Raw genomic sequence first — 71,769 nt, forward strand, 5'->3', positions numbered from 1 at the left:
TTTTGAGTGACCATGGCCCAGGAACACAGATCCAGGTTACCCCAAATTCCATGTTCCAGTGGTAGCAGTTTCAAGAAGTGTCTATAGTTTTACAGAACAAAGAGAATCATAAACCAAGGTGAGTTTAGGGCTGGAGAGATGGCTCAGAGGTTAAGAGCACTGGCTGCTCTTCCAGAGGTCCTGAGTTCAATTCCCAGCAACCACATGGTGGCTCACAACCATCTGTAATGAGATCTGGCGCCTTCCTCTGGTGTGCGGGCATATATCGAGGCAGAATGTTGTATACATAATAAATAAATAAATCTTAAAAAAAAAAAAAAACCAAGGTGAGTTTAAAATCTATCGGTGGGTGCATCAGAGAGGCGGGTACAGGGGATGGGGGAAGCTTTTCTGCAGGCCCCAGGTGGTGTCCACAGGCTTTTGGGTTGGTATTGGTCTGCTGAGATTCCAAAGGGTGTCTGTTAGTCACAAGATGTCAGTCCTGACACAGATGGGTAAGGGATGGCTGCTCCCCAGGGCTAGAACTAGCCCAAGATGAGGTAATTAATTAGCGTCTGGACCTGCGACATTCCAGTCTCTCCACAGCACTGAAATTTGAATCACTGTTTTTGCAGACAAAGCTTCTTTTAGGATTTTAGTTCACTCTTCATAGACTAGACTGACTTGAACTCACAGAAACCCATTTGTCTCTGCTGGGGTTAAGTGAGTAAACCACCAGTCAGTCTATCTTATTTTTTGGACACAGGGTCTTTTACTGAGCTGGAAACTGACTGAGCTAAGCAGGTCAGCGGGTAAGCCCTTGGGATGCAGCTGTCTCCACTCCCTAGTGCTGGGGTTACGGGCATGCACGTGTGGTCTTTGTTTTGTTTTAGTCTGGTTTGGGGAGGGGGAGGGTGGAGAGATGACTGTGGGTAAGAGTACTTGTTGCTCTTGCAGGGGACCTGGGTTCAGTTCCTGGTACACACATGGTGGTTCATGACTGTGCTGGCTAGTCTTGGTTGTCAACTTGACAACCCTAGAATGAACTCAAACGCAAGCAGCAGGGCACACTGGGATTTGTTTCTTAACTGGATTATTTGAAGTAGGAAGACTCACCTTAAATCTGGGCCACACCTTCTGGTTGCAGCCTATTTAAGGGGGGGGGGGCTTTTGCTCTTTGCCTGCTTGCCCTCACACTCGGTAGCAAGTTCATTCCTTCACTGGTGTGAGCTTACTTCTTGAGGGTTCTGCCATATACGGAAGACCAGCCAAGATACCCAGCCTCATGGACAGAACAACTACTGGATTCTTGGACTTTCCATCAGGAGACAGCTATTATTGGAATAGTCATATACCTATACGCTATGCTAATAAATCATACACACAGGCATGCGTGTGCGCACACACATACACAGTCTATCAGTTCTGTCTTTCTCCAGAGAACCCTGGTGAATTAATTTCAGTAATCATCTGTAACTCCAGTTCCAGGGAATCTAGTGACCTCTTCTGAACTTTGCAGGGTAGGCATGCATGCGGTGCAAACTCAAAATGACTTAATCTGTAAATGAGTGAATGTAGGTGATGGGGCTTTGAAGGCCGGTCCTCTTGTTTACCCTCTGAGCCATCTCCACAGCCCAAACGAGGTAAAATAAAAAGTTGTGTGGAGTGTCAAGTTGACAAGGGGTAGACCTGTGGCAGTTCGTCTTTATTGTAAACATGACTAGATTTAGAATCCCCGCGGAAACACATCTCTGGGTGTGTCTGTGAAAGTGTTTCTGGTCTATGGCCAGACCACCTTGAACGCACCAGATCTCATCTGTTCTAGGAAGCTAAGCAGAATGGGCCTGGTTAGCTCTTGGATGGGAGACCGCCTGGGAATACAGGGTGCTGTAGGCTTAAAAAGGAAGAAGTTTCTAGAAAGGCCTAAGTGAGGAAAGAAGACCCACTTTGTATTTAGTTTGCACTCTCCAGTGGCTGGCATTCTAGATCAGGAAGAGAAGAGTGAGCCGAACACCACCATTTCTCTCTCCTTCCTGACAATGGTGTAATATTCCCACTGCAAGCAAGCCTTCCTTGTGGTGATATGTTCACACCAAAAGCCAGAAATAAGCGCTTCTTCCTTTAAATTGCATTTATCAGGTAATTTATCTCAGAAGAAAAGAATAAACAATAAAAGAAACTAACATAACATAATTAAATGTGTATTTAATTTTTGGGGGATGGGGAATGTTAAAATCAGTGTATTTATTTGTCTGTATGAGTGTGTAAAGGCCTCAGGGAGTAGGATGTCCTCTCCCATCACCCTCTCTGTTTATCCCTTTCTCTCTTCACATTCGGGGCTGTGTTTTCTCGGGCAGGCAGCTGATCAGTGAGCCCTAGCTATCTTCTGGCCTCTTCCCTTCTTGCAGCTGGGAAAAACAAGCCTTTACAGCAACACCCAGATTGCTACATGAATTTTGGGATCCAAATTCAGGTCATCGTGGTGCAGAGTAAGTTCTCTGAACCACTGAGCCATGTCTCCAGCTCCTCCACTGTTTTGAAACCTATAGAATGTGCCCCTGAGGTGCCCTGTTGACTTCGGATGGTCGGCTGCAGAAGTGTTTGATTCTCCTGGAACTCCCTTCCACTGGGCTCTCTGTTCTTAGATCTTGTTTGGAGTAGATAGAGCCTTCTGACTATCCTCATGCTCTCAGGCTTCCTTAAGAAAAACTCGAGGTTGGTGGAACATGGAAATATGGGCCAGTATTCGCAATACTCTAGCGCAGTGGTTCTCAGCCTTCCTAATGTGCCACGACCCTTTAACACAGCTCCTCATGTTGGGTGACCCCCAACCATAAAATTAGTTTGTTGCTACATCCTAACTGTAATTTTGCTATTATTATGAATTGTAATGTAAATATCTGTGTTTTTCAACAGTCTTAAGAGACCGACCCCTGTGAAAAGGTTCCACAGGTTGGGAACCACTGCTTTAGAGGGTAAGGCAAGGGGATTGACAGTTTAGGCTAAGGTACACTACATAAGTACATAGTGAGTTCCAGGATGGCCTGGGCTATACAATGAGATCATTAAAAAAAAAAAAAGAAAAAAGAAAAAAAAACCAAAGGGCTAAATGTGTGCTATAAGTCCGTAATTCAAGTGACCAGGAGGTCAAACAGGAGAACAAAGTTCAAGGCAGCCTGGGCTATATAAAGCCTGTATACCCACACACAGACATACAGAGACACATAGACAGACAGACAGACACACACACACACACAAACAATAAAGCACAAAAGGAACAAAGATGGGAAAGATTATTATTATTTTTTACAGTCTGTTTCCAGGTGAGCGGTACATGCCTGTAATACTAACATGGGGAGTACAGGCAGCAGGGTTAGGGGTTCAAATCACCCAGGCTATGTGAGATTCTGTCTCAAAACAATCTGTTTATCCCACCTAGGGTGAGATACTGTCCAATACCTCATTATATTGTTTGTTTTTTGGGGGGGGTTCCCTAATTTTATATTCTGATATACTTTTATTAGTTTTATTTGGAAAGTCTTGTTTATTCAATACTTGAAACTCTTTTTTGCTTCTCCTTTTCTCCTTTTTTTTTAAAATATTTATTTATTTATTATGTATACAATATTCTGTCTGTGTGTATGCCTGCAGGTCAGAAGAGGGCACCAGACCTCATTACAGTTGGTTGTGAGCCACCATGTGGTTGCTGGGAATTGAACTCAGGACCTGTGGAAGAGCAGGCAATGCTCTTAACCACTGAGCCATCTCTCCAGCCCCCCTTTTCTCCTTTTTTTTTTCCTTTATTCTTTTTTTTTTTTTTAGGGGCCATGCTAATCTTCTCTGTATCGTTCCAATTTTAGTATATGTGCTGCCGAAGCGAGCACTCCTTTATTCTTGAGACAAGGTCTTGGTCTGTATCCTGACTGGCCTTGAACTCACGCTGCCCAGGCTGGCCTTGAACTCACACTGCCCAGGCTGGCCTTGAACTCTTGCTGCCTAGGCTGGCCTTGAACTCTTGCTGCCTAGGCTGGCCTTGAACTCTTGGTTCTCCTCCTGATTGAGTCTCCCGAGTGCTGGATTTACAGAAATCAGACATCACACTACTATTTTTCTTTTCTTTCTTTCTTTCTTTTTTTTTTTTTTTTTTTTTTTTTTTTTTGTTTTTCGAGACAGGGTTTCTCTGTGGTTTTGGAGCCTGTCCTGGAATTAGCTCTTGTAGACCAGGCTGGTCTCGAACTCACAGAGATCCGCCTGCCTCTGCCTCCCGAGTACTGGGATTAAAGGTGTGCGCCACCACCGCCCGACACTATTTTTCTTTTGATTGTAATTTTTATGACATTCTCATCTTGTTCTAGGAATGTTATTATTCTGAGGAGCTGGTGGCCTGAGTCAGTGCCTCATTCTTCAGCTCTGGCTGGCATTGAGTTCATAGAAAGCCACCTGCCTCTGCCTGGGATTCAAGGTGTGAACCACAATGCTTGGCTCACTCTTTACCCATGCAATGGTTTTAATGTTGCTGCTTCCTCATATGGCTCCCACATTTTCAGCGTTGGCTTTATTTATATAGAGAACATAAGCAGAATGACTGAACTGAGGAGACCATCAACGAACTGCTATACAGTTAGAGTGGCCATCCCTTCACTGTAGGCTTTAAATAACCTCCTAGTAGGTCCTTTCTGTCTGCAGTCTCTCGTTCCTAAGCCCACGATTTGTGCTGCACTTAGTTCTAACTCCCACAGTTCTCACACTTCCCTGATCCTCAAACCCTTCCATGTTTTGAACTTGACCGACTTTCCTGTTCTCCGTACAACAGGTACTTGCAGGTTGCAGCCAAATGAATCACGGGTTTTATTTCACGCTCATTTAAATAACTAACTGAAAGGCCTTGTACCTGTTCACCCTTAACCTCTGTTCATTTTGCCTGAAGCCTTCCCTCATCTGCTTCCTTCTTCAGTTACCACAGAGCTTGGAAGGGCTCCCTCCCTCTGAGCTGTCCCTATTTTGTTTGTTATCTGGGTGTACCATGTTCACCTTTTTACTTAGCACGGCAGAGTGTAATTACACCAAAAGCAGAATGACTTTCTCATTTCATAATTGTTATGTGTCTAATGCTGGCTCAATAAATGCTCAATGAAAACTCTTTCTAAAAGAATCAGAAATTCACATGCATTTTTAAAAAACGTGAGACAGTCTTATTATATAGCTGGCTAGCCTGGAGCTCGCTCTGTAGACCAGGCAGGTCTCAATCACAAAGAGATCTGCCTGCCTCTGCCTCCCGAGTGTTGGGATCAAAGGTGTGTGTCACCATGCCCAGGCTCACGTGTTTTTTTGAGGACTTACCCTGAAACAGTAAGAGGTGGTTATGTTAACATTACCGAGGGGCTGATACCGTCCTAGATTATCTGGGCACTTTGCACCTTCCCTATCATTCAGATTAATTCCAGTAGCTTCGTCTTTGAAACTAGGATGAAAGGAATCCAAGAATGAGATCACCTAAAGATTTGTTGCCTTTACAAAATAAAGTAAGTGTTTAGTTAAAAAAAGGTTGAACTAGTACTACTCAGCAGTAAAAAACAAGGACTTCTTGAATTTTGCATACAAATGGATGGAAATAGAAAACACTATCCTGAGTGAGGTAAGCCAGACCCAAAAAGAGGAACATGGGATGTACTCATATTTGGTTTCTAGCCTATAATTAGTGATCCTAGAGAAGCTAAATAAGGAGAACCCAAAGAAAAACATATAGGCATCCTCCTGAATATTAACCTTCATCAGGCGATGAAAGGAGACAGAGACAGAGACCCAATTTGGAGCACCGGACAGAAATCTCAAGGTCCAAATCAGGAGCAGAAGGAGAGAGAGTACGAACATGGAACTCAGGACCGCGAGGGGTGCACCCACACACTAAGACAATGGGGATGTTCTATCGGGAACTCACCAAGGCCAGCTGGCCTGGGTCTGAAAAAACCTGGGATAAAACCGGACTCGCTGAACATAGTGGACAATGAGGATTACTGAGAACTCAAGAACAATGGCAATGGGTTTTTGATCCTACTGCACATACTGGCTTTGTGGGAGCCTAGGCAGTTTGGATGCTCACCTTACTAGACCTGGATGGAGGTGGATGGTCCTTGGACTTCCCACTGGGCAGGGAACTCTGATAGCTCTAAGGGCTGACAAGGGAGGGGAACTTGATTGGGGGAGGGGGAGGGAAATGGGAGAAGGTGGCGGGGAAGAGACAGAAATCTTTAATAAATAAACGGGAAAAAAAAAAAGGTTGAACTTGGGGGTTTTATATTCCGATACTAGTCTCATGGAAGCCATGAACGTGGAAGTTGAGAGCAGTCTGCTGGTGAATGGCGTGATCTTAGTGGGGAGTGGAGAGACCCAGGCTGCATGGGGCCTTTCTATCTGTGATCTGAAGCTTTCCAAATGACCCTGTGTGGTAGTTTGATTGTAATTGGTCCCTATAATCTCATAGCACTGTTAGGAGGTGTGGCCTTGTTGGAGGAAGTGTGTGGCTTCCTCCAGGGGCAGGCTTTGAGGTTTCCTATGCTCAGGATACCACCCAGTGTGTCAGTGGATTCTCAGCTACTCCAGCATCATGTCTGCCTGCACACCCCATGCTCCCCGTCATCATGATAATGGACTGACTCTCAGAAACTATAAGCAAGCCACTCCAGTGAAATGTTTTCTTTATAAGAGTTGCCACGGGCCGGGCGGTGGTGGCGCACGCCTGAATCCCAGCACTCGGGAGGCAGAGGCAGGCGGATCTCTGTGAGTTCGAGACCAGCCTGGTCTACAAGAGCTAGTTCCAGGACAGGCTCCAAAACCACAGAGAAACCTTGTCTCGAAAAAAACCAAAAAAAAAAAAAAAAAAAAAGTTGCCACGGACATGGTGTCTCTTCACAGCAATAAAAATAACTAAGACAATGTGTGTCTGTTTTTCTGATGCTATTCTTACTAAACTGTATTTTGGAAGCTGGGTCTGTTGGCGTAGGCTGGTAATTGAAGCTATTTGGGGGACTGAAGGAGGAATATCTCAAGTTCTGGGTGTTATGGTTTTGGTCCCTTTAAGAGACAAGCCACACCCATTCCCCTCCCCATCCGCTGAGGCAGGCTGATCTTCAGCTTCCAGCCTCATCTCTCTCTCTTTTCCATCTTCCTCTCGGAGAGGCAGCTTCGCTTCTGCCTCTCTCCCCACTTCTCTGTCTCCCCCCCCTTCTCTGTCTCTTTCTCCTCTTCTCTCTCTCTCTCCCTCTCTCTCTGTCCCCCCTTCACCCTTCCTCCTCCATAACCCCCTGAATAAACATTCAACCTCACCCTGCATGTCGTGTCTATCCATGTTTCTGTCTTCTGCCTGCCCGCCATGTGTCTCCCTGCCTGGAACCAGCCATTGCTCGGGGACCAGCAGCCGACTCTGCCTGGGGCCCACTGCCTGCTGCCACATGGCCCGCCACCTCTGCTCTGGGACCGGCAGCCATTTCTGCCTGGGACTGGCTGCTCCCAGAGCCCGCTGCCTGCCACCACATGGCCCACTACCACCATTTGGGACCTACAGCATTTCTGCTGCCTACGGCCACGGGGATCTTGCAGCATTTTTTAAAAAAGAATAACACTGGGTCAACGGCATGAGTTCAAGGCTGGCTTGGCAAGCTAGTGGGACTATGTGTTAAAGTAATCCGACAGAAAATCAAAACAAAACGAAAACCATGTTAGCAAAGGGACGAGAGGGACGTGGCTCAGTGGCACAGATCTTGCCTGGTGTGTGAGAAACTGAGTTTAGCCATCCGTGCTACACAGAATCAAAACCAAGAACAAACGTGACCCATCCCCAGTTCTTGGAGCACTTCACCTTTTAGATGTATTTTATGTTTGAATCTCTCTTATTATGAGCCCCGGCTGTCCTGGAACTCGCTCTGTAGACCAGGCTGGCCTCAAACTCAAAGATCTGTCTGCCTTTGCCTCCAGTGCCGTGGTTAAACAGCGTGTGCCACCCCTGCCCAGCTAATCTTTTAAAAGTCAAATTTAGGTGTGTTTGTGTGTGCGTGCACAGAGAATAACTTTCAGGAGGCAGTTCTCTCCTTCCAGCATGTGGGTCTCGGGTCAAATTCGTGGTACCATCAGGTTTGGGAACAAGCACCTTTACCTGCTGAGGTGTGCTCCAGTTCAAGAATCTACTTGGTCTCAGGCACTGCCAGAGGACTAAATGGACCAGTCCATGGCTTGTTTTCCAAGAGCTCATTTAATGGCAAGTACAACCCCCTTGATAGACAGTGCCAATGCAGGCATCAGGAGCTCCAGGGGAGGGCTTTTCTGGGGTTTGACAATGGGATTGATCCTTGATAGATGAATTGGAATCCAATGAGAACAGGACTCGGGAGTCTTGGCACTTTACAAGGGACTTTCTTATTGTTGTTTATTTATTTATTTATTTTTGGTTTTTCGAGACAGGGTTTCTCTGTGGCTTTGGAGCCTGTCCTGGAACTCGCTCTGTAGACCAGGCTGGTCTCGAACTCACAGAGATCCGCCTGCCTCTGCCTCCTGAGTGCTGGGATTACAGGGGAGGGGAAAAGAGCTCATGCTACAGACAGTAGTAATAATGCCAGGTGCCTGGGGGAGAGAGAGCTTATCCTTTGGAGGCAATGTAAGTTTGGGGTGACTTAGAAGATTCACTGCAGCACTGGAGAGGAAAGTCTGAGTTAGGGGACCAAGAACGAGGATGAGGTGCGAGGCTACTTAGTGTACAGCAGGCAGAGGAGATATAACACCCCCTGTTGAGAATAAACACCTCCCCTCTCATTCCCATTGGGAGCTGAGTAACATTGGTAAGCCTCGGAAATTTGACAGTACTCTTTAATTTTCAAAACTGAAGATCTATGGTGAAGATTGTGATAGTTTTCTGATTCTCTGATAAAATACCCAATACAGTCAGTGTGAAAGGAGGGGAGGCTTATTTGTTCACAGTTTTGGAGTTTTCAGTCTGTGGTTGATGTTGCTGTTTGGTTTTTTACTCTTCGGCTCTTTGGGGACCCACCACCCAGCTCCCAAATAAATACATGGAGGCTTACTCTTTCTTATGAATGCCCTGCCTTAGCTTGGCTTAATTCAAGCCAGCTTTTCTTAATTTAAATTATCCTGTCTGTCTTTTGCCTCTGGCTTTACCTTCCTCTATTTCTGTCTTTTTTTTTTCCTTCTTACTCTGTAGCTAGTTGTGTAGCTGGGTGGTGGGTGGCTGGCCTCTGGTGCCCCCTCTCCTTTTTCTCATACCTCCATCTCTTACCAGCTTTCTCCTATTTATTCTTTCTGCCTGTCAGCCTGGCTATTCTTTTTTTTAATATTTATTTATTATGTATACAATATTCTGTCTGAATGTCTGCAGTCCAGAAGAGGGCACCAGACCTCATTACAGATGGTTGTGAGCCACCATGTGGTTGCCGGGAATTGAACTCAGGACCTTTGGAAGAGCAGGCAATGCTCTTAACCACTGAGCCATCTCTCCAGCCCCCAAGCCTGGCTATTCTTTCTCTTGCATAAATGTTGGCCATTCAGCTCTTTTTTTTTTTTTGTTTGTTTGTTTGTTTTTCGAGACAGGGTTTCTCTGTGGTTTTGGAGCCTGTCCTGGAACTAGCTCTGTAGACCAGGCTGGTCTTGAACTCACAGAGATCCGCCTGCCTCTGCCTCCCGAGTGCTGGGATTTGCACCACCATCGCCTGGCGCCATTCAGCTCTTTATTTGACTAATTAGGTGTTTTAGACAGGCAAAGTAACACAGTTTCACAGAGTTAAACAAATGCAACATAAGAGAATGAAACACAGCTTTGACCATTAAACAAATGTTCCACAATATAAACAAATGTAACACATCTTAATATTCCACAATAGGTTGATGGGTGCTTTGGATCTGCATTAATGTAGCAAGCTGTTTGCCTGTGGGAGGATGGGAAACAGAGAGGGACAAGGAAGGTGCCAGGGTAGAGAACCTCCTCCAAGACGTGCCCCAGAGACTTAACTTTCTCTCAGTAGTCCCTACTTGTGGTGGTTTGAATGAGACGTCCCCCTTTGATGTCCAGAAGACAGTGTTTCGCACCATTCCTTCTTATTCTTTGGCTCCTGCATTATTTCTTCCTCCTCTGCAACCTTGGAGGGGATGATATAGATGCTTTGTTTAGGGCCGAGCACTCAACAGCTACCTGTTCTCTGCATTTTGACCAGTTTGGAATCTTTGCTTTAACTGCCCCTCCCTGCAAACGGAAGCTTCTTTGACTGGGTATGAATGTAGTTATTTAAGGGCAGCTTAACTAGAAGTAGGTTTAGCAAACAATAGTAGCAGGTTCCCTCCTCGGGCCTATGCCCTCCCCAGCTTTTGAGCAGATTTACCCTACCAGAGTTCTCTCTTGTGGAGCATGCCTAAAATCCTGTTAGAAAGTAGTTGATTATCCCCGTAATAGTCATGCTGTTACTGCACCAATGAGCATGCCTTGCCTGGCAGGTTAGCATTGTAGCTCACAGGGTTAAGGACTGGGTGGGGCTTCTGATGAATTTTCTCCCTAAACAGTTTATGCCTTTTGGTGCAGTGAAAACTAGCCAGCAGAAGAAACTTTCAGCTCAGATCCAGTTTGATTTCTGAGCTTACTTCCCTCCCACCACCCCCAAGACCGTGTTTCTCAGGAGCTTTGGAGCCTGTCCTGGAACTAGCTCTTTAGACCAGACTAGCCTCAAACTCACAGAGATCTGCCTGCCTTTGTCTCCCAAGTGCTGGGATTACAGGCATGCACCACCACCGCCACCTCTTGGCAATTTCTGAGTTTACTTCTTACCATCCTGTATCTGAAAGATGAGTCGAGGCTAGGTTTGGTGGTGCATGCCTGTAATCTCAGCACTCAGGAGGCTGAGACAGGTGAATTACTGTGAGTTTAAGGCCAGCTTGAGACCCTGTTTACTGGTTAGTTTTTATTGTCATCGCCATAAACACTAGTGTCACCCGGGAAGTGGGGATGGACTGTAGCATCAGATTGGTCTGTGGGTGAGTGTTTTGATTGACGAGGTTGGTCTCAGGCATCTATGGGCAGTGTCATTCCTAGGCAAATGGGTCTGGGCTGTTAAGGAAAGCAAGCTGAGCAAGCCAGGGAGAGCATGCTAGTAGGCAGGGTACCTCTGTGGTTCCTGCTTCAGCCTCCTGCCTTGAGCTCCTGCCTGGGCTCCCCTCAGTGGTGTTCTGTAACCTCTAAGATGAAGTAAACTTCTACCCTAGGGTTTTTGTTTGTCATACTGTCTACCACAGCAGCAGAAAAACAAACTAGAACACATTTTCCAAAAACCAAAAAGGAAAACTAACCAAAGGTCTGAGATGACTAATGGCTTTGACTTAATCACTGGACTAGTGGGGTCTTGTCTTAGTTAGGATTTCTGTTGCTGCAATAAAACACCATGACCAGAAAGCAAGTTAGGGGAGGAGGAACAGGTTTATTTGGCTTACACTTCCTCATTGCTGTTCACCAGTGAAGGAAGTCAGAGCAGGAACTCAAGCAAGGCAGGATCCTGGAAGCAAGAGCTGATGCAGAGGCCATGGAGGGGAGCTGCTTGCTGGTTTGAGCCCCATGACTTGTTCAGTCTACCTTCTTATAGAACCCAGGACCACCGGCCCAGGGATGGCACCACCTGCAACGGACTGGGCCTGCCTCTCTTGATCACTAATTGAGACAATGCCTTACAGCTGGATCTCATGGAGGCATTTTCTCAACTGAGGCTCCTTCCTCTGATGACTCTAGCTTGTGTCAGGTTCACACGCAAATCCAGCCAGTACAGGTTCTTAGTCCTGGAACCAAACACTAGACTTTATGTAGGAGTGCTATTCTTCTGTGTTTGGAACATCTATCACCCATGTTCCTGTTAGTACTTGTCTAGTCTAGTAGCCTTTACCCTTCCAATCTAATTACACAGAACACATATCATTTATCGAACTTCATTGTAGTCTACCTGCCTGCCTTCTCTGGTAGACTAGGTACTCTGTGAAAGCAGATTTGAGTCTATTGTTGCTTGTAAGGTCTTTGCTCGTAAGGAACACTTGATATTTTTTTAATAGCTGTCAACCTTGAAAGTTTTAAAGCTTAAATCTGTAGGGTCAAACCTTTTAAACATGTAAATTGCAGGTCATTTAATTATGCCATTCCATAAGTAGTGTATGAACCGAGATTTAAGAGTAGAATACAGCTGGTACCGTTGCAAGCAGAAAGGAGACAGCTCCCGCGACCTCAAGCTAGCTGTCTGTAGAACTCACTAGATCAAGTGTGCTTCTTTTGATCCTGATCTGTGCAGTTGTTTCCTAAGCGCAACCAGCGAAAGATGGGCATCTGTTTATGGTCAGTTCTCGTCTTTAGGTTAAGAAGTACTGGGGGGAGGGTAATGTGGCCTAGATATGTGTGTTTTCATGTTTGTGCCTGGGTGAAGGGAAGGACTGATGTACACGTCACTTCTACAGTTTTCAACACTTTCTTGGCTGAGTGACATTTGACATCTGCATTCTCTTTGACCCTTTATTTTCTCTGGCACCGGTCACTGTTTATTTGCACACCTGACTCCTTGGTTGCATTCTCACCCAGCCCTATAATCCCCTGGCCCAGAGGCAGGAGAGAGAGAGATTCCACATACTTGTTCCTAGAGGGACCCTTCCGAGTTGGTCTGAAGGAACCTGCCTCCTAAAGGCAAACCCTCGGCTGGGCGCCAGTGGGCACTGGAGCCTGTCTTGCAACCGCCATGCGGGAGCGTGGGGATGCAGAACGGGTGCTTAACCCTAGACCGTTTCCCGGGGCTGGGGAGCGTACGGGGGAGGGGGGAGGCGCGGGGCGGAGCGCGAGCATCCGAGGTAGCCTCCTGGCCAATAAGCGCCGGTCAGGCGGGGCCAGCGGTGGCCGCTCGGGTGCGCGCGGGGCTGGGCGTACACGGTGACGCGCGGAGCCGGCAGGGCCAATGGGCTCAGGGTGGTGGCGGGCGGGCCCAGAGGCCTGGGGCTTTAGGAGGCGAGCGGGCCGCGGGCCGGCCTGACGCTGCTGCATCGCGGGAGGCGCATGGCGGGCATGGCGCTGGCGCGGGCCTGGAAGCAGATGTCCTGGTTCTACTACCAGTACCTTCTGGTCACGGCACTTTACATGCTGGAACCCTGGGAGCGAACCGTGTTCAGTATCCTGTGTTCTTGGCCTGGCCGGGGCTCGGAGGGGTGCGCGTGCCGGGTGTGTGTGTGTGTGTGTGTCTTGGGGCCCAGGGAGGTGGAACTGCGGAGATCGGGGTGTAGGGCGAAGTTCCCCTGCCCAAGGTGGAGGCGTCCTGATTTCTGCAGGCAATGTGGAAGGCGACGTCTACCCTGGTGCTTCCACGTCTCGCTTCGACCGCGCCTGCCTTTGCTTCAGTCCCCTGGTAGGAGGCAGGGATGCTGCTGGTGGAGTAAATCGCTCCGGGGTTGGGCGTCTTTGACCCTTTAGCTATTCCTGATTTGATGGCTTTCCGAGCGGTAGAAACTCTTAACCAGTTCACCAGGTTGCGAGTACGTGGTCGTGACACTCCCATACAGTTTTGGGAAGCAGTTTATAAGTTACTGGCAGGCCTTTTGGTCTTCAAGATGGCAGTTTAAAAAGTGTGTTTTGTTTATGACTTCTTTGCACCGTGAGTACGAGCTGTGCCCGGGACAGATTTGTGGTTAGTTGTAGATGGGGTTTCAAACTGTGCTTTGCTGTATAGTTTATAGTTAAGAACTGGTGAGTGATGATTTTGTTGAGCACTTTGTGTATACCGTACCTAATTTTGTCAGCTTCATTGAGTAGTTCAAGGTTGTGAAGTCTGTGATGTTTGTTGTCTCCTAAAGCCTGTGTTGATGTCCTAGTTCGTGTGGACTAAATACTAACAGTGCATTCTTTCTCCTCTTCTATTCACCTCTCCTTAATATAAACTGAATGATTTCACAATCACATGCGTATTTCACCCAGGCTCAGCTTTCTGGTGTGGTTTAGCTTCCTCAGGGACAACTTCACACTTCGCATTATTACATTCTGATGACTGAGGTAGTGCTCACTCCAAGCTTAGCAAGGGTGCTGGTGTTGAAGGAGCATGAGGTTGTTTGGACCTGGCTCTTGAAAAATGTACCTGCTTGCAAGACATTTACCACTGGCATTTCTTTCCTAACCTAGAATTTAATAACCAGAAGGCCTATTTGGGGCTTTGGAGTATAAAGTCTGCTGATTTCCTGATTTGTTTGTTCATAGCTTCAGTTTGGTCTTTGGGTCTTTTTTTTTTTTTTAAAGATTTTTTATTTATTATGTATACAGTATTCTCAGTATTCTGTCTGCATGTATGTCTGCAGGTCAGAAGAGGACACCAGATCTCATTACAGATGGTTGTGAGCCACCATGAATTGAACTCAGGACCTTTGGAAGAGCAGGCAGTACTCTTAACCAATGAGCCATCTCTCCAGCCCTGGTCTTTGGGTTTTGTAGGTCAGGTAAAATGTACATTTAAATGCATGAAACCTTTCAGTAGTAGCAGGTCATCTTGGCTGAAAATTGGCTTAGTACAATTGAGCAATGTTGGTAAAGCCTCATAAAACAACAGTAAGGAAAGCCAGATGTGGCTGAATCAAGAGGGCTGCTGGGAGTTCAGGTGGCCTGGGCAACGTAATACATAGCCAGTACCAGACAAGCCAGGGTTACATAGCAAAGCTCGGAAGGGAGGGAGGAGGAAGGAAGAAAGGAAAAGAAACAGTGTTGGGGTAAAGTTTGAAACTCTTCAAGTCAGAGGTTGGTGGTATAGCTTAGGTAGGTCTATGTACTTCGAAACATTTGTTGGTTTATGGCTAAATGCTAGAGTGGCAACAGTGTTAAGATTTTTCTGTGCTGTGTTGTAGCAGAAATAGGATCCTGTTCTGAAGACGGAGAGAGAAATGATGGGAAACCTAAGGCCTCAGTAGATTTTGGTTTTGATATTTTTGACATTGGATCTAGCTATGCAACCAAGCTTGCCTATGTTGCCCAAACTTGCCTCAAACTCAAAGTAATCCTCCCGATTAGCCTCTTGAATGTTGGTAGGTGTGGGCTACCATGCCTACTGCAGTGTATTTTCTACCATTACCTTCCGACTTTCCCTCGGTAGGAATGTATGCGGCTTCCTGTTACCAGGGAGAGCTAAGTGGATGAAATAGAAAGCTAGTGAACCTTCTCCGAAAACAGCAGCAACAGCAACAGCTTCATCCTATAAGACCGTGTATTGTAGTGGTCTTAGACATTTGGTGTATGTAACTCTCCAAAGGGGAAAAAGAGGTGAATGATGTATTCCCTTGCTCATTTATGTTGATATGGAAGACCTGTATAGTAAATGTAGATAACTAGAAAGAATTTATTTGTACATACATTTTAATACTTTGGTTAAAATAATTTTAACAAAATTTATTTTTTGTTACTTTTGTAACCATATTCTTTTGTTAAAATAATTAAAAATATTTATTTAACTTTATTTTATGTGCATTTGGTCTGAGGGTATCAGATTCCCTGGAACTGGAGTTATGGACACTTGTAAGCTGCCATGTGGGTGCTGGGAATTGAACCCTGGTCCTCTGGAAGAACAGCTAGTGCTCTTAACCACTGAGCCATCTCTCCATCCCCTAAAATAATTTTCTTATACAGTTCATAGAAAATGTTAATTGCATACTGGCAAAACCAGTCTGCACTGTGAAGCCAGTAGAAAAAAAAAATCAGTTTTAGTTTCTATCAGAAAAAAAGCTGCTTTTTTTTTTTTTCTGTTCAAATAATTGCATGTGTGGCTGGGTGTGGTGGAGCACGCCCGCAATCCTAGTACTTGAGGTAGCTCAGGAGCATGGTGAGCTCAGGCTAGCTTCAGCTGCATGTTGAGGCCAGCCTTGGCTTCATGAAACTCTGTGCCCCCCAAAATCACAAAACAAAACAAAACAACAAAAAAATTGTGTTAAAATAGGCACTTCTGTCTCCTTTGGATGAAGAAATAGGCTTGGTGCTGTCTGTTATCAGAATGAAAATAAAACCCGAGTTAGTTATCATCCCTTCCTTTGTTGTGTTAGAGGTTCTTTGTGCCTCTCCCCCACCCCTCCCCGCAAGTGTCCAGTCCTGAGATTGAGGAAGACTTGAGAGTATGAGGGAGAGGGATGGGAAGGCCTGGTAGCCCTGGGGCAGTTCCCTGATCCTTGTTAGAAGACCAGAAGTATATCTCAGCGGGGTTCTTGTAAACTGCCCTAACTTCCTGGGAGATGTTTCCTTACTTCCAGTTTCCGAGCTTTGGTTTGTTTGTTTGTTTTTTTTTTTTTTTTGGTTTTTCGAGGCAGGGTTTCTCTGTGGTTTTGGAGCCTGTCCTGGAACTACCTCTTGTAGACCAGGCTGGCCTCGAACTCACAGAGATCCGCCTGCCTCTGCCTCCCAAGTGCTGGGATTAAAGGCGTGCGCCACCACCGCCCGGCCGAGCTTTGGTTTGTTTTGCACTGTGTTTGTATTGAGAATGTTAGAATAACCTAACAGTTGGCTGTGCTCTTAAGGCTCTTAAATAATGTTTTCTTTAGTAACTTTCAGGAAAGGTGTAAGATAATGAAGACTGTGCATAATGAAGGTCTGGGAAAGTCCTGGGGGGACTGACCCCTCGTCTGTTTTCCTCAGTACTTCAGCTTGTGAAACTAGCCATTTGTTACAATTTGTTAATAGCAATGGCTGAGGGCCTCCTTAAGCCTTGAGTGTTGTGATGTTTACGGCCCTTCTGAGATAAACTAAGATCCATTCCCTTTCTTTCTTTTTTTCTTTTTCTTATGTTTTGGAGACAGGGTTCTACCTATAGCCTTGGCTATCCTAGGACGCATTACAAAGCCTCAAAATCAGAGGTCAACCTGCCTCTGCTTCCTGAGTGCTGGGATTAAAGGTGCATGTTACTATGTCTGGGCCAATTTGTTTTGTGTTTTCAATTGTTTTTTTTTTTTTTTTTGTTTTTTGTTTTTTGAGACAGTGTTTCTCTGTGTAGCCATGGCTGTCCTGAAACTGTGTTTACCAGGCTAGCCCCAAACTCCTAGAAACCCACCTGCCTCTGCTTCCCCAAATGTTCAATTTATTCTTTTCTTTTTTCTATTCTTCGTTTTCCAAGATAGTTTTCTCAAAAAACCAATAAACTCAAGGTGTTCATATTTAATAATTAGAAACTGGGTTTCGTAGCAACCAGACAGAGTATGTATTGGAATGCTTAAAATAGTTATAGAGTGTTTGAAAGGATATTTATACTAGGTGGTTAAAAGTAGAAGTTTTCACTCATAAATTTTGAGCAGTATGTTTTATTTATGTTCTGGACAATCCCCAAATAGGGTTTCTTGGAAAGCAATAGTTCAGCAGGCCACTGGGATGCTGTGCACTTATTGAGCAAGCCCTAACAGAAACAGTCATTGCCATCTTGGGGAACAACTTGATTAGCCCAGGTAGACAGCTCAGTGTGGCTGGAAGCTGCCCCAGGGCTTGTCAGAAATACATGGATAGTGTTCTGTGGACATACTCGTCGTCAGGTTTCTGAGGCTACCACACATGCTTTATGGGACACAGGACCACTAGCATCAGCTGAGAGCTGGGCCAGTCTAGAGATGTATCTCTGGAGGCTGCTCTGCTGCAGATGCTAATTTTTAATTTTCTTAAAATAGAATTCAAAGGGCTTCTCTGCCTGTGCAGCAGCTGAGCTGAGAGTCGTTTCATGTTGAAGGTTGTCCGTCGCTGCCCTCTCATGTGGCCCTCCTACCAGCCCCATATGAGGGGCTGGAGAGATGGCTCAGCAGTTAAGAGCACATGCTACTCTCACAAGGACAAAGGTTCAGTTTTTGGCGTCCACCTGGTGGCTCACTCCTGTGTGTAACTCCAGTTCCAATGTCTGACTGCTGCCCTCCAAAAGAGAGGAAGAAAGAGGGGAAGGAAGGCAGGCAGGTCTCATGTGAATAATACAGAACCAGTTGCATCAGAGCTAACTGGTGTTCTAGAAATAGGGACTGAAGAAAACCCTGGGGAACCCCCCCCCCCACACACCCCTTCCCCCTAGTACTGAGGCTTTAAAATCTTTGTGAAGGCAATAGACTAGTGAAAATATACATCTGTTTGTAAACTGGTACCTGGAATCAGAGCTACAGATTTCAGGGTTTAGTTTAGGGTGAGGATTTTTTTCAGGGCATGCCCAGTGTTCATTCAGCAGCATGATTTTTCTTTTTTCTTAAAACTGTGTGTGTGTGTGTGTGTGTGTGTGTGTGTGTGTGTGTGTGAGAGAGAGAGAGAGAGAGAGAGAGAGAGAGAGAGAGAGAGAACAGTCCAGGGAATGGGTTTTTACTTCAGCACACTAACATCTGGCGGTAACTGTATCAGATGTCATAGAAGTATTTGCTGCCATATAAGACAGCCAGAAAAGTATCAAGATACAAGTTGATACATTTGAGAAAAATACAGTTTCTTAAACATTTCTAGTGGGATAATTTCCAGCTATTTGAAGTCAAGAAGAAAAATAAAGATTTCTTTTTTGGAGCTCAACTTTGTAGCTGGCAACTGCCTTTTTTTTGTTATTGTTTGTCTTTTTTTTGTTTTTTTAAGGCAGGGTGTTAACAGCTCCAGCTGTCCTGAACTCACTTTGTTGACCAGGCTGGCTTCAAACTCACAGAGCTCCACCTGCCTCTGCCTCTCAAATGCTGGGATTTCAGGCGTGCGCCACCACTACCTGGCTATGGCAACTTCTTTTGTGTATGGCTTTGCCTTTCACTAAATATTCTCTGCTAACAACCAAATGTTTTCCCTCACTTCCCAGATGGTTCTTTAAAATAAGTTGATTTTATCAAACTTTTGGATACTTTTAAGGGAAAACAGTTTTTTATAATTGGCCTTTACAAAGGACTTTGTCTCACGCCTTTGAGAGCAGCATTTGGGAGGCAGAGACTGGAGGATTTCTTGAGTTCTAGGCCAGGTCTACATAGCGAGTTCCAGACATCCATGGCTACAGAGAGACCCTGTTTCAAAAAATAAAAATAAAAAAAAAATAGAAAAAGAAAAAGAGAGGTGGATTGCTTTAAAACTTTCTGACATGAGCAATGGGATCAGACGTAAAGCATTGCATGTGCTGTAAGATAGCGAAGCCGAGTGAGCGAGCGTCCTTCCCCCATAGCAATCCTGACTTTCAGAGAGACCCTGGCTTTCCAGTTTTCCAAGTCTGGTGAATGGCAGAGGACAGGCAGTGTTTGGGGCAGGCAGTGTTGCCTTGTCTTGGTTCTGACAAATGGTGTTTGTTTTTAAAGTATTTCCTCTCTTTGTTATGGTCTTTTTTTTTTTTTTTTTCTGGAATAAGTGCTGGGTTAGCCTGTTTTTTTTTTCTTTTTCTAATCCTTTCACTGAAACTTTATCAGCTCGTGATTAGTTGGCTAATCTCTCTTAAAGAAACAGCAGGCGATCTACAACTACATAGTTTTATATCCATTTGAGTTTTGTTGTTGTTTGTTTTGATTTGAGAGAGAGTCTTACTGTATATCATTGGGTATCCTGGAACTAGCTATGTAGACGAGAAGTTGAATGAAATTTATGCCCTGGCAATGCTGAAGCATGCACGGGCAGCCCGTACATGGCGGTCCTGTTGAACTTGTCCATGTTGGGTTTCGTGGTCTAAGCTGATGAGGACGGCTGTATGTAGCCTCTAATTCACAGATCCACCACTGCAGCCTCCTGAGTGCTGGGATTAAAGGTGCTTAACCGCCATACCTGGTTCTGTTTGCTTTATCCATGAATGCAATATGATGTTTATGTTACAGCTTGGCTATAAATGACCTGTTTTTCATCAGCGCTTGTACAAACATTTGTCTTCAGGGCCTATGTTCATTCTGGCACATGGCTGCTGGTTCTGGATTGATTTATGGGGTAGCTCTGTTATGGTGTCCTGCAGCTGGAAGCAGAGGGTCAGCAAGGTCTGGCCCAGCCCACAAGCACTTCAAATTCAGTGGCAGAGACCAACTTTCCACTTTTAGCTTTTTAGTTTTTTGGTGTTTTATTCAAGTCAGAATAGGCCTCTTTACTCTGTAAATCTGACTTCTATATAACTATACAAACTTATAAGAAACTACAAAAGTTTGGATATATATGTATATCTACATCTATATATACCTATATATATACCTATATAGATGTAGAGATATATATTTCCCGTCTCTGCTTCCCTAGTGCTGAGATTAAAAGCTTGTGCCACCCACCCCTCCCTGGCTTGGTAAATAGAAATATTATTTATGTATTACCTTCTTGTTTGTGTGTTGTATGTAATCAGATTTACACTTTTTCTTTTTGTCTATGTCTCCAGTAGGGGATTGAGATGTGGTAACTAAATGCCCTCTCCAAATAAATGGGATCCTAAAATGTTAATGAAGAAAGGAATCTCATATCCCCCCCCCCCCAAACCCAGGCTCACCAGGGTGTTGGTGGCACACTCCTTTAATTCCAGCACTCGGGAGACAGGTTCAGGGGGATCTCTGTGAGTTTGAGGTCAGCCTGTTCTACAAAGTGAGTTCCAGGACAGCTAGACAGCAGGGCTATTACACAGAGAAATCCTGTCTCAAAACACAATAATAATAATAATAATAATAATAATAATGGAAGAAAGCAAGAAGCCCAGGCTAGGGCACATGGTGGTGTTGCACGCCTTTAATTCCATCATTCGGTTGGCAGTGGTAGGCAGATCTCTGATTTTGAGGCCAGCCAGGTCTATAGAGCTAGTTCTAGGACAGCCAAGACTTCACAGAGAAACCTTTGTTTTGAAAACAAACAAAACAAAAGGGAAACCCTGGCCAGAAGATCGGTGACACCTCATATTATAGAATAAATCATAACACGTTGGTAGCGGGGTAGCTGTGGGAAAACACCAAGCAGGTCCGAGTTGGGGTGGTGGCACTTGTTCAGCCCTTGAAGAACAGTTTTTTTTTTAAATTTTTTAAATTTTTATTTATTTATTTTAGGAATCAGGTCCTTTAAAAAATTTTTTTTTATGGTTTATTTAACTTTATTTTATGTGCATTGGTGTGAAGGTGTCAGATCCCCTGGAACTGGATCTTCAGACAGTTGTAAGCTGCCATGTGGGTGCTGGGAATTGAACCCGGGTCCTCGGGAAGAGCAGTCAGTGCTCTTAACCGCTGAGCCACCTCTCCAGCCCCTTGAAGAACAGTTTTAGTGAGGATTGTGTTGCCTTCTGCAGCAGAGTGGATTCCTAGTTCTCACATCAAATCTCAGGTAGGTTATGTGTCTACACTGTATAGATTAGGACACTGGTGGAGTTTTTGACACAGGTAAGATTGGCAGGGCTATACTCTAGAGCAATGCTGTTTCTAGCACTCACTTTTTGTACTTTACAGTGTCACGGGTAATTTATTACCATTTTTAAACTATGTGTTCATGTGTGCAAGATGCCTACATGCCGTGGCACACTTGCGGAGGTCTGAGAACAGCCTCACGTGTTAGCCCTTGCCTTCTACTTTGAGACAGGGTTTCTTGTTTGCCCACATGCAAGCTTCCAGGGTTTCTCCTGTCTCTGCCTCCTGTCTGGATGGAGGAACCCTGAGGTTACAAGCCTGTGTCACTGTCCAGTTTTATATGAGTTCTGGGAGGCCCTGGTTTGAACCCCAGCACTAGGAGTAAACAAAAACCAAGCTATCAAATCAAACCTCCAGTGGATATTTGGAAGAAAAGCACAATCCATCCACCCCGTCGCCCTACACACAAGTGATGGACAGGGAAAGACACAGGAGATGTTGATAGAGATTAGAACCCTGGGGAAATACCTCTGCCCAGAACAGGAGGCTTAGTGCAGCAGGGACCAAGCCAGGCTGCCTCTGGGTTTGTTAGGCGGCCCCTGGGAATCTTAGGGACTTTTTTTTTTGTTTGTTAAAGGAACGAGGTGATATGATGAAGAGAAAGGTAGAGATTTTTTTTTTTTTTTTGTTTTTTCGAGACAGGGTTTCTCTGTGGCTTTGGAGCCTCTCCTGTAACTAGCTCTGTAGACCAGGCTGGTCTCGAACTCACAGAGATCCGCCTACCTCTGCCTCCCGAGTGCTGGGATTAAAGGCGTGCGCCACCACCGCCCGGCTAGAAAGGTAGAGATTTTAAGGATAACAAGAAGAGATGCAGGTGGTGGCACAACACTGAGGGGCAGAGGCAGGAGGATCTCGGAGTTCAAGGCAAGCCTGGTCTACAGAGTGAGTTCCAGGACAGCCAGGGCTATGCAGAGAGCCCCTGCTCCTCACCCGCCCCACTAAAGGACGAGGTCAAAGGGAAAGCACAATGTAAGGTTAGATAAACCAGATGGTGGGAGGGGATTCCAGTTGCCTTTGCTCCATGACATAAGTGGATTTAGGTTCTGGATCTTGATTTGACCTCTGCTTCTAATGACAGCCTTCAGTTTGGTCCTGGGCGAGTCACTGTTTTCTCAGTCATAGCTAGAATAAACATCTCAGAAAAACTCTTGATAAAGAGATCTGCCAGCTGAACTGTTACACAAATATTAGTTTGTAGTGAGCACATTGTTTATTTAAACGCTGTTTTCTCGTAAGAAAGCCATGGGCTAAAAAAAATGATTCGGTGGGTAAAGAACTTGCCTCGCAAGCATCAGGACCCGTATTTGGATGGCCAGCATCCGGGTAAAAAGCCAGGCGTGGTGACGCATGTGTATGATCCCAGTGCCGTCGAAGCAGGCTAACTTCAATGTCAGTACTTTCGGCATGTGGTAGTTCAAACTTGCAACACCTAGATCATACTTTTTTTTTTTTTTTGCTGTTACTTAAATTGATAGACCTTATGAAATTATTAAACGTAATCATAGTCTGTCTGCCTCTCTCTCTTCCTCAGTTTTCCTTTCCCTTTATTTTATGTGTATAGGCGTTTTGCCTGCATATTTATGTCTGTTCACCAGGGAGACCAGAAGATGATATCAGATCCCCTGGGACTGAAGCTATGGACCGGGCCACTGTGAGCTGCCATGTGGGTGCAGAGAATTAATTGAATTTGGTTCCTCTGGAAGAGCTGCTGGTGCTTAACAGCTGAGCCGTTTCTCCAGCTCCAATATGTGCTTGCTTGTTTCTTAGGTTAAACACATATACACCTAATTTTAAGTCATCCGATGTTTTCATCACTATCTAATAGGGAGAATAACTGTGCTGACTTTACCTGGTAGAGGTAAACAGGCTAAAAACCATGTAGGATGTTGTAATGGCAAGTACCCCGTTTCTGTACTGTTAGTTCTTTGTACGGACTTGATAAATAGGAAACACACTATGTGAATGAGTACCAGAGATGGATGGTTGTTGATAAACTGTGTTTCAGTTTTTGAACAGACTGAGACAAGTAAGTTTCCTTGACTATCACACAGATTCGATGCTGGTGTCCGTGGTGGGGATGGCACTGTACACCGGCTATGTCTTTATGCCTCAGCACATCATGGCCATACTGCATTACTTTGAAATTGTACAGTGACGAAGACGTGCCCAGGATCCAGAGGTTCCTGGGGGGAAGATCGATCCGCCTTGTGAAGTTGGAATGAGACCTCACCTCATCCGATGTACGATGCTCTCCGGATGTCAACATACCCAACCTTATAAATAACAGAGACTAAAATTCATGAGTAGAACAGGAAAATCATCCTGACTCATGTGTTGTGTTCTTTCTTTTTGATTTTAAAAAGAGGCTCTTATATAGTAGCTTTTGTCTATTTTAACATTGTAGTCATTTGTACTTTGATATCAGTATTTTCTTAACCTTTGTGACTGTTTCGATATTACCCAGTGAAAGCTTTTCTTAATGTAACTTTGAGTACATCTTAATTGCCTTCTATTTTTTAAATCCAAGGTCATTAGTTGGGCTTTACTGTTCTTGCTATTGTATACATCTGCCTGGATATATTTCTACTCTTGACCAAAGTTTTGTAAGAACTATTACAGAATTAGGGGATGGGAGGGAGGACACTTGGAGACCTACTTACAAAGGATTTATCCGCAAGCTTGAACTCAGGAGTATGGTTTTAGCTCCCTAGACTCTTAACAGCTTTTGCTCTACAACTATTAAAGTGTTTCTTAGTAGTGAAAAAGTAAAGATCTTGCTAAAATTAATACAAGGAACGTTTCACCTTTTAGATATCTAATTCTTACGTGGACTTATTTCCAGCCAACTTTGATTCTCGTGAGGGTGGATGGCCAATAGCAGCGATGTGTAATGCGTCCATAGAGCTTTTCATAGAAGGCAGAGCAGTTTCCTCTGAGGCAATATTGATGGTGTATGTGCTCAAAAGTGATCGTGACAGGTGCTGTGAACTGCATTTGCACACTGTGGTAAGATGTGATGAGATGAACTGTTTGGAACCATAGCCAAAAGAAATTTAAACTTGGTTAAAAATCCTTCCACTCTTTGTATTTTTTTTTTAAAAAGGTTTTTATTCCTTAGATGTAAAATGACTACCTAATTTTTTTGATGTAAACTCATTAAATTCAAAGAAAAAAATCAACGAATGTAGCAGTATATTTTTTCTTTTATGGGTAAATATTGATCTAGTAGTTATTTTGTGGGTTGGTTGCTGGAGGACTAGGTAAGCAGTAACTATCTTAACATCTCTCTGAACATAAAAGTTCTAGTAATTAGAAAATACACACTATGCATTTTAGAACTTCCTCTAGCATAAGTTTTGGTGTGTGTGTGCACACGCGTGTGAGTTGTTTGTCTGCACATATGTCTTTGTGAGGGTATTGGATCCCCTGAAACTGGAGTTAAAGAGTTATGAACCTGGGTCCTTTGGAAGAACAACCAGTGCTCTTAACTGCTGAGCCCTCTCCCCAGCCCCAGTTTTGCTATTTTTTTAAAAGTATATTTTGGCTTTGAATTTTAAGGACAAGATTCTTGTTGAAGTATTTGTTTATTTATTTTAAAATCCCAAGGCTTCAAACAATATATAAACTTTTGTAGTTATTATCATAGTTAGCTTGGAATGATAAGTATATGTAACTACTTTGGGTTTTTTATTTGTTTTTGGTTTTTCAAGACAGGGTTTCTCTGTAGCTTTGGAACCTGCCCCGGAACTAGCTCTTGTAGACCAGGCTGGCCTCGAACTCAGAGATCCTCCTGCCTCTGCCTCCTGAGTGCTGGGATTAAAGGCGTGTGCCACCACCGCCCAGCTACTACTTTGGTTTGAAATAGTTAAAAGTTGAGTGTTGTTATGTGAAATGTATTCAGACCTAAAATTGAATAAGAGCATTTAGCTTAGGTTTTCTTCAGTTAATGCCCATGTTTGCCCATTAAGAACTGCTGACAGGTGGGTGTCTCACGTTCTTCTGTCCCCCTAGTGACCAAAAGATAGAAGGTGAGAATCGGCTTTTAGACAGGCACCCAGATTGCCTGCTTGGCTGTCTTCTCAGAAATCTTTAATTATCCTCATTCTTTGCTGAAATCCAGCAAATTGCCTTTGCGTAGCTGACGATTGGCACAAACCCTGACCTCATGCGAGGCATGTTTACCCTCATAGGAAATCAAGATGAGGTTTAAGGAGAAAGGGGTGTATGTGCTGAGAAGCGTTCAATGAAGAACATTCTCACCAACTGGTCAAAGTGTCTGGGCCGTCTGTCAGTAAATGACGAGTGGGGAGGTCCTTCCACTTTTTTCACTTAAAGATTCATCAGACAGTTCTCCATGCCTGCTTGCCTCTCTGTCTGTCTAGCAGAGAGAGGTACTGACTGTCTTCAGACTGTAATGTTTTCAGAGGTAAACAGGGAAGATGGAGAAATAACCAGTGTCTCCTCCCCGCCCCCCAGAGCAAAGGGCAGGTTTGCTCAGAGCTTTGGAGGATAAACGTGTCTCCTTTGGAGCAAACCTTCATGAAAGTTGTGGAAGAGCCCTGAGCTGCATGCCACTCGCTGTGGTATAGATATCATCTGGCTATTTGCATGGTCCAGTGGGAACCGGGGCTTGGGAACCAGAACAAGAAAGTCTTAATGCTTTGGAAGCAGCTGTAGCAAAGCCATTTGTGTCTAACTTCAGGCCCTCGTGTTTTCTGCCAGCATCAGGCTAATGTATTAGCTTGCAGATGAGTAAACTCTCAGCTGCTTCCCAGTTCTCATCAGATTTGCTGAGGAGAACGGGATGCTGTTGGCAGATGGAGGAAGGTAATGGCGCCACAAGTCAGACTTGGAGATGAGACAACTCTCAAAGGTCTAGTAGTAAATTCTTCCTTCCAAATATTGGGGTAGGGGTTAGGGAATGGAATCCCCCACTACCCTACTGGCTAATTAATGATTAGGGGCCGTGTGTGTGAAAAGTAGGAAACACAGGCTCCCTAAATGGTACCTTGATTGTTGCTTGTCCCAGGGCACATGAAGGAGGGATTTTAGGACAGTCGGATAGCGGACTTCACAGACCTGAATTCAGGACAGCATGACTGGCTGCTTGGGGCAGCAATCGTGTTAGTGGTGAGGAACATGCTGTTCTGTGCACACCTTTGGGGGTTCTGTAGAACCTAGAAGCTCATGCAGGTGACCACACATAGGTGGCTATTTGAAGCTGAAAGACGGCCAAACCTGAATTCCCTGAACTGTTCTTTTCTCTCCCAGTCTTTGCTGTCCCTTCTCATTTCCTTCTCTGACCTGAGCTTTATTGAGAAAGATGACTAAGGATGAGACCTAAGCTCAATATTTTGCAGAGGGGAGGGATTTTTATAATTTTATTGTTACTACAGCCGCACGAGGCGGTCGCTTTCCCTTTGGGAGGTAGGCACCTTGGTCCACCTGATGGCATTCAGGTTATATTTGCTGTGATGAAGGGAAGTTGCCTGGGGGGTCTTTTTGCATGGGGGGAGCTTATATTTAGTGTAGGATTGTAGTTTCCTCATGAATGTGCGATTGGTATTTGTGTGTTTAGACTTTGCATGCTTGTAAGTGTAGAAGTGATTCTAATGTCCGGAGGGATTAGATGTAGAGAAAGAGGCATTAGTACCTTTGGGTCCCAACATCCCAATGACTCCTTTGAGATCTTAATAGTTCTAGCCCACTAGTCTGGCAGAAAGAGGCATTGTCTGCCTGGAGGCTCTGGAGATTCCTTGTCCCTTCTGAAAAATACTCTGGACTGATCCCGGACGCCTGATGGCCCTGACATGGTATCTTCACCTTGGGATGTGTCACCTGGACAAGGTAGGAAGCGCCAAACACATTGTTGTCAAACAGAAATGTCCTGTTAGGGAGTACAACTGACTGGCTTCATCAGCATCTCCAGTTTACAAGAAACCATGGCTGTTGTCCTTCACCGCCTTCTCTGCTGCCTGCAGCTCAACCCTTGGTTAGTGAGGACCCCCCCCCCCCCCCCCGCCCCCATTCAGAGACTGAATCCATGCCTGGGCCCGGCTCACTGCATCTGGAAGCTCAACCCTGATGGTATCCCTTGAGCTGTGGCTACTATTTCACATCGGTTACAGCTCTACAGCACCAAGTGGAGATAGCTCCTTTGAGTTATCTGTGTAGAACTCAGGGCTGTTGCCATAGCCCTGGCAGGTAGTCTTTTTGATAGAGATAATTTTGGGTTTTTACTCATTTCTGGGCTTGATCCAATGGTCTAAAAGTTTAGTTTTTTGAAGAAAACTGTGGACTGGTAGATTAATGACACTCCTCACTGGGGCCACAATGCAATAACAAAACTCATTAAACTAGCCGGGTCGTTCATGTAGATATCCATGAGGGCAAGCCTTCTGGTGTCACAGTGCCAATCAAGATACCACTCAGATTGCTATCAGCATCGCTCGGGTGCCTTCTTCTGCTGCACCTGGCAACAGCGGTCATCACAGATGTGCCAGGATCGTGTTTGTGGTGCAGTGGTGACTACCAGGCAGACTTGAGAAATGCCAGTCAAGAGGTCACACAGTGAGCTGTCACCTCTGCTTCCTCTCCTAGGGCCCCACTGGTGTCAAAACCTTTTCAGATTACAGCTTTGCTGATCCAGACTGACCAGCAGATTCCAGCCACACTCTTAAAAGTCCTTGCAATGAGTCTGTGTCAAGGTTTTGACTTTTTGGGTCATTCGCAGCTTGGTAATTAGATAGATTTTGTTCTTGCCACAAAGGGCTCTCAACAGAGAGTTCATCCCAGTACCCAGTGGGAAGTTCACACTCCTCTGCCAGCCAGAAGCACCTGATCATTTGGCATGGGCTCTTTAAAAGTCAGTTCAAGTTGGGTTGTGGCACATGCCTATAGTCCCAGCGCTTGGAAGGTGGAGGTAGAAGGATCAGAGTTCAAGGTTGTCTTCACCGCGCAGTTTGAGGTCATCTTGAGATATGGACCTGTTTCAAAAAAATAAAACTTGGCTGAAGAGATGGCTTGGAGGCAAAGGTGCTTGCCAGCAAGCTTCGCAACTTGAGTTCCATCTCTGGAACCTACTCCCATGGGTTGCCCTTTGACCTCTACATGGGCACAATATCTTCTCCCCTTCATCAGACAAGTGTAAAAGAAACTAAAACAAATAAAAATTCAGAACAAAACCACAAGAAGCCAAAAGTCAGCCAAATGGATTTCTGACTCTAGATCCCTCATCTCTTCCTGGTGCGTAACAGTAGGGTCCCTGAAGTACCTCAGAGAGAGATCACCTCAGCTACTTCCTGCTTGCTGATCAGGATGGCCTACTGCTGTTTTAAAAATCTGGATCTCCCCTGACATTTCCTGGGCACCATGCTTTTCTGTATCACAATGGCAGCCTGGGCCAGTGCGGGATGGGAATTTCACTCTAGTTCTGGCTCTCTGGCCTGCATCTTTGCTGAGCTTGTGTGACCCTGAGGTCAGCCAACACTTGGTTGGATACAGTGCCCGTGAGAACTAACCCGTGCAGGCCGAAGTGGACGGCATGACAAACCTCTGTAAGTTAGAAAAGGTCACAGGCAAGTCTCAGAAAGACAAATAGTGTGCTTACGTAGATATATAAGAGGACATGAAAATAGAAATAAAATTGCCCAGAGAGTCAAAGAGTTCTTACTAATGGGAGGTAGAAGAGTAAATCATAATATATATGTATTTGAAAATGTAAAAAAAGTTATCCTTTCTGCACCTGATTGTCTTTGTATTTAGAATTTCATTTTATCACTGTATTTTAAAGGCCAGATCATGGCAATTAATTATCTTTAGTCACAGGCTTCTTTCCCAACCTCACCATTTCTTTTCCATTTTTCTTCTTACATTTTATTTTATTATTTAAAACAATTTTTAATTTAAGTATATTTTGGTAATATTTTTCCCTCCCCCAAGTCCTTCGAGAGTCTTTCCCCCTCTTTACCTGCCCAACTTTAAGTTCTTCCTCAAAAAACCCCCCAAAACCCAATACAACAGCAAAACTCCCCCAAATCAAGAAAACAAAATAAAACACCTAAACAGAAAACAAAAACAAATCCCATCAAACTGAAACCAAGTAAAAGAACACAAAAAGACTTTGAGTCCATTATATGTTGGTCAACTACTCCTGAACACGAGGCCCGCCTTGGTGTGATTGATATACCCAGTGTCACTCCATTGGAGAAAACTGATTTGTTAACCTCTGCCCTGGTGGCTAGGTTTACATTCATTCATTCATTCATGTAAAAAAATTAACAATAAAATGTAATTAGATAAAACAATAACCATCATGCTAAAGCTGGACAGGACAAACCAACAGAAAGAGTCCAAGAGAAGACAAGAATCAGAGACCCTCTCATTTATACACTCAAAAATTACATAAAAAAAAAACAGTAAACTGGAAGCCATAATTTTTGCAGACCTGTGCAGGCCCTGTGCTTGCTGCCTCAGTCTCTGAGTTCGTATGAGCTTTGATGATCTTGATTTGGAGGCCTTGTTCTCTTGGTTTTCTCCATCCCCTCTGGCACTTACACTCTGCCTCCTCTCCTATGGGATTTCCTGAGCTCTGAGGGGAGGGATTTGATGGAGACATACCATTTAGAGCTGGCCGTGTATTTGAAGGCCTCTCTCTTTTTACATAATGTCTGGTTGTGGGGCTCTATATTTGCTTATATCTGTTACAGAAGCAAGCTTCTCCGATGGTGTCTGAATAATGCGTTGATCTACGAGTATAGCAGAATATCGTTAGGGATCATTTCTCACTACATTATTTATTATTTTTCTTATTACCACGGGATACCTAGTCTCTGGTTCTTGGTCACCCAATCTGCATCAGGTGTGGGTTCCGTCTCGTGGAGTGGACCTTAAATCAGTTATTGGTTGGTTACGCCCACAAGCTTTGTGCCACCATTGCCCTGGCGTCTCTTGTAGGCAGGACACCGCTGCAGACCATTGGGTTTGTGGCTGGGCTGGTGTTTCTGTTTCTCTTTTGGCAGCCTGCACCGTATTCTTGAATAAGTCTGGATCTGAGTTGAGATGAGAAAGGGTGCCTTGGACTGCTGGGATTGAGGAAACTCTTTGTGGCAGTGAAGGGACAGCAATGTCAACACCGAGGAGAACATCTGAGATGCAGGATGTGTAAGGCACGGTTGTCGCCCTTTGTCTTTTCAACCTTACCTGCATCCTTCAGGTAGAGAGTGTCCAAGTACATCTCCTTGGAGGCTGCAAAACCATCAGTGGTGAGACCGCTGCGTTTGCCGTCTTTGGTGGCTGGGACCGTGAATTTGGTCTTCATGTCCTTTATCTTAGCAAGATTCTATTGGATAAAGCAGACGGCAGCTCAGCTTCTGACCTCTCACAGAAATCGCTGGACTCTGCACACAGACACACACCCGCTTCTGTCGCCATTGCGTGGTCATTCCATGGGGTGAATCAATTTGTCTAAAGAATATAGAGCAGTTTGGACAGACAATCTCTCCAAAAATAGGGATTAGATTTAGTTATCTAAACTAAGCTGGGGGTTCTGAGGCTTATCAGTCTGGCATGTATCCTGGTTGGAGGAACTGTCAACCTCTGCCCTAGGCTCTTATTTCCTATATAGAAGCCAACAGTTAGCTTGTCTCCCCTGACAACAGACGCATTAGAAAAGTCTTGCAGATGGTTAAGGAAATAGCATCAGTAGATCTTGTGCTCTGATGACCACAGAGATTTCTACAAAATGAGGCAATTTTTTTTTTTAGCGGCTACAGGGATCTCCCTGGGAAGAGAATGGATTCATTATTCATATACTCGTTGCCAGCAGTTATCCGGAGAAAAGTAGCCATCCAACTAGAAAGGGCAGTGCAAATTTAGCTGACGTTACACACAACCCCACTTTGACTCTGGAAGGAACTCCTGTTGTTTCAGCTCACTGACTGGCGTTGTTGTGGGTGAGAGAATTGCCAACTTCCTCCTCAGGGTCATTTGTGACTCTTGTGCCTGGATTAATATCTCTGGCCAAGTGGACAGGTCAGCAACTTAAAAAGCAAGTCACCTGGATGTATGGGATAAAGTTGGTTGTGGTCATCACTGAACTGTCCCCTCATCTTGTTCTCGCACAGTCTGATGGGTAAAAGCTCTAATTCAGTGCTGTGGAGACTGATTAGTGGCAGTGCTCCATCAGGGACCAGCCCAGACATAAATCATTTCTTGTGTTTCTGTGTGTGTTTGTTGAGATTTTTATGAAACTTGATCAGTCAGTCTGACCTGGTCTCAAAAAGCAAAACAGGCTTGGCATGGTGGTGCACACCTATAGTCCCAGCACTTAGTGCTTGGTGATGAAGTCTTGGGGCTGGAGAGATGGCTCAGTGGTTAAGAGCACTGGCTGCTCTTTCAAAGGACTGGCTTTAATTCCCAGCTCCCACATGGCAGCTCAGAACTGTCTGTAACTCTAGTTCCAGGGGACTTGACATCCTCTTATAGTCTCTGTTGGTACCAGGCATGCATGTGGTACACAAGACATATAGACAGACAGGCAAAGCACCCATAACAGATAAGTTAAAAATAGATCTTAAAAAAGGAGTTCAGAGCTAGTCAGCTGCAAAGTTTGAGGCCAGCCTGAGCTTACACTGTCATGTATCCTGTGCTATGTGAGACACATTCACAAGCAAGAAAAACTAAAACAAAAATAAAAATATGCACTATAAACATTGAGCATATCAGAAAATACGCAATATAAAAATGTGTTTAGGGCAGGCATGGTGGCACATACCTGTAAATCCTAGCAATTTGGGAGGCTGAGGCAGGGTGGCGTGTGGGTTCTGGGCCAGCCTGGTGAGTTTCAGGCCATCTTATATGATCGAGGTCCTTGTGTAACTGAGGTCCTGCCTCTGTTTAAAAGAAAAAACCAAAAAGGTGGTTAGTTTCATTAGTAGAGAAAGAATGCCACGGAAGCAAGCCATCTTTTGTTGTCTTTCAGGTTAGTAGCGGTTGATAATGTAGGGTGGGAAGGGGAACTAGCATCTTCACACAGTGGAGGTAAATCTGAGCTGGATCTCTACTACCTGGTAGAGTAATACCCTTTAGACTCCTGTGAGTGGGCTGGAGCTGTGCTTTCCTTCTTCTGGACATCAAGGATGGCATTCCTGTGATTACATTGTATTGCTTGTGATTCTAGAGGGAGGTGGAGGAAAAAGGGAGGGGGGGAATGAGTGAGAGAGACAGAGACACACAGATGCTTTAAAACCACCTGTGTGTGTATTCGTAAAATAACAGTTTTTATTTTGACTAGTTTTGGAATTTATACTAATAGGAATTTTTCCTCTTGTGTATGTATTTTTTTTTTGCTTTTTTTTTTTTTTTTTCCGAGTCAGGGTTTCTCCTTGTGGTCCTGGCTGTCCTGAAACTATCTCTGTATGGTGTGATAACTCCTTCTGTATATAGGTTGCTTTTATTGGTTAATGAATAAAGAAGTTGCTTTCAGCCAATGACTTAGCAGAGTATAACCAGACCAGAAAAGATAGATAGAGTAGGTGGAGTCAGGGAGACGCCATGTAGCCGCCAGAGGGGAAAGACATGAACTGTCAGTTGGAACCTTGCCGGTAGGCCACGAGCCTCATGATAAAATATAAAATAATAGAAATGGGTTAATTTAATATGTAAAAGTTAGCCAATAAGAAGCTAGAGCTAATGGGCCAGGCAGTGATTTAAATAATATAGTTTCTGTGTGATTATTTCAGGAGTCTAGGTGGCCGGGAAACAAACAAGCGGCCTCATACCACATCTGTAGACTAGGCTGGCCTCAAACTCACGGAGATCTGCTTGCTTCTGCCTCCCGAGTGCTGGGATTAAAGGCCGGTGCCCCTGTGATAGGCAAATAGGAAATGTTTTATGACTGCTCTTACCTCTTTCTTTATGCTTATGTTTTTATCCTGAATTCTACTGTTGTCTATGATTTAACTCATTCACTTTCACTATTGTATAGCATTTCCATTTTATGAATCCATGGAACAATTTTCATATCTGTTCTCCTTTGCTACTTTTTAGTTTATCAGCAGTGTGAGTTACTGTTTGCTTTTAATATGAAAACCAGCAGGGCGTGGTGGTGTATACCTTTGATCCCAGATCCAGAGGCAGATGGGTTTCTATGAACCGGGTCTATGCAGTGATCTCTAGGCCAGCCCAAGATTACATGGTGAGACCCTGTCTTGAAAAAGAGGGCTGGGCTGGGTCGACCAGCATTGGTCCTCTGCATTCTCAGAAGGCTGCGAACCAAGAACTGCTCAGCAGTCTGTCAGGAGATGAAGCCCTGGAAGATGCTGAGGACCGCTGACCTTCTGTCTGTTAGTTTCAGAGGTGGAGAGAAGGAAGAAGGGCAGTGTAGCTGGAGACTTTTCTCTGTTCCACCCAGTCCCGCCGGACCAGTTTCTCTCCTCCCTGCAGCTGCTTATAAAATAATCGTTCAGAGGATTAATATTAGTTATAATTGTTTGGCTGATGGCTTAGGTTTCTTATTGGCTAGCTCTTACACATAAATTAATCAATTTCTAATAATCTCTATATCATCACCTGCCCCACGGCTTACTGGTAATGCTCTGATATCTTACTTCTCTGGCTACTGCTGGTGTCTCCCTGACTCCACTTTCTTTCTCCCTGTCTCTCTGCTTGGATTTCACGCCTAGCTATATTCTGTCCTGCCATAGGCCAAAGCAGCTTCTTTATTAACCCAATGGTAATAAAACATATTCACAGCACACAGAGGGGCATTCCACATCAGGGTTAATCATGTTCTCATTAACTTTTGATAGCCATCTTAATGAGTGTAAGGAGGCAGAGGCATCTCCCATTGATCTGCAGTCTTTAATGATTAGTGGTACTAACGATATTTGTAGTGATTGCCTAGAAACAGTTGTTTTGTTTTATTTTTCAAGACAGGGTTTCTCTGTGTATCCCTGACTAGAACTCTCTCTATAGACCAGGCTGGCCTCAAACTCAGTGATGGGACTATAAAGATACGTGCCACCATCTGGCTTTTTTGTTTTGTTTTGAAGGAAGATTACTGTTTTGTGGCACCACCCCTCAGGATAGTTTTTCTTCAGCCTGCAAAGATTCAACTTCTTGCCTATCTTTTGGTACAGGCTGTGGAGTCAGACACAGGTCCACCTGTGGGTGTGTCCTGTCTTCCAGGCTTCATGTGAATGGCACAACTCATGAAGTGACGTCATTCCAAATACAGCATGGGAGGAACATGGACATCAAAGTCATTGCTAGAGAAATGCCCTTCACAGCTACTGAATCTTCCTCATTTAATGCTAATGTAGACTTACTCTAGGTTTATTAAGTTATTTTTTTCTGACAATTCAAACGCTTCCTTATTTTTGGAAAGTTGAGGAATATATATATATATATATATATATATATATATATATAGTGTGTGTGTGTGTGTGTGTGTTTGTGTGTTTGTGTTTTGAACCAGGGTCTTACTATGTAGCCATGATTGCCCCAAAACTTGTGATTCTTTTGCCTTAGCTTATGAGTACCAAGGTCGCAGAGGTGTGGCGCCATACCCAGTTTATATATACATTCTTTTGGTGGTTGTTTCCACCTCAGAGATTAGTAAAAAAGATAAAACAAAGTACCTAACATTAAAACAAAACAAAATACAAACAAAACAAAACAAAACAGAATTTGCCTGCAGAATTTGTCAACTTCATGACATCTGGGCCTTTGGACTCATTTTTCCATTGGTTTAGGGCATGAATTTTCTTGGATTGTAGCAAGGCTAGAAGAAGAGAGGTGAGAGAGCCTTCCTATGCTAAGCGTCTTTTCTGCAGTTTTGGATAAGTACTTACTTCTGTAAAGAAATAACCGTGATGCCCACACACATGTGAGTACCACTGTCTGGATCTAGTGGTCGTCAAAAAAAGACATGAAGTTGGGTTGGGATGATCATGGATGAACTTATATAAGTTCGTATTTTATTATATACCTATACGAAACCATCAAAAATAAAAAGAATTAAAAATCTCTAAAGCGGTAATATTAACCACATGCAACAGGCCAGGGTGAGCTCAGTCCTCTTTTCGCCAAGCAGAGGAAGCCCAGTGCTGTAGGTTATGTGGCAGATTGCATTATCCATCAGAAAGTTCACAGGCTGTGGATTCTGATGTATTTCCTGCCAGCTGTCTTTGGGCTGGTGGTTTATAGCATTCGTGTTCAGATAAGCAGCATCAGTGCTGGAGGATTTATGATGCCTAACCTAATTTTCCATCACCGTACCTTGACTTTGGCCTTAGAAATTGTAGCCCATATAGAGCAATTGATGGTTACCCTCTGGAGGCAAATGACCCCCTTTAACTCCAGGGCAATAGCTAATAAGGTCTTGATAATTGTGGATCCCCCCACTGTCAGCCATGGCTTCCCACTCCTTCCAAAGTTGCCTGGGATTGATGGATTCAGCGTGGAGGAGAGGAGGTCACTCCTAGTGACTTTCCCCTCTTCCCCTTAGTCTCACCAGGGCCCTTAGAACAGGAGTAATGAAGCCATTTTTCTTCCAATATGGTCTTCTATAATGAAATATGGTGTAAATTCATCTTCTCCTGAGCACACCATTTTTTCCTTGTCAGATCCGCAGTCTTTCCTTGACTGAACCAATTTGTTATCTACAAAAGCCATGGCCTTGTATTTCCCTTTTGATTCTAGGAACTCTGGGTTGGGTCAAAGGAATTTTCAGCTATAAATTTAGTAGAGGGTCAGCTTCTTCCTCAGCCGAGACATCTGGTCTACCCTTGAATGGATTTGCGAGAAAAAGAAATTATTGGTAAGCCTCTGCAAGGCTTCAAAGTGTCCTTTTCGTAGTTGACGAAACCTCTAGGCAAGCTATGTCAGTAAAGACAAAAACTAGTTTTTCTACACACCCCACGAGTGAGAGATGCTTTAGTCATCATGATCTGGAGCAGAGATGGGATAGTTTGATTTCCTCATTTAACTGAATCATCACTTACGAATCTGTGGAATCCTGGGTCAAACTCTTTGTGTTATGACTCGTCTGAAGCAAGCGTTTATTTTATTTTGCCTTTTTTTTTTTTTTTTTTTTTTTTTGGTTTTCTATGTTTTTTTTTGAGACAGCGTTTCTCTGTAGCTTTGGAGCCTGTCCTGGAACTAGCTCTGTAGATCAGGCTGGTCTTGAACTCACAGAGATCCACCTGCCTCTGCCTCCCAAGTGCTAGGTTTAAAGGTGTGCGCCACCACAGCCCCGCATACTCTTTGAGTTCTATATGGATTTCGCACATTAACCTTTGGTCAGAGGTATAGTTGGCAAAGATTTTCTCCCACTCTGTAGATTATCTCTTCTCTCTATTGCTCTTTTTCTTTCAATGCCCCCACTCCCTGTTTTTCTTTTTAAAGGCATTATTGCTTGTAGTGGGGACTGGCTTCTAACTTGCTATTCCATACAAGCAGAGCTGACCTTGAACTTCTGATTTTTCTGCCTCTGCCTAAGTGCTGGAGTTAAAGCTCTTCACCACCATGCCTAGCTATCTGCCTGTATCCCTCCTTTCTTCCCTCCCTCCCTCCCTCCTTCCTTCCTTCCTTGGGCACAAAGTCTTCTGTTTCTAGTTATATCATATTTCTTATGGATGCCATTATTGTCTCATTTATTTGCTTTTTCTTTTATGGGCTCTTCTGCTAATTCCCAGCTTAGTTTTGAGCTGGGTCGCTGGCCACTGTCTTCCTTACATGATTAGCGTTACTATTTTCTTTTTCTATCTTCCTTCATTCTTTTTTGTTTTTTCTTTTCTTTTGGTTTCCAAGACAGGGTTTCTCTGTGTAACAGTCCTGACTGTCCTGGAACTCACTTTGTAGACTAGTCTGGTCTCAAACTCACTGAGACTCACTTGCCACTGCCTCCTGAGTGCTGAGATTAAAGGCATATACTACCACTGCCTGTTTTTTTTTGTTTTTGTTTTTTCTTTTTGAGACAAGATTTCTCTGTAGCTCTGGCTGTCCCAGGACTCACTTTATAGACCAGGCTGGCCGATAACAGAGATCTGCTTGCCTCTGTCTCTGAGTGCTGGAACTAAAGGTGAGTGCCACCACTTCCCAGCTTCTTCTTTTTCTTTTTATAATAATAATAATAATATTTATGGGTGTTTTGTTTGTGCTCCAAGAGCATGCCTGTGGCTACTGAAGGCATCAGATCCTTAGGAACTGGAGTTACAGATTATTTTGCTAGAAATTACACCTGAGTCCTCTGAAAGAGCAGCTGGTACTCTTAGCCCTAAGTCATTGTTCCAGCCTTGGGGCCATTACTTTCAAAGAAGCCCATTATTTGGATAGTTTTATTTAGGTATTCTCTTATTATCTCATTTGTATAAAACAGACCTCATAATCCTGTTTTTTTTTGTTTTTGTTTTTTTAATTTTCGAGACAGGGTTTCTCTGTAGCTTTGTAGCTTTTGGTTCCTGTTCTGGAACTAGCTCTTCTAGACCAGGCTGACCTCAAACTCACAGAGATCCGCCTGCCTCTGCCTCCCGAGTGCTGGGATTAAAGGCGTGCGCCACCACCGCCCGGCCATAATCCTGTTTTTTTTTTTTTTTTTAAAGATTTATTTATTTATTATGTATACAACATTCTGCCTCAATGTATGCCTGCACGCCAGAGGAGAGCGCCAGATCTCAGTACAGATGGTTGTGAGCCACCATGTGGTTGCTGGGAATTGAACTCAGGACCTCTGGAAGAGCAGCCAGTGCTCTTAACCTCTGAGCCATCTCTCCAGCCCCCATAATCCTGTTTTTATGGATGAGAATTGCACTCTACTTTTTTCTAAGAATGACAGTTCTGAGAGAGAGGCCATCGACTCTTTCCTCACCTCTGCTGCTTCTGCTTGGTCCACTACCCAGCCTTTGTCTTTCTTATAACACAGAGCACTATTCCTTATGTAAACAATCATTAGCCCAATTGAAAAAAGCCTTGATTTAGCCAGGTGGCACCCGGGAGGCAGAGGCAGGGGCAGGGGCAGGGGCAGGGGCAGGGGCAGGGGCAGGGGCAGGGGCAGGGGCAGGGGCAGGGGCAGGGGGATCTCTAAAGCCTCGACTTGTCTGAGTCCATTAGGTTTCTTTTATTTCTTTAGCCACATCTGGACGTGATGGGCAAATAATATTATTAGTTCTGAGATTTTTTTTTTTTTAAGTTTATTTCATGTAACCCAGACTGGGCTTAAAATTCACCAGTAGCTGAAGGTGACCTTGACCTCCTAGTCTCCCAAATTCTGCAATCACAGGCACGTGCCACCGTGCCTGACTGAGACATTTTCTTCCTTTTCCTTCAAGCTTTCTTTGGCCCTCGTACCTCCTAATGTCGTTTGTAACAAGTCTGTTAGTTCCACCCTCCCCCTGCCTTTTTCTTTTTTGGTGCTGGGACGCAGGACCTTTCTCACGTGATATGCAAATGACCCGCCACTGAGCGAAGCAAGCCCTCTGCCTCTGTCTCTGTCTTTATGATGAAGTTTCTGGTTTGAGCTGAGGCGCATGGCTGCCGTTTTCAGATAGCTGGGACTATGTGAGTACATTCTGGACAGTGGGGTATGAAGGGAAAGGATTTGAGCAATTTCCAAACTGTGACTTTCGAAGAAGAGGACAGGTCGTGGTGTCGCCTGCCCACGTACCCCTCCCGCTTCTGTTTATGGACTAGAGCATGAACACGGCAGCCAGTCGCCTACGACTTCGCAGAGGATGGCAGCCATCAAGGGATGGTGGATTTAGGCAACACTGGCCAGGGACACAAGATCGGAGTTGAAATTCCAGCCTCCACAGGCTGGGAGGAGAAGCTGCAGTGGTTCCATCAGCTCCTGCCTTCAAGCCCAGATTCTGCCTCTGAGGCAGGAGCTTCCCAACTGGAATGCAGGGAAATGGGGACATTTTTTGTTTTTTTGAAGAAATGGGTGAAGACTCCTAGATATTGCATCTGTGTTTGTTTTTTTTTTTCCTAAATGGGATGACTCTTTTCCTTCCTTCTTATTTACTTATTTATTTATAGAAAAGTATATTTATAGAGATAGGGATCTTCTAATGTGGAAGACAGAACCCAGCTCAAACTAGATTAAGTATAAAATAGGAGTTTATTGACTTATTTAACGATGAAGTTCAGGAGTAGAACTGGGTCCAGGCTTCTAAATCTCCACTCTCTCCATGTCCCTCTCTACCCTCTGTCTGTTTCCTACGTCGGTCTCACTCTTTCTGATTCTGAGACGCATCTCTGTGTGTATTGAGTGAGAGTAGCTTGGCTGCTGAGCTTGAAGCCCGGGTCATTTCTGGCCCAGCCACCATGCAGGAACCAGATAGAGTGTCTCTCTCTATATGCTGGTTAAGCAGTAGGGCACTGTGGCATTTCCTCCAGAACCACATAGAACCAATGAGGTTGTTCGTCAAAGAAAAGGCACGGTGAATATGCAGAGGAGAGAGGAGAAGGATGAGGAAGGAAGATATCCAGGAGGTTATCTGTCTGTGTAACTACCCCTGCTGCTTACCAGCACCACCACTTCTACCGTGGTTCTCCATGGCCGGCAGCGGAACAGTGGCTGTGTTCTGGGCTCAGGGCAGTTCCTGCAGGCGTGTGGCCTCGTTCAGAACACTATGTAGTGATAAATGCCATATAATCTAGATCTGGAGTATGCGGCTCCCTCCAAAAGTCAGTGTTGTGATGTTACTCAACAGCAGCACTCTGGGGAGAACTTTAGGAGGTGGGGCACAGTGAGAGTCTTGGGTCACTGGGCATGAGCCCTGAGAAGAGATAGTGAGACCTCCCCCTTCCTCTTTCTCTTTTGTGACCCTGTCACAAGATTAATTAGATTCCTCTAGTATGTGCTCTTGTTATAATATTCTGCTTAACTGAGAACCAAAAACAATGTAACAAATCAACTAGTGGCCCAGACCTCCCAAACTATGGGCTATCTTTTTTTTTTTTTTTTTGTATCGGGAGGGAATTTCAGTGAGTACTGAAAATTCATCCATGTTTAATTTCCATCAGCTTAATATACCTCTGATTTCAAAAGGTAGGAGTAGAACAAAAGGATTGCATTAACATACAAATTGAAAGTCAGAGCTCGGCTATCTTGTAATAATAAGAGAAAGCTGACGATATGTTACACTCTATGGAAGAAGAAACAGGCTTTGAGTATGCAATATCCTGGCTTGAAGTCACTGAGCTAGTCTGTCTGCCTCCAGGTCCACTTACTTCCCTTCCCATCTCACACCCACTTTATGCCATGCCAACCTTTGCCTTATTAGGGGGTCTTGTGTCTTTTTTGTGTTGGTTTGTTTTGAGACAAAGTCTCACTCACCATGTTACCCTGGCTGTTCTGGAACTCTTCTCTGTAGACCAGGCTGTCCTAGAACTCACGGAGATCCCTCTGCTCTGTCTCCTGAGTGCTAGGAGTAAAAGTGTGTGTCTCCAGATATCTATTATCTATGCATGTTTTAAATAAAGTGTTGAATCTATCTATCTATCTATCTATCTATCTATCTATCTATCATCCCGCTTTCTTGCTGGGCATGATGAGCATGTGTATGTAATCTAACTACCAAGGAGGTCAACAATTGGAGGTGAAGTTCAGAGCTGTAACACTTGTCTGTATGCAGGAGGCCCCAGGCTCACTTCCCAGCACTGAAAACAAATTTTTAAAGTAATTTTGCCTTTTTCCCCTTTTTTAAAAATACTGTTTAAGTAATTTACTGTTTGTCATTTCTGTTAAAAACCATCAATACATGAGTAAATAGCATTTTAAAGATTTGAAATATAATGTAGTCTCGATATGCAAGCTGTGTGTAGTGGCTAAGGGAGCAAGCAAGTGTATCTGCTATATCTAATTTAAATGTGGTTCATCTAGTCAGTGGAGAAACGGAGAGAGAAGAATAAATATGGACTTTAGGCTAAGGGGATGCACGAGGCACTGGGAACGTTAAGTTGCAGAGTGTGAGAGGCACGGGATTAGTATCTGGGCTGGAGCTTGGTTTCCTTGGGCCACTACTACAAGGGGTTGATGAGACTGCAGTGGCCAACCATGGTGCTCTTCCCTGGGTCTATGTTTGGGAAGGTCGTGTTTTTTATTTTACCATCCTGATCAGGGCTGAATATCTAGTCCAAAGTTAGTCAATGGTTTATTAGATGGCTCATAGCAAGGACCTCACTAAGTCTCCCTGATGGTGACGACCAGTATCAGAACAAAGTAGTTTCTTGTTTTATTTATTTATTTAATTAATTTTATTTTCGAGACAGGGTTTCTACGTAGGTTTTTTTTTTTTTTGTTCCTGTCCTGGAACTAGCTCTAGGGAGGCAGAGGCAGGTGGATCTCTGTGAGTTCGAGACCAGCTGGTCTACAGGAGCTAGTTCCAGGACAGGCTCCAAAACCACATAGAAACCCTGCCTCGAAAAACCAAAAAAAAAAAAAAAAAAAAAAAGAAAAAAAAAATGGAACTAGCTCTACTAGACCAGGCTGGCCTCGAACTCACAGAGATCCGCCTGCCTCTGCCTCCCGAGTGCTGGCATTAAAGGCGTGTGCCACCACCGCCCAACATAATTTTGTTTAAAGAGAATCAAGCTCATAGAAGTCAGTGGCTTCTTCTTCTTCTTCTTCTTCTTCTTCTTCTTCTTCTTCTTCTTCTTCTTCTTCTCCTTCTCCTCCTCCTTCTTCTCCTTCTCCTCTCCTTCCTTCCCCTCCTTCTCCTCCTCCTCCTTCTCTTCTCCTTCCTCCTCCTCCTCCTCTTCTTCTTCTTCTTCTTCTTCTTCTTCTTCTTCTTCTTCTTCTTCTTCCTCTTCTTCTTCTTCTTTCAGGTGAGGGGTCAATGGGGTCTCTAGCCTGTTAACATATTTTATAATACCGTGTTCCACTGAACAAACAGCAAAGCAGCCCACAGGCCCTTTCTCAAGGGAGACTGCTTAGGCGGTCCTCAGACTCTCTTGTCGTTAGATGTGCCACACTCTGCACGGCCAAGCTGCCATGGTAGGTCTTTATCACCAGTGCTATTTGTTTGGGTTAAGGCTTCACCCCGGGCCCTGGCATCCATATATCCAAAGAGTCTGGAATGTTCAGGTGGAAGTTCCATCCCAAGCCCCCTCCCCTGAGAGTTGCCTCAGTCGAGACTCCACCTCTGAGAAAGCCCACCAAATGGTGACTCTTCCCTTGAGATGTTCAAGATCACTCCCACAGGGTATTTAAACTGCCCTCCCAGAGATTAAACATGTGGTTTTCTGGTATTCCTTCCCTGTCTCCTCTCCGCCACCCAGGAGCACTGGTATCCATTAAACCTGGGCTTTCTCTAATTCGGTTTGATTTGGTCTGGTTTGGATTATTGCATCGGTGGAGAGGTTTATTGGGACACAAAACTCTTCACTGTTCTTATCTCCAAGTCCAGTAAATGAGATGATGAACAGATTGAGAGGTTTTCCTCTTTTACCTGAGAGTCTGACTAACATAACAGGATGCTAGACTCATTTTCCCAGTTGTTCCCCAGAACACTCTGACAGATGACAGATGTCCTCACTTCCTCATTAAGTGTTGGAACAGCTGGGTGACACTTGCTAAGAAGTTATGGAACCGACATTGCCAGCAGTAGCTCTTGATTTGTTCTAGGTGAGGATGAAGAGGGACAAGGTGAAGAATTCAATCCTCAGTGAAGGATGTTTCTGTGCTTTTCTGGGGGGAAATAATTTGCTCAAGTATTCAGGGAGTGAGCCTTCAGAGTTCTGCAGCTATGAGGACTGGGCCTGAGGAGAAGTTGGAGGAACTGTAGAGGGCTAAGGTGTGGTCAGGCCAGGCCCCAGGACAAGAGGAGGAGCTGAGGTTATCTTGAAAAGATCTGAAGGGTGAAACCAATCTAATAGACCATGACTGAGGGGTTGGAGGAGGGCTGCTTATGCTGGGGTCATGGAGAGAAGGATTACCTGAACAGGAAGATCTAATAACTGTATGTCTGCTGCTCACTTCACCAATATAGCAAGAATATTTTGTCTCATGTCCCTTCCGCCTCCTCCGTTTCTTCTACTTCTTCCTCAACCAGAGAGGAGTTATAGAGAGTGGAGGGATGAGGAGAGGAAGCATAGAACACACCATACCTAACTCCTCGTTTCAAGTAGTTTCTCAGTGGAGAGAGCTCCGAATTTGGGGCATGAGGACATTCTCATTGGGTAAGGGTTTGGAGGTAGGCTGTTGAACTACATCAGGATTTATGCCATAACTTTTCTGTGGCTCGAGAATGGATGACCAAAGGCCGGGATGGAGATGGTTCACACAATGGTTCTGCAGGGAGGGTCATGCTTTAGGCTTATCGAGCTCTCTGCCTCACACAGTGGGACTAGGACAAGGCCCCAGAGTCTTTTTAAACAGGGTGTAAATGTGAACACTGCTTCTGAGTAATTATACACGGACTAATTCTAACCTAGACAATCATATATGCAAAACAGACATACTATTAATATACCATTCGTCAGTAAACATTTATTAAAACCAGCTGGGTCCTGGGGCTATGTGGACAGCTAAAAGTTGTTTCTTCAAGAACATGCTGGCTAACTGGGCGTGGTCATTGGAAAGCTGAGGCAGGAAGATCACAAATTTACAGAGCTCACGGCTAGCCTGTCTCGTAAAATGAACACGCAAACATACACAAAAGAAGCTTCCTCCTTTCTTTCTACCTTAGGGCCTTGTACACACTAAAGGTGAGTTCTGTTTCTGGACTACATCCCCATTCCTAGCCTTAGGCAGGATGGCCACTGCAATTTTGAGGCTAGCCTGGTCTACATAGTAAGTTCTAGTCCAGTCAAGGCTATATAGAGAGACCCTGTCTGAAAAAACCCAAAACTGAAGCAGAGTCCCCCAAATCACTCCACCACCCATCCAGCTCTGCACAAAAGGCACAGTTCTTGCTACACTGAGTCATGTGCTGTTGGTGACCATAGTTGGCCCAGAACCCAGGACAATATTTTGTCTGTGGGTAAAACAAAGTTCCACCTATTCTTTATTGCATCCAATGTGGATATCTAATCTATTCTTACCAAACAAGAAAAGCATGTTTAGGATCGTTTGATCTAAAGTAAGGAGTAAAGCAAATTTAAGACTTCCCGAGGAGGCATGCCCCTTAAAGGGAAGCAGCCATCCTGCAGAGTCCTACCAAGTGTTCTCCCATGAACAAACTGGACTCAGGGTGGAAGCAGCAGGAATTTATCCATGTAATAATTCAAGCAATCTAGAGGAAGCCAGAAACCCTCAGATCAGAGACTGCATGTTCGTTTCCTGGCCACACAGACCCAAATAACCACACAAAAACTACATTAATTACAACACTGTTTGGCCAATGGCTTAGGCATACTCCTAACTAGCTCTTACATCTTAAATTAACCCATTTCTATTAATCTTTGTATCACCATGAAGCTGTGGCCTACTGGTAAGGTTCCGGCATCTTTCTCCTTTGGCAGCTGCGTGGCATCTGCCTGACTCTGCCTTCTTTCTCTCTGCATTCCGTTTAGTTTTCCCCACTTAGCTCTATTCTGCCCAGCTATAGGCCAAAGCAGCTTCTTTATTAATCAATGGAAATAAAACATATTCATAGCATACAGAAGGGAATCCCACCTCAGAACCGCATAAAGGAATCTTTATAAAAATCTTTATAAAAATAGATGTAGGAGTAACTAGGTTACAGTCACTCATGCTTGTAATTTCAGAACTGGAGGGGCTAATGAAGCAGGATCAGGAGTTCAAGGCCAGCCTGTTCTATGTGGGTGAGAGACAAAAACAAAGCTACTGGAAGAAAAAGCATGTGTGTTTCTGTGTGTTGAATGTATAGAGTAAGTGGGACAAGCTAAAGCTTTGTAAGATCTTGGACTTGGTTTAAATACAACATTCCTACAAAGCGTCTTGTTTTGTTTCCTTCACTGTTGATTTTGATGACTCTGCCTAATATGATTTTTAAAATAACAAGTAATCAGATTAAAACCCAGAAGCTAGGGGATGGCACGGTTGGTGAAGGGCTTGTTTTACAAGCATAAGGACCCAAGTTTGATCCCCAGCACCCATGTGAAATCCAGGCATGGCGATATGTGTTTGTAATCTCAGATCTGGGAAGACAGGAGGATCCCTGGAAGTCACAAGCCGCCGGGCACAGTCAGTTGGTGAACTCCAGATACAAGAGCGATCCTGTTTCAAATAAACAAAAAGCAGACAAAGGGTGTGGGTGGTGGGCTGGTTCAGCAGGCGTGGTAGATTGAATGAAAATTGTGTCCCACAGGCTCAGATATTTGAAAGCCTGGCCCTTCGTTGGTTGCTCTGTTTGGGGAGGCTCCGGAATCTTCAGCAGGTGGGGCCTTGCTGGGGGAAGGCTTCGGAGTTTATAGTCTCACCCTATTTCCAGTTGGCTCTCTTTATTTTTATTTTTATGTTTTTTTTTTTTTTTTGGTGAGTGATTGAAGATGTGATCTTTTAGCTTCCTGTCCTGGCTGCCTTCGGCCGCACCTCTCCTCTAGTATGAACTCTCCCTTTGCAACCTTGAGTCAAAATCAACTCCTTATTCTATGTCACATTTGGTCATGGTGCCTTACCATGGCAATAGGAAGAAAGTAACTAATATAGAAGGTAAAGGTCTTACCACAGAAGCCTGAGGGTCTGGATTCACGTGTGCCCTTCATACACAATAATAAATGAATTAATTAATAACAATAAGGTGGAGAGCAACTGTGGAAGGCCTACACACGCATACACATACATGCATGCATACCTGTACTTATCACACATGCAGATAAGAACATGCACCCCCACACACCCACAGACACGCACATGTTCTAACACTAAGACAAGAACAGTCGGAAAACCAGTTCTAGTTCTAGAAAGTGAATAGGTTTTTGGTGAGAAGTTTGCTAAGCAGCGGTCCTAGTTAAGACATTTATAGCTGTGATAAAACACCATGACCAAAAGCAACTTGGAGAGGAAAGGGTGTGTTCCACAACACCCTCATCACTGAGGGAAGCCAGGGCAGCCGTCTGAGGCAGGAACTGATAAAGAGGCCACAGAGGGGGGCTGCTTACCGGCTTGCTCCTTGTGACTTGCTCAGCCTGCTGTTTTATACACTCCCACACACCAACACCATCAGACCAAGGGTGGCCCTGCCCACAGTGAGCAGGGTCCTTTTTCATCAATCATCAGTCTAGAACAGACACCACAGGCTTTCCCACAGCCCAAACTGGTGGGGGCATTTTCTCAACTGAGTTTTTCTTTCCCCAAATGACTTTAGTGTGGGTCAAGGTAGCATAAAAACTAGCCAGTACAGCAATAGATCATGATCCTGACACAGGAATTTATGTTCTTTTGGTTATTAATTTTCTAAAGACTATCGAGCCACGGATATAGAAGAAAATCTATGGAAAACTGACTTAAGTACTTAAGTTGGAGTACTATGTCACCACAGCCGAGACATGGGGCAATAACATGGTTTTAAGTATTAGACACAATGCTATGCCAATGTAATTATATGTGTGACATTATCATAATGGGGGCTGATTAAATGGGGGTGACATAAAGCAAAGGTGTGTATTAGCTCTTTAGACACCGACGTGCAGATTGCTCCCCGGGAAGTCATTTTCCCCAAAGCTTTGTCCCTCAAGGACTGCAGAAATGCCAATTGTTTCTGCAGTTTCCACATCAAGGAGCTTTTGTTCATAATCCTTAGGAATTCTCCCCAACAGACTACAGTAAGACTCAACATTAATGGTGATGACATTTTAGATCCAAATTACTGCCTTCGCGCTTTAAATAATTGCTTGCATCCCTCATGGAAGGGACGTGCAGATTTTTCACTCCGGTTCTTTCTTGCTCTTTTCCCTTTCATTTCTTATCTGTCGTCTTCACCGCCTGACTAGCTCCTTGTCCCTTATAACGGAAAACAGGGTGATTCCCCCACTCTGAGCCTCTTTGTTCTCCTTGCCCCTTGCCACTCTTCCCCCCTCCCCCGGACCCTGAGATCTGCCTCTTTGACTACTTTCTTCCTCAAAGGGCACCCGTGCCTCCTGTATGCCAGGCAAGTACGACCCCAGTCAGCTACACCCCCAGCAGGCAGCTGCTCTGAATACAGACAGACTTCAGGGAGAGGAACACTTTGAACAAGACTTTGAAAAGTTTGACAAGGGCTGGTCTGCTTTCCTGGCCTGTCAGTTCCTGGAATTCTTGTCCTTCTTGTCTCTGAGGGACAGACAGCTCCAGGTGCAGGAAGTGCCCTCTGACCTTAACAGCTAAGTGAGGGCACCAAGAATGGAGGAGCTATTATTTTAGTCTGCAGGCAGCAGGTTTCCCTCAGGGAGTTTCTCAGTGCTCCCTGGAAAGGTGTCCCCAGTGTTCCCACAGCAAGCCGTTCCTTTGAGGCCCTTTTTAACACCAGCCAGGGTTATTTGTTCAATAATGTGTTCTAAAGAAATTGACTTTTAAGGCTGGGTTTCGTGGTTCATGCCTTTAATCATGGTTCTTGTGAAGCAGAGATAGGAGCAGCCAGGACTACATCAAGAGACCACCAGTGCCAAAACCCAGCCAGTGGTTCTCAACCTGTGGATCTCAATCGCTTTGGGGTTTGAACGACCCTTTCACAGCGTCACATATGATATTTATATCATGATTCATAACAGCAGCAAAATTACAGTTACGAAGTAGCAACAAAAATAATCTTATGGTTGAAGGTCACCACAGCATGAGGAAGAGTATTAAAGGGTAGCAGTGTTAAGAAGGCTGAGAACCACTGATTGGGACCAACGCTTTTTAATGAACCAGAGTCTTAGTCCGCTTTCTCTTGCTGTGATAAACACCTTGATCAAAAGCAACTCAGGGAGGAAAAGGTTTATCTGTCTTTAAGCAAGTCAGGGCAGGAACTCAAGCAGGAATCTGGAAGCAGAACCAAAGCAGAGAGCATGGAGGAGTGCTGCTTCCTGGCTTACTCCTCATGGCTTGCTCAGCCTGCTTTCTTATTCTCCCCAGGGCCACTGCCCAGGGGAGCACCTACCCTTGCACCCTTCCATATGAACCGTTAAATCAAGGAAATGCCTGCAGACATGCCTACAGTCTGGTGGATGCATCTCAGTTGAGGTTACTCCTTCCCTAATGGACTCTAGTTTGAGTCAGGCTGACAAAAACTAACCAGCACAAGCATATTGGTTAGGTAGTTTTAAAAGAAAGAGGCAGATTTGGCTATATTGGGTTCTGGCTCAGCAGGGCTGCCTTCAGCTCTGGCAAAGCGGATATTGATGTCATCAGCTCCCATCTTTGAAGAATAAGGACATTTTCCCAAGATAACCAGGATGTCATCTTACACCAAGGAAAATTTACATTTCTCCAAAAGTATTATTAAATTTCTTGTCCATACTCAGATTCCTCTGAATTGTTCTCTACCCATTGTTTAAATTGGCCTCTAATTGAAGTTCATGTATTACAATTGACTCTCGCTAGTTCCTCAACTTTCCTGAGCCCTGAGTCCTTAGAGAGGATGCCATGGTCTTCCATGTGGCCTCTACTCTGGATTGGGTTAGATTTTGGTCAGTTACTTCCATCTCTTACCTAGTAAGCAATGCTTGTATCTTCCTCTAGGTCACACTAAAGTGATTCTGTGTTGCTGTTCAGCCCTTCTTTTGTCTGTGTCAGGGGTTTCCATTAGTACAGTTTGACCTTGACCTCCATATGTAGCCTAGGATGACCTTGAGCTCTTCACCCTCCTAATCCCTCCTCCTGAGTGTTAGGTTCACAGGCCCCACACCCAGCTGGGGCTTTTTTTATAGTTAGAATTTTCATCCATACATCATAAGCTGTCCACAAATATGTTTTATGCTGTACATAGTTTCCCAAACCGACACACGTTCTGGGTCTTTCACCCATAAGGTATAGTTTTATGTAAGTAGATTTTGTGTAATTTATTTAAATGTTTTTTCCTTGGCTTTATGTTTCTATAGAAACCTGCATTGTAAATCACTTGTTCTGCATGAGAGCTGTCCTGGTTCAGTTAAATCTAAAGCCTTAGTCATTTGGACTGAGTGACTGACATGGCTATGTTTTCCTCACCAGCCACTATCCCACACAGTTCTGATAGATGGAGTATTGTTTCAGAGGCTGACAGAGGAAGAGCTCGCCACTTAGACGTTTGAGAGAAGATGGGGGGCAGGGGTGTTTATAGAAGCAGAACCCTTTCTTGGTGGTCAGTAGCAAGCCACCTGAAGGCGAAAAGGGAGAGATTTACGAAGAGACAAGGGAGTTAGGCAGACAAAAGAATGTGACTGGTGTTTTTGTATAAAATATCGTGGGAAATTCAAGAAGGTCTTGGCTGTTGAAACTGGGCGTGCAGTTCATTCAGCACAACCCTTGTTCTAACTCACAGCGGAGTCAGGTCAAAGGATTGTCCCTGCACCTTTTCCCCAAAGGTACGCTGAATTTTTAGGTCTTTGCTCTGGTTGTGGGGCTTCCTGTATTGGAGCCTCCTGGGAAGAGTGAATCACTGGACATGATTCAAGAAAGTACTTACGTGGGTGGATGTTTATTAGGGCTAATTCATTTAAAGGACTGACCTTTGCTTCTTAAATGATCTCGAGCCACAAATAGGAAAAGGGAAACCTCTAGGCTGAGAACTCTTCACACGCAATAATCTCAGTTCAGTTTTTTTTTCCTTTCATGTTTTAACTTGACCATCTACAAGAGTAAATACTAGTTTCTACTTGTGGTACAGATGAGGACATGTGTCGACATTTTTAGAGATACTGTCAGGACACTGATCTATAGGTATAGGAGTTAATGTTAGGAGTCATTTTGTTGCTGTCTTCCTTAGCAGAACAAGGGTATTTGATGTTCTCCTAGGTTCATGGCCTGTCTAGTCTCAGGTTCTTGGATGCCTGAGCAATGTCAGACATGGGTTCTGTCATAGTATTTCATTGCTGTGAAGAGACACCATGACTGCAGCAACTCTTATAAAGGGAAACATTTAATTGGGCGGCTTATTGTTTCAGAGGCTTAGTCCATGATCGTCATGGCTGAGCACGGTGTTATACACACTGATACGGTGCTGGAGAGATAGCTGAGAATCCTACATCTTGATCTGCAGGCAGCAGGAGACTGTTGTGGAATATTTGTTTAACTATGCAAAGATGTGTTGCATTTGTTTAAATATATATATATATATATATATATATATATATATATATATATATATATATGTGTGTGTGTGTGTGTGTGTGTGTGTGTGTGTTGTTGTTTTACCTTGCCTGCCTAAAGCACCTGATTGGTCTAATAAAAAGCTGAATGGCCAATAGCGAGGGAGGAGGTATAGGTGGGACTTCTGGGCAGGGAGAGTAAGTAGGAGGAGGAATTTCGGCTCAGGGAATAAAGAAAAAGAGATGCCAGGGAGATGCCAGGGGTCAGATGCCAGCCAGATGCAGAGGAAGCAGGAAAATAGGACTTACAAAATGAAAGATAAAAAGCCCTGAGGCAAAATGTAGATTAATAGAAACAGGTTAAATTAAGTTAAAAGAGCTAGTGGGACAAACCTAAGCTAAGGTTGTGCATTTGTAATGAATATTAAGCCTCTGTGTCTTTATTTGGGAGTTGGTTGGTGACCCCAAAAAAATTCCAATCACAGGAGACTGTGTTATACTTCTTCAAAACATTTCCTTAAGCCATCTTTTGGAGTTAAACATACCACAGGACTAGGTGACTTAGCTTAGTGAAAAAAAAAAAAATCTCAAACAAGTGCCTGAGCTGGGCCAGGCTCAGTTGAAACACATCACTTCATAGCACAGTGAAGAATTTTGTCAGCGTGATAGAATCAGTCTAGTACTGCAGGAACCTTTCCCATCTAATGATCTGGCAGCTTCTGAAGCTGCGAGTACAGACGGCCTGACAGAAACCCCCCAGAGTGAGAACAAAGGGATTGATATTGATGGGAATTCTGACAGGAGGAGATGAAGAAATGGGGCCCACTGAATTTGAGGAGCCCCAAGGGAAAGGTTATTTTCCATGCTTGACACAATTCTGAAAAAACGAGGAAAAGTTTCGAGGCCAAATATCTGTAGTTACTACTGAATCGCCTAATGGAGTTTTGTCAAGGATGTGGTACAGCTAGAGGCAAAAAACTGGGTGTGAGCGTTTTTTATGAAGAAAGTTTTGTTCCGGTTCCAACTTTGAAGATGCATAACTTGGGAAAAGGGGTTTAGACAGACTTAGAGAAAGCACCCGTCTCTCCCCTGTCTTGCTTTGTCAAATGCTCGTCTGCACCAGAAAGCTAATAGCTGATGCTAGCAGAACATTTCCTAGTACATCCTAGGGACTCCTCTTAGCTGACCAAGTAGGTGACTTGAGGATGCAAAATTAAAACACCAGATTACTTCTGAAGGCTAATATTATCTTAAAAGAGCTCTGTAAATTTAAACTAGCGAGAATTTCAATGTGGGCAGCAGATTTAAATGAGTTTCAGTATCTGATGTTTATTATACTACTCCAGGCAATCAAAAATGAGATAAAAGGAAAGAAATGATATGACCAGTTTATTGATTTTTGTTGTGAGGAAATTTTTTGTTATTGTTTATTACTTTATACCCACAGGTCTCAACACGAATAGTACTTTAAAAAAAAAAATCTTCGCTTGAGCCCCATTTTAGAGAGATTTCATTCAACTGAAGTGGGCTTTATGTGTAGATTTTTTTTTTCTTTTTTGAAGCACTAATTTGCCTCCTCTGTTCCTGGACTATGCAGGCTGAAACACTAGACTAATAGTTTTCCCTGTTTAAAGGAGAGTGTTAGTTCAAACTGAAGCAATGCCTGTTAATTTTATTTTTATTTATAGAACTAAATTATTGTGTTACAATTACTGTTTTATTGTTATGCGGTTTATGTTTGCGTTTTATATCAATGACTAATTTAATTTTTGTATTGCATCCAGAATTTGGCTTAGTTACTGAATAATTTGTCCATGTTTGTATATTTTTTGACATTAAAACTAAAATCCAGAAAAGATAGTCAATGTCAATGAGAAGAAAAGTGAGAAATAATAAATTGTATCTACCTTGAAAACAAAACAAAACAAAAAGTATCTCTTGCTGATTTAGGCTCTGAATCCACACCTTTGTTGACAGAGCCTGTTTGTTCGTTCCCTGCTGCTCGGATGTGAAACAATTACTCAGAAATTATATTATTTGCAATACTGTTTGGCCAATATCTTAAGTGTATTTCTAGCTAGCTCTTATCTCCTAAACTAACCCATCTCTATTAGTCTGAGCATCACCACAAGGTTGTGGCCCATCAGCAGTTTCAGCAGGCTCCTCTCCTGTGGCGGCTTCTTGGCTTCTTCTGACTCCTCCTATTCTCTCTCTATATCTTTTCCAGCCTGGCTATACTTTGTTAAACCATTGGCCGAAAGCAGCTTCTTTATTCATTAACCAATAAAAGCAACACATATACAGAAGGACTTCCCACACCACACCTATGCTCTCCGGGTTTCTTGAACCTGCAGGGGTAGAAGGGATCTACCTTTGCTGGAAGTCCTGTTTCTGAATGCACAATGCAGGGGCTTCTGAAGAATGCTGATACTGATACCAGGGGCTCAGATCATAGCCATGCTATTCACCTACTGTTTGACTTTGGGCAAGCTACTTTGATTCTCTAACCCTAAAGATGCTCCTTGGTGATAATTTTACTCTTCTAGTGGTTGGAAGCAAGGAAGAGGCGGGGTCTGGAGGGGGTGCCCTGGGACAGCTGGAGGCAGGGTCTGGAGGGGGTGCCCTGGGACAGCTGGAGGCAGGGTCTGGAGGGGGTGCCCTGGGACAGCTGGAGGCAGGGTCTGGAGGGGTGCCCTGGGACAGCTGGAGGCAGGGTCTGGAGGGGGTGCCCTGGGACAGCTGGAGGCAGGGTCTGGAGGGGCGCCCTGGGACAGTTGGAGGCAGGGCCTCAGGGCCCCCTAGCACAAGGCCATTTAGAAAATGAAGGGTGCCCCTGAACTCCTTCTGATTTAAAGCAGATGTCTTTGGAGCACTTGGATGAGAGTTTGCTCATGTGCATAAAATGAAAAAAAAAACAAAAAAAAACAAAACCTGTGCCTGGCCATGGTCATAATTGTACTCTTAGGTTCTGGTGAGCAGGAAATTGTACTGAGCATGCAATAACTACAGTCCTGAAACTCTGGTTAATGGCAGAAAGGGGAGTCATAAAACACCAGGACATTTTGTGATAGAGTTTTCCTGAGTGCCTGCCCTAGAACACGGAACACACAATGCTCTCTGAGATAAAAGGAGTCCATAGTTGGAAAGGGGTCGGGGGAAGTAGGGCTAAGAAATGTTTCTTAGCTATGTTGGTGCCTCCCCCAGCTCTCATGAGAATTGCAGCAGTAAGAAAACTCAGAACTCAGAATTTGCTACACTCATTTGAACATGCGGTGGTTATTAAAATCCAGGGGGCAGAGGCTGAGAAATGCAGCTGGTAATATTGGGCGTGTTATTAGGGCTCGAGATGGGGGTAGATCTTCCTGGAAATTTCTCAAGAGAGAAATAGAGCAGAGGGAAATTATTTGGCCATGTGAGTAGTTTTTAATCTCTGTTTAAAGATTTCCTCGCCGGGTGATGGTGGTGCATGCCGGGCGATGGTGGCGCACGCCTTTAATCCCAGCACTTGGGAGGCAGAGGCAGGCGGATCTCTGTGAGTTCGAGACCAGCCTAGTCTACAGAGCGAGTTCCAGGACAGGCTCCAAAGCCACAGAGAAACCCTGTCTCGAAAAACCAAAAAAAAAAAAAAAAAAAAAAAAAAAAGATTTCCTCAACTCTCAATTTTTTTTTTTTTTTTTGAGCTCAACTCTCAACTCTCTCTGTGGCCCAGGTTGTAATCCACTCCCCAACTCTTTGGATCATAGACACATGACACTATGCCTTGCTCCTCAACTTACTTTAAATTATAAAATATTTCAAAGACACTGAGGAGTTGAAAGGCTGTCGCAGTGAACTATTTATTATATCCCTCTTCCCAGCTTTAACAATTGTTAATGCTTTCCTTGTTTCTCAATGCCTTGCTTTCTCGCTGTTGAGCCAACTGAAAGTAAGTGTTAGACACACTATGAACAGTACTTCTCAGTATTCAGCGCCAGCCTCTTAAGAATGCAGGTATTTGTTGACAGAACACAATGCACTATTCAAAACCTTGGACTAGTAACTGAGCGTTGTGACTTTTCTGCCTGCTATGACCCAAAGTCTGATAAGATGGACATTTAAGGAAGAAAGGCAAATTTTTGGCTCCTGGGATATAGGTCCTTGCTTTTGCTCCTTGCTTCAGGGATATAGGGTCATCACTGTGGAGACGGCATGTGGCAGGAGCCGCCTGAACTTACATTTGGCCAGGTCAGGAAACAGAGAAGGGAATGCCAGACTTCAGCTGCCTTTCCCCATGGGAATGGGTGCTGCTCACATTCAGGAATGGACTTTCCTCCCTACTGAGTTCTCTCTGGGAAAACACTCACAGCTTTGGGTGTGTCTCCTTATTGCCCTAGGTATTTCTTAATTCAGTGGAGGCCAGCTATCACACTGCAGTTAATATTTAAAGCTTCCCAGTTGTCCTACAGAGTGACTTTGTAGTTGTAGATGTACCCAATGCATTTTTTTTTTTTTGACAGAAGTGTTCTTACCTCTTTGGTTCCCTTGGTGACCCTGACTTTTTTTTTTTTTAAGTATTATTTCCATTTTAGTTTTCTCATATGTTTTTCCTTATTTCCTTATGAAGCTTTATGTGATTTTGGTGGAGGTTGTGAGGCAACATCATCAGGTCTAAATTGTGGTGGGGGTGTGTAGTCCATCTGGCTTCCTGGGGTCGATTCCCGACCACTTTGTTATGAACTACACAGTTTAGACTGAGACTGCTTCCATTCCTGGCCTCCCAGATCCGAATAATCGCACAGAAACTATATTGATTACAACACTGTTTGGCCAATAGCTTAGGTATATCTCTACCTAGCTTTTACATCTTAAATTAACCCATTTCTATTTATCTGTATATCACCACAAGGCTGTGGCCTACTGGTAATGTTCTAGAGTCTTTCTCCTTCGGCAGCTACATAACGTCTCTTTGACTCTTCTCTCTCTCTCTCTCTCTCTCTCTCTCTCTCTCTCTCTCTATTTGGATATCCTGCCTGGCTATATTCTGCCCTGCTATAGGTCAAAGCAGCTTTTTTATTAAATTTATATCAATAAACCAAAGTCTATACCAATGTAAAGTATTCATTTCTATATCATACTCCTTTAAATGAAAACAAATATTTATAAACAATCATTTTGAGATTTTGGGCATAGTTTTCTTCAAATTGCTTTCTGCTGTTTGTTGGGCAAAGTATTTTTTAGGGTTTGCAGAGACCTTTCAGGGGCTCTTGGTCCATCAAACCACATTAGTCTGGAAGGAATCCACAGGTTCTCATCTTCTGTGGAAGCAAAAGCAGAATCTCTTTTCCAAAATAACATGTTCTTAGACCCAAATTTTGAAGTCAAGATACCTTTATGCTGGTTTATCTCAGTAGCCCACACAATGAAATGTCTCTTTGTACTTAGCTCATTCACAGTGAAAAAATTAAAAGAAAATACAATAATATACATAATCCAGACTCTTCATGTATTTTTCATCTTTATGTGTTTTTTCTACTCTATTGCTTTTTAATATTTATTTTATTATCTTTACTCCTTTAATCTAGGACTGTCTGTACTCTTTCTTCTTTCTCTTAAGCTCATGTACTGTGACCAATTCAGAGGTCTTTTTTTTTTTTTTTTATCTGAATCTGTCTTATAGCTGTAATCATTTTCTGGCCAGGAGAATTTTGCTCTTTGTTTTTGTTTTTTTGAAATGTTAAGTGGGTGTGCCTAGGATTATCATTGCAGCTTTGCCGCTTGGCTCTACCTAGTCCAACATGGTGGGGAGAGGGGTCGTTCACTGCCTCTGGGAGCCATGCTCCCTGCTCCAGCTCCAGGGATGCAGTGGGTGTGTGTTAACATTAAGCAACTTGTAGCACTCTGCTCACAAACCCTAAGTGCTCTGTAGCCAGACCTCCTGAAAGTCCCAGAATTCTTCATGCTGCCAGTATGAACCAGGACGTCTTTCCTAAAAGGAGCCGCACCTCTGCTGGCCGCCAGCAAACAGAGCCTATTTTACATGTGGCTACCAAGAAGCTCCAATTGACTCCTGTTTTTTGGTAGAGAGGTCTAGAAGCCCCTTTTTAAGCTTTCTGAGGTTTTATGTGGATGCACCTTGCTGAAAGTTTGGGTACCATTTTTAGACTGAGACTACCTTTTCATTCCTGGCTGTCACATTGAGCACTGTTATGAAGTAGGAGACTACTTGTTCATTTCCCAGCCACCCAGACCTGAATAATCACACAGAAACTATATTAATTACAACACGATTTGGCCAATAGCTTAGACATATCTAAGCACTTATATCTTAAATTAACCCATTTCTATTAATCTGTGTATCACCACGGGGGTGTGGCCTACCAGTAAGGTTTCTACTTTGGCAGCTACATGGCATTTCTCTGATTCTGCCTACTCTCTCTTTATATCTCTGTTTGGATTTCCCACTTGGCTATGTTCTGCCCTGCCATAGGCCAAAGTAGCTTCTTTATTAACCAATGGTAATACAACATATTCATAGTGTACAGAGGGAAATTCCACACCAACAGAACTCATGCAGCAGTACAGCTCGACATAGAAGCACATATGCGTTGAAGACAGTTGCTACAGTATTGTCCCCCATGACAGGGTCTCTACAATATTATGATAACGAACCTCTTAATGGCCTTGTCCTTGGGCTTGCACTGGGTACAGGTTGAGCAGCAAATCGGCTGTACGTGGCTGAGGACTTTTTTTTGTCATGTTGCTTCTTCTTTTTTGATCATTTTGGAGTCAAGATCTAAAAGAGCGACACTGACTTCTTGGACAACCCATGCTAATGTTCCCATATTCTAGAAGTTTCTGTCTTCATATGATAGCAATTTCTTCTCTAGCTCAGAAACTCTTAATCCTGAAGAACATTAGACTCTTCAGTCTCATTGTGTCAGTCTTGCAAGGGAAGGGCAGTAATTGAATCATTCTATTACTGCTGTCTGGAAGTGACTTAAATACAGCAAATGTAAAAGGAAATATAAACCCCAGAGTTTCACTGTAATACATTTAAGTCAGAACCACTTGGACGAAGTTCATGCAGTCATAGTTTTAAAATATTCTAGGTGCTTCTAACATGAAGTCAGCATTAAGAACCACTGCTTTTGGCCAGAGCTACATAGTGAGACCCTGTCTAAACAAAACAAAACAAACAAACACATCACATCACAACAAAAAGCCCACTGCCCATCTGTAGATCCCTGAGATTTAAAGTTATATCTAGGTTCACAATGTTGTCTGTAACACACACACACACACTTTTTAAAAATATTTATTTATTTATTTATTATGTATACAATATTCTGTCTGTGTGTATGCCTGCAGGTCAGAAGAGGGCACCAGACCTCATTACAGATGGTTGTGAGCCACCATGTGGTTGCTGGGAATTGAACTCAGGACCTCTGGAAGAACAATCAATGCTCTTAACCTCTGAGCCATCTCTCTAGCCCCCCCCCCCCCCCACTTTTTGAGACAGGATTTTTCTGTGTAGTTCTGGCTGTCGTGTGGATGCTGGGAACCATGCTCAGGTTCTCTGGAAGAGCAGCCAGTGGTGAGCCATCTCTCCAACCTTCCTCTGTCTCTATTACTGACAGATGAGTATGTCCCATCTTAGACAAAATAGACGGGGTCTGTGCTCTGTGCCAAGTGATGGCGTCAGGGTAAGTAACAGACAGAAATCACCCAGGAAACGGGTGGGGAGGAGCAAAGTGAATGATAAAGGGGGGTGTTGGGCGGGAGTGGGGAATGAAATGTAAGAACACGCTTTCTGGGTTCAGAGAGGAGGTTTAGGGCATGAGGCTCACACGTAGCGCATATGCATACATCGAGGAGAAACATCCACAGACATAAAATAAAAATAAATCTTTTAAAAAAGGGCCCTACTTCCCCTCTCACTCAGAAATTGGCTAACAGAGTGGTTGCCCATAGCAGGTGTGAGCCTTGTTTGAGAAGGAACCAGATTTCCCTCCTAGTTCAGGAAGCTTCTGAGGTCCTCAACTTCTGAGGTTCCTGCTATGGGCTTGGTAGGGCAGGCTGTGCCTGCACGCTGCCCGGTCTGGCTCATATTTGGGAATTGTTTCCCCTCAGCTGGAGAAGGCAAACCAGACAATGGTTTTCCTTGTTCAGCGCACAAAGGCCAGGTCACCCTCACTCACCCTGAGTTATGAGGTGGTTGTTATGAGGCAATGCAAGAATTTCATCAGCTTTTCTTCCTTAACTCCTCCTTCACCTTGAGGAGACTTTGGCAAAATAGAGGAAAACCCAGAGTCTTGATGAACATTGAACTATGCTATAAGCCAGTAGTATAAACAACAGAAATGTTGGCTTCTGGGCACACTTCAGTCTGGGACTAATAGGCACCCTCATTGATGCTGAATAGGGTTCTGCCATCGCTTTTTCAGAAAGGAACTGGAAACCTGGGGGAGGACAGAAAAGGAGGGTGAAGACCAGGAGGGTGGTGGTGTGAGCAAAGAAGAGAAGTTAGAGAGGGTGAGACTCCAGTTACCCTAGTGACGGAATGGGAAGACCTTTTCCTTATCTTCTCGACATCGCTTATCCATAAACACCCTACTAGCACACTCCCCTTAACAATGGGCCGAGCCATGCGCTCTCTCCTGAGTGAAGCACTGATCCCAAGACAGGAGGAAAAGTACCGTAGTATGGCCCTCTCAGGACTGAAGTCTGGTTGGTGCGCTCCATTTAGAATGGGTTTTGCTGAGTGCCACAGAGACTGGGAGCCTAGCACGCTCTTAGGAAGTCAGGCAGGGTTCAGAACTCAGCTTTACATGTCGGAGTTGAGAAAAAGGTTCAGTCAGTGAGGTGGACCTGGGTTTCTTCAGCTGTAAAATGGAGCTGGTGACTCCTAGAGCTGTCAGGGGCTTGTGAGGTGGTTCAGGTAAAGGTATCCAATAAATGGTTCTCGTGGCTGAGACGGACTTTTGAGCCACCTTTCTGGGTGGGTTTGGCAGGCACTCTCAACCTTGAGTGCCCACTGCGATCACTTGGAAAATCTCCATCCTGTATCCCAGACCATTCCACGTTAGAAACTGGATCATAAAAATTAGGTTCCAACTCTGGGATGGGAGCCAGGTTAGGATACAGTTGCAATATTTTAGGTGATGTAGGACAGTCATTCATAATTCCATCATTACCAGCTCAGCGTAGGTGTGTACCATTCCAGTCCAGAGCTTGTGCCAGCGACATAGGCATGTTGTAATCACATGTGTAATTCTCCCCTTGCAGAATTAATGAGACAGCGAGGTTCACGTTATGAGGTCCTAGTCATATAATATAAAAACCAATGTGCTAATCCTTGCTAAGTCAGATAAGGTTGGGAAATAAGGAAGCGAGTAGAGTAATAGATGGTGAGGGAATTTGGTGGAGGCTTAGGAGTCTGGGAGTCAAGGGGGCATCTCAGGTTCACAATTTATCCAAAGACTTAGAAGACAGGAACCATGTAGGGCAGCCAAGTGTCCCAAGAACATGGCAAAATGGCTCTTACTGAGGTGGAAAGGCTGTGTCCAGCGATACAGGGAGCAGGGACTAGAGAGCAAAGCAGGAACCAGGAAGAGAGGAAAGGGAACGGTGGGGAAAGGCGTCCACGGGGATTTGCCGCCTCACAAAGCAAGTCACCACTGACGCAGCCTTATTCATCCGGTGATGCGTAGACCAAACACTAGGCAGTCAGCCTCCTCATCCTTGCTCCTTCTGTGGACGCGGCAAGTACTCAAAACAACTGCCTCAGGGACGCGGAGAGTGATTTTTCTGTCTCCTCCCGCCTCTGCTCAGCTCTGGTTCTCACAGCGGGTGGTGGTTGTGGGCAGTGGGTATTAGCTGTGTGGATGTGTGTATGTGGCGGGGAGGGGCAGGGATGTACGAAATAGAAGGAAAGAGATACATACCAAAGGGACTTGATGCTTAGACCCTGCGCGTACCCACTTCTGTCTCCCTGGGCATGCCACATTAAAAGGTAAATTTTAATTAGGAGAGGCTTGGTAAGCAGGGAGAGAGAACAAGTTAGGTGAGTTCAGTCTGCAGTCAGATAAGAATCTCCACCAGATGACAACACCGCTCTCCCAGGCTGCTCCAGTCCCTGAGACCTCTTTCTTTCCCCTAGGCCTGCCTTGAGTTACTACGGCTAACCTTTACTCTGCTTTTATTTCTGTTCTTTGCATGTAAATGAATGGATTTAACTGGACACATAGCCTTGTTTGTTTTTTTCATTTTTGTTTTGTTTTGTTTGTTTGAATTTTCGAGACAGGGTTTCATAATAGTGTAACTGTGTAACATAATAGTTCTGGCTGTCCTGGAACTTACTCTGTAGATGAGGCTGGCCTCTGCCTCACAAATGCTGGGATTAAAGGCGTGTACCACCACTGCCGGCAACACAGCCTTGTTTTAAAGCCTGGGTCATTCTGACCCTTTCACTGATTTACGTTTATCTTTCTCAGAAGACAGTCTTATTTTAAATTTTTGAAGGATGTCCTTTTTTTTTTTTTTCTTTTTGGAGCGACAAGAGTCTCACTGGTAGCCTTGGCTGGCCTGAAACTCACTTTGTAGACCAGGCTGGCCTTAAATACCCTTTACCTCCTGAGTGCTGGGATTAAAGACACCACACCCTGCAAAGGATAATTCTTAAGTCCCTAATTATTAATAGTGCTGTAGCATAAATTCTAATTGGTCTAATAAAAACTCGGAGTCAGCTATCAGGGGGTGAAAGCTGAAGGATCAGAGAAGCAGAGCAGCCATGAGAGTTCTTACCTCTACCAATGCTCAGACCAAAGGGGTGAGCCTGTCCTCAGACTGCCTGACTGCTCAGACTGACTGCCCTGACCTCCTGTCTTCTCCTCCCTTATATTCCTCTCTCTGCCCAGCCATATCTGGGGTCTGGCGGTAGGGAATTTTCCTGACTAGTTCTCTCTCTCTCTCTCTCTCTCTCTCTCCTTTCCTTACCTTCCCCCACTCCCTTTCTCCCCACATAAGCACTGTCTGCATGATGAGTCTGTCTCTCACCAGGCACGTGGCCCCTTGGCCCACCAAAGTCCCTCTCCCACCAACTCATATAATGAATGAACTTTTAGATAATGATAAAAATATATGTTTAGATTTTTTATTGATTTTTATTGAGTTATACATTTTTCTCTGATCCCCTCCAATGGTTAGATCTTTTACAGCATACTGTATATGTGACTTAACTCTGCTTTAAAATATATTCAAATATAAAGTTAAATTTTGTTAATCTATTTCAGATTAACAAAAGCTAACTTAGTCCTTCCTGTAAGCTGTTTACAAGACATTCTCTATTGTCAGTTTTTAATATTAAGCTTCTATTGCAAATGGGAATTTTTCTTACTTTTTTGCCCTTCCCAAGCATACATCTGACTGGCTAAGTTTAAACCAGTTACAGTCAAGCTGGAGGTCCCTGGGTAAAACATTCCTCCACAACCTCTCAACCTGGATCCAGCTCTCTGGGCAGATCCTGTCCGAGTGCCATTGTAGTCATAACTCAGATGTATCCAATAGACAGACAGTCCTTAGATGCTCGGAGATCTGGAGAATACAGCATTTAGAATGTTTAATGAAAAAGGCTTTTTGTCATAGAGAGACAGGTCAACTCCTGGCACCACCCATGTTTCCTCTAAAGAAGACGAATGGGCACTTAGGAAGAACCTGCTTCCTAAGTGGCAGCGCCAGGCACTGAGCGAAACTGCCTTTCTCCTCAACTGCTGTGAAGACCTGCTTCACGTCAGTTGTGGTGGCACATGCCAGTAGGATCTGCTGAAGGAGGCGGAGGCAGGAGGATCACGAGTTTGAGGACAGCCTGTTCTACAGAGGGAGTTCAAGGATAGGTTCCAAAACCACATAGAGAAACTCTGTCTCGAAAAAAAAAATTGATGTTGCCCTCAGTGACCATGGAAGACCCTGTGGAGTGGCTGTCCAGGTGGCCAGCTGTACAGTCCACCTGTACCATACTGCCTGTCTACCACAGGATGGTTCACAAGTCGGGCAAGGGGCTGGAGATTGGAACACACACACACACACACACACACACACACACACACACACACACACACAGAGAGAGAGAGAGAGAGAGAGACAGACAGACAGACAGACAGAGACACAGTCATCCTTGAAACAAGAATGCTCCTTTTATTGTGTTCCAGGGCAGCTTATATAGGGCTCTCCTTGACTAATGGCCATGCCCTAGCTCTCAGGATTTTTCAGCTGCAAGTCCACCAGAAACCACTCCCTTGCCATCAGGAACTCACGAGGGTCTCACGCTCAGAGCAGCTGCAAACAAGTTGTTTACTCTGGCAGGCAAGGGGTCACAGAAAATTCAGGATCTGAGGATCTGCAGTCCCCAACAGCCAGTAAGTAAATCTCTGTTATTTTAAATCAAGTCAGGTAAAATTTATTGTTAAGAACTCTGATGCTGTTTGACAACTGGTAGTTTTGCCAGCTTAACGGCAGGAACCAAGGCTTCAGCTGCCTTCTCAGTTCTCTATGTGAAGTTTAGGTCACAGGCCTCTCTCTCTTAGAGCCAATGCTAAGTCTAGACACAGTTTACCTTGTTACTTGGAAAAGAGATAAACTCACAAAACAGATTTCAGCATAACTTCTTACCATTTCTGTGTTTAAATAAAAGGTGTTTTAAGATGCAAAGTTCAAGATGTGAGGATCTAAGACTGTTTTAGGGTCTAAGAAGGTGTTTCAAGGTGTGTAAAAGCAAGTTATAAAGGTCTGAAAAAAAAAGGCTTAGTGTTGATAAAGAGAAAGTGATTTGAGATGTTCAAAAGAATAAAACACATTCCAGATTTCTCTTTCTTTCATTATGATACTGTTATATTAAGACACCCAAAATTCATAGTCTTAACAATTACTGATAGAGTTCTGATAAGCTAAGTAATCCAACTCTGACAGAGTATTAAACACCATACTGTACCACTATAAGATCATAACTTAAATAAGATAAAGATTCTAAATTCCCTTTGGTTGTATTCTAAATATAGACTTCAAAGGTGCTTTTCATTGTGCTAAAAACATTTGTCACAGTTTTCTGGATAGAAAAAGGAGTGTTAATGCTTTCAACCAAAATAATTTCTGACATGAGTATGCTGCTGTTTTTAATGTGTCTAAAACTTATGTTTTCACAAACTCAAAGAATTCTTCCAGGAAGTTGACTTGGATTCACCTCAAAAAAGTCAAAAGCATTCCTCCCTCCTTAAGCAGCCTAAGCTAAACCTCCCCACCTTTCTTTGGTCTTGACACTGCCCTCCCCCCTCATTACCAACACCTAAGATTTTTTTCCCCTAAACTTAACCTGGCTATAATTTTTGTTTAAAGAGTTATTATACTTTAATTTTTTTATTTATGTATATGCGTATGTCAGTCTCTCTCTCTCTATATTTGGCTTGCAGGCAACTATAGAGGCCAGAAAAAGGACATCAGATCTTCTGGAGTTGGAATATAAGCACTTGGGAGCCACCTGACGTGGGTGCTGGGAACTGAACCCAGGTCCTCAGTAAGAGCAGCAAGCGCTCCTGACACTGGAGCCATTTCTCCAGTGCCAACCCTCTTTTTTTTTTTTTCGAGGTGGGGTTTAATTCTATAGTCCATGCTGGCCTTGAACTTTTAATCTTCCAACTCAGTTTGCAGAATGTTAAGGTTTCAGACATCTTCCATTACACATAGCTCAGTAAGTTTGTAAAGTGTGCTCTGATGAAATACAGCCTTTCTTTTTTATTTATTTATTTATTTAGGATTTCTGCCTCCTCCCCACAACCGCTTCCCATTTCCCTCCCCCTCCCCCGATCAAGTCTCCCTCCCTCATCTGCTCGAAGAGCAATCAGGGTTCCCTGACCTGTGGGAAGCCCAAGGACCGCCCACCTCTATCCAGGTCTAGTAAGGTGAGCATCCAAACTGCCTAGGCTCCCCCAAAGCCAGTACGTGCAGTAGGATCAAAAACCCACTGCGATTGTTCTTGAGTTCTCAGTATTCTTTACCCACCTTGTCTACTTCCAACCTCTAGAGGTGACTATTCTATATTTAGATTGAGCATTTAAAAAAATATTCTGTGTGAGAGAGAACTTGTGATATTTGCCTTGCTTTCTTGCTTGTTTCATTTACTATAATCTTTTCCACTTGTATTCATTTTGCTTTAACTGTTGGGATTTTGTCCTTCTTTAGGACAAAGAATAATATTCCTGTATATACATGTATTTCTGTACACTTCCCTCCACTGGTGTGTGCCTTAGTGGTTGTGTATCTTAGCTATTTGTTTGCAGATAATGTTGCAGCATGAATGGATTCTTGTGAGGATAGGTTGTTATAAAAAGAGTAAGCCTGATGTTGTGTGACTCTTCTTGTGTAGGTGTGATCAAAGGCCTATTCATTCCAGACAGGGCACCAATTACGGACCAAAGACACGATCCTACTAAAGCCTGGCTTTTTGCAGCCATGGGTTTACTGGGTTTCTTATGGGAGTATGGGTGAGTGGTTACTTACAAGAGCATGCATGACTCAAAGGCAGCTGTATCACTGAAAAGTCTGTCCCAGCACGGGTGATGACTCATGAGAGCTGTGTCCCAGGAGCTCCTTTCAGGATGTGAAGGTGACTTGGCATGGTGGTTTGAATGTAGTTGGCACCCATAGGCTCATAAGGAGCGGCACTATTAGGAGGTGTGGCTTTCTTGCAATAGGTATGGTCTTGTTGGAGGAAGTGTGTCACTGTGGGGTGCCAGGAGCCATCTGACTTCTTTGGGGGACAAGGCCCGAGAATAGCATGAACAAATTGAGCCAAGGCCCTGGAGAATTTGACCCATGTTGGCTAGTTCGCTACATAATTCTGGGCATAACCCCAGGAGCTACGTGCTACCTGATCTTCTTGTTTTTTTTTTTTTTTTTTTTTTTTAATACAAACCATATTTGTGATTGCCTCGAGTTTCACTTTCTCAGAGCTATAGATAAAATAGCTATCACAAAAGGCAAATATCCCACTGTTGACTCTCTGGGTGAGCCAGAAGGGATGTTGTTAAAAATATACACTGGATCCAATCCAGCCTCTAAAGCCTTTGGTGTTTCAGGTGTGACCATGAATTCAGGCTTCTCAAGGACAGGGTTTTGCCTTTCCAGTGCGCCCTGTGACTAGCCTGAAAGAGTTGCAGTAGGTCATGACATTACAAATTTGCATAACTGTTCTGGAGAGAATGATTTTAACCACAAGAGTCTAGGAGAGAAGTTAAGAAATAGATGATATCAGAAGTTATGGGAACAGTCTAGGAACAGGGAATGAAGCAGAATCATAGAAACCCATGATGCCCTCATTTCTGTGCAAATACCGTAGGAAACTGAAAGGAAGGGAACATGAGGAAAAGGAATAAACAGTGCCAACTATTGAGAGTAAGTTTTTAAGTTATGTTGCTTACAGGATGATAGAGAAAAAACCTGGCATATCCCCCATGGGAGATAGAGTAGTGTCTGATTCAGCCTTGGCTGGTGAGTTGGTTGTGAGAACTTAGATTTTACCAGAAGTAAACATTAACCTAGAGGCAAAACTCTCTTTGACTTTGCGTGACGCTGTCACCGCAGATGCTGCCAACTGGGCACACTGTCCTACCTGTAGGCGTGTCCAGTCAGAAAACTTCCTTGGTCGCTCATAACACTGCTTATGCTTCTAATGTCAGAGCTATGAGTCAAGCAGGTAATGGTTACTAGTGGGAAAGTTGGAGAAAGGAAGATAAAGGAGGTAAAGGAACAAACTGGTCATTATTGTAATCATTTATAGAAACATAAGGAAACAAGTTTGATTGTAAAACTGTTCATGCAAACCACTGAAACTGTATCAATCAAAACAGCCCAGCCTCTCTGGGGCACGTGTTCGAACCGGTGGTCATAGTTTCTTCACTCTGCCAACTTTACACATCCATCCCAGGTTGTCGGTTCCCTAAGGTGAGAATGGACTTGAGGTCTCGTGTATGTTTAAGCCTTGCCCAGTGTCTCAGTTCACTTCCTCTTGCCTGCCTGTCAATATGTAGGACTCTCAGTTCCAATAGCATGTCTGCCTGCTTGCTGCATGTCCCACCATGATGATAATGGACTAAACCCCTGAAACTGTTACCCACCCCATTAAATGCTTTCCTCTGTTAGAGTTGCCGTGGTCATGGTATCTCTTCGCAGCAATAGAAACCCCCACTAAGACACTTGACGAGTTGGGGAGTCTCCTTTGCCCCCAGCAGTCCGCATTACTTACATCACCTTGGGAGGGAGAGCCTTGGTGATTGGGGTTTCAGAAACTTCTGGGACTTGCAAATTGTTTCTCAAGTCTCCAGGATTCTCCCTTGAGGATGGATGTTTCAAGGGGGAACTTCATGAGCTGTAAGAAGCCCCCTCTCCATGATGGTTTTGATTGTGGGATCTTTTTTTTTTTTTAAAAAAAGATTTATTTATTTATTATGTATACAGTGTTCAGCCTTCATGTCTTCTTAGAGGCCAGAAGAGGGCACCAGATCTCATTATAGATGGTTATGAGACACAATGTGGTTGCTGGGAATTGAACTTAGAACCTCTGGTAGTGCTCTTAACCTCTGAGCCATCTCTCCAGCCCCCTTGACTGGGGGATCTTGCTGAAACTCTTGGGTTTCTCTGGCTCCCTATCTTGTCATCTCTTCTGTATATGGTCATTTCCCTTTCTTCTTTTATGCCATGTTGTACTCCAGCCAAGAGGTAGCTTCACCAGAGGTTGAATGGCTAGGGCTACCCAATCTTAGACTTTTAGTCTCCATAACTCTGAACTAAATAAACCTCATTTCTTGGTTTAATACCCAGCCTTAAACAATACGCAGATAGTACCCTAATACAGCCATTCTCCAAACTTCCTGTCATGGCCCTTAGAATTCTTAGCTTTTCTTCATTTTGACAAAAATGTTATGAAAGATGAGAGGAAGCTTTTCTCTCTCACACCTAGCCAATCCATGCCCTCCTCACTCAAAGGAAATCATTGCAGTCAAGAAAATGTCTTGTTGGGCTGGAGAGATGGCTCAGTGGTTAAGAGCACTGGCTGCTCTTCCAGAGGTCCTGAGTTCAATTCCCAGCAACCACATGGTGGCTCACAACCATCTGTAATGAGATCTGGCGCCCTCCTCTGGCATGTGGGCGTACATGGAGACAGAATGTTGTATACATAATAAATAATAAATCTAAGAAGAATAAAATCTTCAAATAAAATAAAACAATTTAAAAAAAAAAGAAGAAAATGTCTTGTTTCTGGCTGCACACCTTTAATTTCAGTATTCAGGAGGCAGAGGCAGGTGGATCTCTGAGTTTGAGGCCAGCCTGGTCTACACAGTGAGTTCCAAGACAGCCAGGGCTGTTCACAGAGAAAATTCTGTCTTAGAAAGAAAGAAAGAAAGAAGTGTGTTGTGATAGTTGCGGTTGCCTTGGACTGGGAAATGAATGATTTCCAGGAAGAAAAACCAAAGCTTGGGAAATAGATGTTGGGAGGCAAAAGTCAAAAAATAAATAAACAAGTCTTCTTCATGATTTAGATGGCTGTGGATAAGGGTATTTTCCTCAGAAATGAATATTGAATATGCTCAGGGATTGGGGAATAGCTAGAATTCCAGAACTTTGGAGAGCATTATCCAGAAGGAGGAATTTGAACCTGCAGACATGCAACATTGGCCATTTTAACCATTAAAAGAATTCCCTGTAAAGCATTTATTTAGGTATCCAACTACTGTTTATTGGTAGCTTATTGAGTGCCAGGCATTGGCCAAGATGCTGGAGATGGAAGAGTGAACGACAGAAAGCAGGATTCCAGGGGGTTTCTGAAGACTGGGACTGTTTTGAGTCACTTGTCATGAAGTGCACAAATTTAGGCACACAGTTCAAAATGTGTGGGTCGCCAACTCTGAGAGTTTCCCACAGAAAACAAACAGGAATTCAGTAACTCTGTTACTAGGAAATTCAGGGTTTCCTTTCATGGGTTCTTAGTCTCATTAATAAAAGAATATAAGCGCTGACTCAAAAGGAAGCTTGAGGAATTATCTCAGAGTTTGAGAGAAAAACAACAGGGCAAGCAAACTGTAAGTTCTGGCAGTTGCCAGGAGGAAGGCAGGCCTGCTAAGTTAGGGTCCAAGAAAGCAGGCGGGTTCAGCACTGGAGGTTAGCAAAGGCTGCCTGATGGAAGAAGGTGCTTTATTTGTTATGTATACAATATTCTTTCTGCGTGTATGCCTGCAGGCCAGAAGAGGGCACCAGACCCCATTACAGATGGTTGTGAGTCACCCTGTGGTTGCTGGGAATTGAACTCAGGACCTTTGGAAGAGCAGACAATGCTCTTAACCGTTGAGCCATCTCTTCAGCCCTAAGAAGGTGCTTTAAAACGAAAACAAACGATGATACCCCGAAGGTCATGGAAAGAGACAGTTATTTAAGAAAGCGGAAGAACACCTGGGAGCAAGTGGGTCAGGGAAAGCGTGTGCTCGAAAAGCCGTAGCTCGCACCTGTTCCAGAGTGTGAACTGCCCAGGCCTCTCTCACGCATGCTCTGCTCATTACATGAAGCCCTGGCGAGGAAGGGCTTCCAGTCTCTCTGCCAACTATTTTCTTCTGTATGTTAATCTTGATGTGTCAGTCCCAGTCCCTGCTCTCCAGGCCACAACTCCACCCGAATAAAAATGAAACCTTAAAATCAGTCAGGAGAGAGGGAGGGGGGAGGAGGGAGGGAGGAGCGGGGAGAGGGGAGAGAGAGAGAGAGAGAGAGAGAGAGAGAGAGAGAGAGAGAGAGAGAGAGACACACACACAGACACATTATTCAGGAAAATTCACTACCGCCAGACTGGTTTCTGTTCTGCCCCGATTGGTCTTGCATCTCTAGTAAAAGAGTCTAATAAATTCCACAGGTGTGCTTGCATCGTAATAGACTAAAAGCGGGGCCTGTTTCCTGGAGAGAATGCTTGGCTTCCACGCCGGCAGCGCTCCAGAGTTCATAGGTCCTCACCAGAGCACCGGAACCACCTCACCAAACCGGGGACGACCCCCCCCCCCCCAATAGAGCAGCTGGTAAGCGGAATACCATCAATGAGGTGGAATTTTACAGTTTTGGTGTTCCTAGTTATCAACAAGAGGCATGTTTTAGTTGTTCTCAAATCTTAGAGATTAATCAAGTGGCGGAAAGCCTTATGCTGTTCCTTCTTCCATACTGCCCAGACTCCCCTCTTCTTTGTGCGGTAGGTGGTGCTGTGTAAAAAGAGGTTCCTGACTAGGTCAGCTGCAGTTTCAGCGTTACCACCTATCGACAGGTACTTAAGAGGGAATATCTCCCAGAAAAGGAATTCAAATTCTTTTTGTTCTCAAAAGATTGCTTGTAGGAGTAATAAGACTTTTGTCTAATTCCACTTTGTGAGACTTACACCTAAATGTATGGGATGAAGCTCATTCTTAGTTAAGTCCAAAATATTAATTAAAATATTTGTTTTATATCTATCTATCTATCTATCTATCTATCATCTATCTATTTTTGAGACAGAATTTCACTATGTAACTCTGACTGGCCTATATAGACCAGGCTGACACTGAACTCACAGAAACTGGCCTTCCTCTGCCTCCTGCTGGGATTAAATGAATGTGTCTCTATACCCAGCTATTTTTATTTTTTAATTTGTGGGTTTCATGACAAGTGTAATTGCATTCTTTACATGTCCTTCCCCCAATTCCTCCTGTGTCCCTCCAGTCCCTCTCTCAAATTCATGATCTCTTCTATATTTATTTTTGTTATATACATTTCAATAAATAAATAGGCAGAGCTGACTTTAGGTAAGAAACACACCTTTAAGACATTCTTTGTTAGAGGTACACATGAAATTCTCTCACGGCATACTTTTCATAATCGCTGTCACTTAGATTACTAACCTCAGGGCTGGAAGGATGCCTCAGTAGGAAGATGTTCACTGTGCTGGCTTGACCACCTGCGTTTGGATTCGAAGTATCTACTTAAAAGCAAGATGTGAGAGGGGGCTGCCTATAACCCCAGGGCTGGTGTGTGTGTGTGTGTGTAAGACAGGCAGATCCCAGGGGACCCTAGCCAGCTAGTGTAGATGAAACAATGAGCATACAACACACATAGACATTTGTACACACACACACACACACACACACACACACACACAGAGGCATGCATACACAGACACATATACAAACACACACATAGGCATGTGTACACACAGAGAGAAAGAAACGTGTACACAGACACACACACACAGAGATACATGTTTACACAGAGAGGTGAGTTTGCACACACACAGGTTATTAATCAGGTACAGTCTGGTCATGTTTTTCCTGTCTTTGTCTGTGTAGCTTATACCTGGCAAAATAAAAATTTCAGTCCATACCTTATATCTGAATTTATTAGGCAACAGTCTCCCGACTTTCCTCCAGTTGGCTTTTCCATGGTAATCATATTTGGGTTTTTGTTAGCATGCTATAATAGCCACACCCCCACCATTTTCATTCTGGGATATGTATTTGTATCGATTGCAGCAGAGTCTGGCCACGTAGCCCAGGCTAGCCTCAAACTCTGCCTTAGTCTTGTTCGTCTCCTGAGCGCTGGGATTACAGGTGTGTACCATCGTGCTTTGCTGTCTCGATGGCGTGGGTCCCTCTTTGCAGTTATTTGTGGTGTGCCTTCAAGGCCCCTACGGTGAATGGATGATGTGCACTGAAGCTTTCTAAGAGCTTGAATTGCTGCTTGGATTCAGCCCTCCGTCATAGTACACATGACCCGTCTCTTCCTCTGGCCTCTCGTTCAGTCTTGGCTCAAGAGTCTTGGAAGCAATTCAGTTTCCACCTAACCATGCCCTCCTCTCTGGCTCTCTTCACACGCCCTTTCCCATTTCTGCACGACTTCTTTCCTTAATCGACTCTGCTCTTGACCCCCGGTCTGAGTGCGGACCTTTTCAGTGTGCTCAGCGAACTGTCTGGTATTCCTTACCACATTTCTCTGCTGCCATCAGAGCCTGAAAGACAGTATAGCGTTTAGATACGTGCTGAACCAATGACAGAGTGAACAGAGTACCCCGAAGTACCTCAGAGGTAAGTCCTCTCAATAGCACATTTCCTTTGTCACAGAGAGGGACAGAAAAGGCCAGAGATCTGATCCTGGAGATCATTTTCCCCAAAGCTAGATTGGCTGGAGATTGGAGAGCCAGGCCTGGCCTTCTGCACAGTTTACTTCCTCATCCAGATTTCTAAAGCCTGGAAGGGAGAT

The 71,769-nt window shown here is 44.1% G+C and overlaps 1 protein-coding gene and 1 pseudogene across 1 annotated transcript; one reads left to right on the plus strand and one right to left on the minus strand.

Moving 5' to 3' along the window:
- Positions 1 to 3,799: 3,799 nt before the first annotated feature.
- LOC121452650 lies at positions 3,800 to 3,863 on the minus strand (annotated as a pseudogene).
- Positions 3,864 to 12,947: 9,084 nt separating this feature from the next.
- On the plus strand, positions 12,948 to 24,509 carry Sptssa (serine palmitoyltransferase small subunit A). Its single transcript, XM_041658810.1, has 2 exons — positions 12,948 to 13,157; positions 23,382 to 24,509. The coding sequence occupies exons 1-2, from the start codon at positions 13,046 to 13,048 to the stop codon at positions 23,483 to 23,485; spliced, it is 216 nt and encodes a 71-aa protein (XP_041514744.1). The 5' UTR covers positions 12,948 to 13,045; the 3' UTR covers positions 23,486 to 24,509.
- Positions 24,510 to 71,769: the final 47,260 nt, after the last annotated feature.

This window comes from Microtus oregoni, unplaced genomic scaffold (genome assembly GCF_018167655.1).
Source record: "Microtus oregoni isolate MIOR12 unplaced genomic scaffold, Mior012 000009F_ref0000495, whole genome shotgun sequence".
Lineage (NCBI taxonomy): Eukaryota > Metazoa > Chordata > Mammalia > Rodentia > Cricetidae > Microtus > Microtus oregoni.

Coding starts and splice junctions, on each gene's coding strand:
- Sptssa (XM_041658810.1), top strand. CDS start 13,046: ATGGCGGGCATGGCGCTGGCGCGGGCCTGGAAGCAGATGTCCTGGTTC. Junction 13,158..23,381: donor CTGGGAGCGAACCGTGTTCA/GTATCCTGTGTT, acceptor ACTATCACACAG/ATTCGATGCTGGTGTCCGTG.